We start from the raw sequence: 72,089 nt of genomic DNA, 5'->3' as shown, positions 1-72,089 counted from the left end.
TTATTCTCCATGCCCTTGTGACCTGATTGCTTTGATTTTATTTTCTTTTTCTTTTTGTCTCAAAGACATAACTTTTATTATTCTCACTATGTTATAAAGTTTTATCAATAATCTAATGACTACCACTACTTAGAATGCCAGTGGAACATAGAGTAGGATCAAAGGGAATGCAGCATTTTAATGAAACTGTTTATTTTTTAAATAGCTACGTGGTTGGATTGAAATGTTACAAGATGTTCAGGAAGAACTTTCTATATTCTATTAATTCTGTTATCGTGCTTTATATTACAGAGTGTTCTTGGATCTTCAGCCTTAGTGATTTCACTTTGTGATCAGCCTGAACATAGTTTCTAACTTGGAGATCACACAAAAGCATTATCACTTCAAAGTTGCCTAAATTATACCTCTTCCTGCTACATCAAATCTGGACAAAGTTTCCTTCACCTTGAACCTATTTTTCATTTGGTTGTTTTTCTTTTCATTATCTCACTGCTACAAAACCTCCCATTGTTTTCTCTAAATTACCGTATCTGTACTAGACTTTATTTAAGGAGAGTTCTTTCTTCCCATCTGCAGGTTCTGTGAGGTTAATAGAAGCCATGGATATCTTCCCATTTGAAATACACACATCCCATTCTTCATTGTATATTCCTTGAAAAAAAAAATGCATCTCCATTCAAATCTCAAAAGCTAGGTTGATGTACTTTTTCACCTTTTTATGCCTATAAGAAGTATAGATCTTCTATATATATACGTCCTGCAGAATGTGTTTATCATGTTGGACAACCAGAGCAAATAATCAAGATGATGCTTACTTGTTAAAAAAAGAGAATGATTCCCTTGTTCTCCATGAGCCCTGGGTCAAAAGTAATCTAAGTGACTTGGCAATAATGTTTTATATTGTCATGGTTTTATTTTTCCCCTTCAGATTTAATAAAGAGAATATCCAAAATACAGTTCTAATTGGCTTCAGCCTTAGAAGGAAGATAATGGTATTTCAATTTTGTCATATCTTTGGGAAAGAATAGAATAGATGCTGCAGCCAGTTTGGCTCAGTGGTAGAGCGTCGGTCTGCGGACTGAAGGGTCCCGGGTTCGATTCCGGTCAAGGGCATATACATTGGTTGTGGGCACATCCCCGGTAGGGGGTGTGCAAGAGGCAGCTGGTCGATGTTTCTCTCTCATTGATGTTTCTAGCTCTCTATCCCTCTCTCCTCCTCTGAAAATATCAATAAAATATATATTAAAAAAATCAATAAAAACATATTTAAAAAAAAGAATAGAATAGAAAATCAAACGGGAATTCTCATAACAGAATTCCTATTCACTTTCAGTTAAATTCCAGTATCTATTAACTTTCAGTTAAATTTTGATAAAGTTTTTAATAGAACTTGAAATTTAATTCTAGTTACTCAACTAATACTTTCAGTCTCTCCTCCCCCCCCCCCAATACTTATTTTTATCCACAACAATCAGATATCCTATCTTCACAGTTTACTACAGCAATGAGAGCTGCAATAGGTACATGGTAGGTGTTTGATTAATTTCTGTTGAATTAATCTTACATGGAGATTGAGCTAAATGGTTTTACATATGTCAGATGATGGTAAAATTCTGTCATGTTCTAAGCTCTAAATAGAAAGTTTTAAATTATTTAATTAACATTTTATAGAGTGTAGAAATTGGTTGTAGAAAGAAATAATACTTGGACACATCCCTTCATTGGTTTGTTCAGGAAGCCTTGCCAAGAATCTGAATATTGATACATGTTGTCATGGCCAACACCTCTGTTGCTGTAGAATAAGGATGATTAATGTTCACTGGCATTCTTTTATATCCAGATGCTTAGTGCTTTCTTTGGCCTTAGACCACTTGGCCATCCTGACTTCAGTGCCTTCTTTGGGTGTAGTAAGAGAGAATCAATGGACTGTTGCTCCTAACATCTACTCATGTGATCTGGAGAACAATTTCAGTTGCTTTTCTCCAATATCTACTTTAATGGACTTTGGAAAACTTGCAAATGGGGTAAAAAATAAGTCCAAACTACATAGAAAAGAAGAGAAATGCAATCTGATGTTATAACATAGGATATTTACACATTGACATTTATGATTCTTACCTGAGTGACTAGACCCTTCTTCAGATACAAATAAACTATATAAGGTAATTTTCAAACACATCAGTATACAGTCATTATTTTTATATACATTTTAAATAAAAGTGATATGTATTATGAAATCACTTAACCACTCTGAATCTTAATAGTTTGTGAGTAAAATTAAATATTCTCAATGGCAATTTCAGTCTAAATTTCCATTTTGGATTTCTCATTACATTAAGATTCATTTTTCACATTAGACACATTAAAATATTAAATGTGATTATTTAAACACATTTCTCCTGACTATTATGTGAATTGCTACAAAATTATGTTTATTTTGTCACTCAGCAATTTATACCCATAATATTGTAACTGTTAAAGTTCCTTAGAGATACTGATTTCAAGAAGAGTTAGCAGGTGATATTTTTCTAGGACAATTTATCAGCTTTTTCTAGACACCATCTCTTCCAACAGGGCACTATTCAACGAAGCAAGAAATGTTCTTACTTTTACTAAGCCTCAGTAATCAAGACTGCAAAAAAAAAAAGAAGTCTATAAATGAAATTACTATTTTTCTTCCTTATTTTAACAACAACTGAATGAAAACAGAAGGTCTGTGGACTTTATTTTCTCCTCAGAAATCATTAATAATGAAGATTCTTCTCTTTTCTTTTATTTTGTTCTTCTTTGGTGTCTTCATGCTATCAGGTAATATGAATATTATTGCCAGTGGGGTCAGCACTAAAGGGGGGAAGAGGGTTGGAATTTTTAAAGTGAGTATTATTAACATTATACAAACATTGTATTAATACCATCAGCAAGATCACATTATATTTATATATATCCCCTAGATGGATAAAATACTTGAATACATTTTCAGGGGTAATACACTAATAAAACCCATAATTAACTTTGATTACATAATATTATATATATATGTAATCTTATATGTATATGTAAGTTATTGGAATAGTGCTACAGTGGTATACTCTATCTCAGAAATGTGTGTTTATTCAATATTCAAATTCTTCCTATTTAATATACTAATAATCTTTTAAATGAATGTGGAATAAATTTATGCTTGGATAAAGTTGATGACAGAGGGTAAGTGAGGTTAAATGGCTTGCTAAAAGTAAAAATTTTTTTACTTTCATAACTAAGACTAGCCATGCATCTACTCACTTTCAGTTAAATTCTTTTTCTTGCTACTTTCCCTGAATCACCACGATAACTTCATTACTGAGTTCAAAGGAGATTAGCATAAAATAAATGTATTATATCCCATTCTTTCACTTCTACTCTTCTCTAATAATATTCAAACATAAATAGCTTTTAGCTGACAATTTCTCACCAAAAGGGGGCATGTGAATGAACTTCAATTAATAATATAACTCTTGTAACTCAAGGAGTTGGAATTAAGTTAAATAAGTAATTTTTTTCCTCATCATCTTCATACAAATTAATTGTAACATGCTCATTAAAATGTCATCTATTTCTAGAGATTTTCTGATATATTATGTAGATTTACCTAGATTTCAATATGAGATGATGCTTTTTTTTCTTAATTGTGACTTTAATAGCTAGCATCTATTCTGCCTTTTGCCCACACTAATTCATTATTCTTTCCTTACAAAAGCAGTGTGAGCTCATCTTATTAATAGCTAAGATGTTCATTTACATATCCAACCCAACTTTAAAGAAATATATGCTATATATGTATTATTTTCTAAAACCTCTCACAGTTAATAGGATCATGAAATAAAGATAAATAAATTAGTGGCCTTATTTCAAAAAAATTTTTTCTTATACCTTTGAAGTAAACTTTTTCTTTTGCAGTAGGCTCTGGCCAACCTGATAACGATTCTTTGCCAGAAGCAGTACCATGTAGAAGGAAGTTTGAGAAGGCATACTCATTATTTGAAAAGGCACAAACTCATGCAGGTAAAATAAACACAGGTAAAATAAAACAAGTATAATTCTGTCTTACACATTTAATTATTAACTGTCAAATGCAATGAAGGAAATATTCTAAATATGTTCTTTGTCCAAGTCCCAATGTATTTAGGTCTTGTTTTTCATCTTCCAGTTTTATGAAGGCAGATTTTATGTTCAAAATGAGAAAGGAACTTTATTTTAAAGTAATAGAGTCTTATTTTTTTTATGAAACACTGTCTAGATAAATGTCTTTCCTATTTCAGAGGCAATGTTCTCCAATCATTGCTCCCAACATTGTTTTTGTTTGGTTGGTTGGTTTTTAATGTTGCTAGTGCCATTATGCTTAGGATTCAGACTGCTATCTCAGTTTTTCTTTTGTCAGTCTCCACTGTCCATTGTCCATAATCTTGATATTTTTGGAAACATAAAAATATATACTATATAATAAAATGCCAGCCACCAAAAGTGCAATGATTGGAACAACCAGAGACCAGAACCACCACGGTCCCTTGCCAAGATGGCCCCATCCCCCCAAGCAAGCAATTAGGGGAGATCAGACAGGCAGGCAGAATAGTTAGGGGTGATCAGGCAGGCAGACCAGCAATTAGAGGTGATCAGGTAAGCAGACAGTGGTTAGGGGCAATCAGGTAGGTAGGCCAGTGGTTAGGGGCAATCAGGTAGGCAAACAGCCCCTCACAAGGCTGGCCCTGCCCCCAAGCAAGTGGTTAGGGGCAATCAGGCAGGCAGGCAAAATGGTTAGGGGTGATCATGCAGGCAGACCCGTTAGGGGTGATCAAGTAGGCAGGCAAGTGATTAGGGGCGATCAGATAGGCAGGCCAGCAGTTAGGGGTGATCAGGGAGGCATACAGTCCTGGCCAGCCTGGCCCCAACCCCAAGCAAGTGGTGAGGAGCAATCAGGCAGGTAGGTATAGTGATTAGAGCTGGTCAGGTAGGCAGGACTGAAAAGGTAGGCAGATAGCCCCTTGCAGGGCTGACCTTGCCCCCCAGCAAAGAAAAAGAGAGGCCCAGGCTATTGGCAGCAACTCTGTGGCAGGTGTACAGCCAGCCAGAGATTGCCTCATAGAGGGAGGCCCAGGCCAGCCAAGCCATCACACCCCACTCCTGTTGCCTGCAGAGAGAGACCACCAGTGGCAAGGGATGGGGAGGCTGTGCTGCACAGAAGGCAAGCAGTGGCAGCCATGGGGTTGGAACCAGCTGTCTGCAGCCCCGGGAAGGAAAGCCCTGATAGGCCCTGATATCAGGCCAGGCCTAGGGACCCTTCCTAAGGGCTCCCAGATTGTGAGAGGGGTGCAGGCTGGGCTGAGTGACACTCCTGAGTGCATGAATTTTCATGCACCAGGCCTCTAGTCCTAAACAATAAAAGCCCAGCGACCAAATGGCCGAATGACTAGAAATGAACAGTTGACCAATTGCTATGATGCACATTGACCCCTGGGGGGCAAATGCTCAATGTATGAGCTGCTCCCTGGTGGTCAGTGCACTATCATCGTGGGAGCAGCTGCTCTGATGACTAGGATGAGCAGCTGCTCCTACTGTGAACCCTGAGCCATGGGCGGGCTGCAATTGTTGCCTCCTCACCCCAGGTTCCTCCTCCTAGCTCTCTGCCACCTCCTCTAGATGCCCACAGGCCATCCAGTGCCACCACTGGGTTCACAGTGCTGACCATGGAGGTTGGGAGGTGGATTCGTGGCCACAGCAGGACTGAGGGTTACTCCACCACCTTTCAGTGCCATTGTCCCTGGGCCTGGCCCTGGCTGGGTTCCCTGGAGAGGCAAGTGCTCTGGCTCCAAGGAAGATGCCCACCAGGGAGCAGCCACTCAGAGGGCAGGTCTGCAACCGCTCAGCTGACCATGATGAGTGGCACTCCTACAGTGGGCAGATCTCTGCAGGCCACGCCCCCACCAGTGCATGAATCCCATATACAAAAAGTAATTAAAATATCCTTATTAATTCCAAAGATGGTATAATTAAGATAACTTGAAGAGGAAGTTGAGCAACAAAAGTCTATACTGGGTGTTGGGGAATCATTTAAAAAGAAACTCTTCACTGTTTTAGTCTTTATCTCAATCATGATTTAACATACCATTTAGCAAAATGTCTTAAGTTAGCATCTTATAAACTCCTTGCGAGTGATATAAGTACATTTCTATGGGAGGGTAAAGAAAGAGTTATTTTGTGACAGTGTTAAGAAAAAGACCCAGTGATGAGGCTTTGGTCAAGTTAATATGCATAGGGACCACATGTTTTCTTTAGCTTTGCTTTGTTTTGCCGCTATATCCGTGATAAAATATGGTTACCCCATTGCTTGCTGTACAATAGGTACTCAACAAAGATTTATTTAATGAATCAATGAATGAATGAATAGATAGATGCAGGGATAGAGGGAAAGAGGAGAACTAAAGAAATAGTCTTGAAGATTGCACACATTTTGAGAGCAAAAAGAAAAAAAGATGAAGACAAAGATATTACATAGATATTTGATTCATATTAATGCAGTAAGCTTTTAATTTATATTTTGTGGTTTTTATTATAATACGAGAAAATATTTTTAAAAGAAAAGAATGGAAGAGTTTGGGGATGCTGATAGGCATTGTTGACAATGGCTCATCCACTCTGGTTCACCTTTTAAAATATGTGTAGTAGGGCCTGATTATGTTGGCCCAGGATGGTAGATATGTACTTTCTAAGACAAGATATTTCATGATTACAATAAAAGCTTTAAATGTTAGGAAGTCATTTATTATATTGAACCAACACCTGCCTCTTCGTTAATCTACACCATTTATTTCTAGTTTTGTCCTGTGGGGGTACAAGAAACGAAAAAACAAAACAAAAACCATTTCTTTCATTTCAGAACTTCTGTTAGGGACAAAAACACCTCATTTCTAAATCTCTAAGTCATTCCTTATGATTGTTGACATTACAAAACCAAAGGAATCACAATGCCAACTAAGACTGAGAAAAGAAAAAAAAATTTTTTTTTTTTAAGTTTTTGTTGTTTTGGAAACCTAAGTGTGAAAGAAGGAAAAAGCAGGGGAAGGAGGAGTAGCAGAGGCAAATTAAGAGCCTTTCTGAAATGGTCCTTCCCTCTGTTAATTTCCCATTCATTATGCTAATTTACCAAAATATCTGTTTTTAAGCAGAACTCCTGGGGTGAGGGTAGGGTGCAGACCCAAGAAGACTGTAGATATTTGAATGAAGTAATGCAGTGGTTTTCGGTATTTTAGAGCTACTGAAGTCAGGACAGATACAATGAACAATGAAACCTTTTGGGGGATGAATGGCACAGGACCAAAGTTTATGAGTAACAAAGGAGATGATGGCACTGGGCCCCCTCATTATTCAGTGGTCCCAGGGCATGAGCCAGTCAGACAGAGGGGAGCATTAATATTTATTTATTTTTAAATATATTTTATTGAGTTTTTACAGAGAGGAAGAGAGAGGGATAGAGAGTTAGAAACATGGATGAGAGAGAATCATCGATCAGCTGCCTCTAGCACACCCCTTACTGGGGATATGCCCACAACCAAGGTACATGCCCTTGACCGGAATCGAACCCGGGACCTTTCAGTCACAGGCCGAAGCTCTATCCACTGAGCCAAACTGGTTTCGGCAAGAAGGGGGCATAAATAAACTGAAAGCTCTCCAGGTATCTCTTATTGGTTCACTACATAATCACTTGGACATGTGTAAGGGTGAGACATTCTGCTTAGGAATTGGATGTGCATTGGTTTCCTTGATTTGCTTTGGTATAGATAGGGACAGAACTATTAAAAAAAAAAAGTAAAAGAAAAAAATTGTTTTCTTTTCTCTGTGGTCTCTATTTTCTTGTGTGACTTCTATTAAATCTTGGCATTTTTTTAACTTGGATTATTAATTCCATCTCTTCTTGCTTTCTTTCAGGTTCAAGAAAAGTGGACCCTTTTGCCTTTAATCGTTCAGAGATATGTGTACTGCTAAGTGGTCAATGTAAAAGGCAGTGTGGTGAAAAAGAATTTAGGATGGTATATTGTGTAATACCTACAGCTTTCTGTTGCATAAGAGAATGTGAACCTTATGAGTACTATTAACTGGAGAGCCTCATTCACGAAAAAAAACACACACAAAAAACAAAACAAAACAAAACAAACAAAAACACGAAGACCAACATCAACTGTCTTCTCATTCCTTCATTACTTCTCTTACTTCATTTGTGGCCTAGTATTTCTGTCCATACATGTCTCTGATGAATAAAGAATTAAATAAAACAGATTCCAGCCTAAATCACTATGAACATTGTGCCTGCTTAAAAGAAAAAGTCAGAATACAGAGTGGAGCTTTGAACTCAGGAATAGATGCAGAGTGAAGAACAGTCCATGTTAGAACTACTGTGTTAAGAGGGATTCTGGGGCCAATTCTATGTTTAGTATGCTGCTATAAAGGTCTGGGTGCAGGGTCTTAGTGTGGACATAAGTTTTCAACTCCTGTGGGTAAACACCAAGAATCATTATTGCTGAATTGTATGATAACATAATGCTTAGTTTTGTAAGAAACTATCAAACTCTCTTAAAAGAGGCCATACCATTTGCATTCCTACCAGTAGTGAGTGACAGCTCCTGTTGATCCCTGTCCTCTTCATCATTTAGTTTGTCAGTGTTCAGGTTTTGGCCCTTCTATTAAGTGTGCGATGGGATCTCATTGTTGTTTTCATTCGCATGACATATAATTTAGAACATATTTTTGTATGCTCATGTTTTCCATCTGCATATCTTCTTTGGTGAGGGGTCTGGTAAGGTCTTTTGCCCATTATTTAATCAGATTATTTGCCTATCGTTGAGTTTTAAGTGTCCTGTATATATTTTGAATGACAGCCCATTATTAAATGACTCTTTTGCAAATATTTTCTCCTAGTCTCTGGCTTATCTTCTCATTTTCTTCACATTGTTTTTAATAGAGCAGAAGTGTGGGTTTATTTTTCAATAAAACTTAGTTTATTAATTATTTCTTTAATGGATTATGTCTTTGGTGTTCAAGTCTCTAAAATGCATCACCATTCCCAAGGTCATCTGGGTTTTCTTTTATGTTATCCTAGAGGAATTTTACAATTTTTGTATTTTACGTTTAGATTTGTGGTCCATTTGAATGAATTATTGGCAAGAGTAGAAACTGTCTAGATTTGTTTTTTTGCATTTGAATGTCTAAGCTAGTCCATCACCATTTGTTAAAAAGACTAACACTGCTCAATTATATTGCCTTTTCTTGTTTATCAAATATATATTTATGTGAGTCTATTTATGGGTTCTTTATTCTATTCCATTAATCTGCTTGCCTATTCTTATGCCAACATCTCCACTGTCTTGGTTACTATAGTCTTATAATAAGTCTTGACATCAGGTTGAGGCAGTCCTCTAACTTTATTAGTGAGTTGATTATTCTGGTCTTTTGCTTCTTCAAACAAAATTTAGAATCAGTTTGTGGATATTTACAAAATAATATCCTGGGATTTTGATGGGATTGCATTTAATCTATAGAACAAGTTGGAAAAACTGACTTCTTGACAATATTGAGTCTTCCTATCCGTGAGCATGGAATTTATTTAGTTCTTTAATTTCATTCATCAGAATTTTGTACTTTTGCTAATATACATATTTTTTTTTTTAGATTTATACCTAAGTAGTTCATGTTTGGGGGAAATGGTATTATGTTTTTACTTTCAACTTTCACGTGTTTATTATTAGTATGTAGGAAAGTGGTTGTTTTTTATATATTAACTTCATATCCTACAACCTTGCTATAATTGCCTATTAGTTCCAAAAGGTTTTTTGGGGGGGTGAGGGGGTGACAGGGGGATCCTTTCAGATTTTCTACATAGATGATCATGCCATCTGTGAACAGTGATAGTTTTAAGTATGTCTTTCCAACTGGTATACTTTTTACTGTCTTCTCTTGTCTTGTTGCATTAGAATTTCCAGTATGATGTTGAAAGGTGGTGATAAGAGAGACATCCTTGCTTTGTAGTCTATCTTAATAGGAAAGCTTCAAATTTCTCACCATTATAATGTGAGCTGTAGAATTTTCATAGATTTTTTAATCAAGTTGAGAATGTTCTCTATTCCTAGTTTACTGAAAGTTTTTGTTTTTTGTTTTAATCATGAATGCTGGATTTTTGTCAGATATTTTTTTCTGTTTACATTGATATGACCAAGTGATTTTTTCTATTTTAGCTTGTTGATATGATGGATCACATTAATTGATTTTTGAATGTTTACCCATCTTGCATATCTGGGATAAATCTTTTGGACATAATACATAATATTTTATTCAGTGTTAGATTTGATATGTTAATATTTGTTGAGTTTTACATCTATGTTTATGAGCAATATTGGTTTGTAGTTTTCTTGTAATATCTGTCTAGCTTTGGTATTGAGAGAACATTTTTAAATTGATGATGTTTTTCTACATCAAAACCTACATCAAACACAGGATGGGAATGGCTGGGAGGGTCAATTGGGGTAAAAGAAGATATATGGAAAACTTTAGACAATAAAAAAAATCTATATCCAACATTATACTTAACAGTGGAATATTACATACTTTTCTCCAAGTTCAGAAACAAATTTAAAATGTCACTTTAAGAACATTTCTATACATTATACTTCATAAGCACTATAAGAATAACAAATAGTATTAAAAATAGAAAGAAAGCTCTTATTATTCACATACCATATGATTGCATATCTAGAAATTTTTAAAATCTGTAATCTACTAGAATAAATATATCAATTTAGCAAGATCTTTAAACAAATTTAATACCAAAAGGTAAATTATATTATTGTATATCAAAAACAAATTAAAAATAAAAATTTAAATTATATTCTTTAAACTATTTTATTATTAAATATATTTTTTATTGATTTCAGAGAGAAAGAGACAGATAGAAACATCAGTGATGGTGATGACAATCATTGATCAGTTGCCTGTTACACAACCCCTATTGAGGATCAAGCCAACAATCTATGCATGTGCCTCAATCAGGAATGGAACCATGACCTCCTGGTTCATAGGTCAGCACTCAATCACTAAGCAACGCCAGGTGAGCTAAAAACATTGTTTATTTTCTCTACATTGATTTATAGATCAAATAAATTACAGTTAAAATTTCAGCAGGCTTCCCCTCACTCCTTAAATTGCCAATTTAATTCTGAAATGTGTATGGAAATGCAGAGGCATAAAAAGACAAGATAATTTTGAAAAGAACAAAGTTAGAGAACTTATCCTACTCAATACTAAGACCTGATATATAGCCATTTGAATAGTATGGTATCAGTGCAAGTCTAGAAGTAAACCTACATTTTCGGAGTCACTTGATTTATAACATAAGACTACAAAGGAGAGAGGAAAGAATGAATTTTTAAATAAATAATACTTTTGACTTGAATATCATATGGGGAAAAACTGTATCTTAAATAATTCCAGATTATTATATATATAAATGTGGATGATAAAACAGTAAGCATGGAGAATCTTCATAACAAGGAATACCAAATATAATATTTTAAAAACTCAATACATAAAACTCTGTATTGATTACCTATTTTACTTCTAATCAATTTTTTTCTTTTTTCATACAAGCCATATTTTTTAGGCCCATTGGTTTCTGTTTTCTCATGAATCCAGACAATTGAAAGTACCACAGAAAGAGTGCACCATGGATGAGAAAAACTTCAATATTTTTACTTCTTTTAAAAATATATATTTAGTTATTTTTTACAGAGAGGAAGAAGAAGGATAGAGAAACATCAATGAGAAAGAAACATAGATCAGCTGCCTCCTGCACACCCTCTACTGGGGATGTGCCCGCAACCAAGGTACATGCCCTTGACCAGAATCAAATTTGGGACCCTTCAGTCCACAGGTTGTCATTCTATCCACTGAGCCAAACCAGTTAGAGTTATTTTTATTTTCTCTGTTTCAAGGCAGTGTTTCCTGGCACTGTTGGCTACTTCTCTTTTTGGTTACAACTCCCATCATGGTCTCATCTCTCTTCAGGTAACCTGCATTATAGTACTAGATCCCACTGTATAGCTTTCAGATTCTGGAAATACTATAGCTCTTAGGGGTGTCGAACTCAATCAGAGAAGGGGCCAAAATCTAAAATCCAGCCTAAATCGCGGGCCGAATGGTTTACTGAACAGTCATAAACTGACAATGTCATAAACTGACAGCGGAGTGCAGTGATGACAGCGCGGTGCGGGCCACATTGCAAGGCCTGGCGGGCTGGATTTGGCCCGCGGGCCTTGTGTTTGACACATGTGTTTAGATCCTGGAAATACAACTTCTGTCTCTGTCTACAGCTGCAGGCACAGTACCAGGCACCAGAAACCAGCTATTACTAATTTGTTAATTACATTGCTATTCTGTTTGGCTTCTCAACTTCTCTCTTACCAGTTTAGCAAAATTATGTGTTTTAAATTTCCAGTTGCATTATTTAGTTTTGTTCCTTTGATTATAAAGATAAATTACACTAAAAACAACTTTAAATAGAAGAAACAAAATAAAGTAGATAAAATACAATTACATTTACAAGCTCTCTAGAGTTTAATACATGTACACAGTCATACCTATATTCCCACACACACAAGATATTTTTCTTAGTGTTTGTATTTCATGGAAACTTTCATATAGAAACTTCTCCCCTCAAATTGAAATGATTTTTCTAAAGAAAATAAATTAAACATGTGCCATGTCCTTTCCTCACAGCATCCTCCTTCTACAAACGAGGAATCTTGGGAATTGAGGAGTTAAAGAACCCAGACTTCCAAAATCAGTCAAGGATATTAAAATTAATAGCTTAATATGCTCTCATTACATCCTGCTGTCTTATGGAATGTAAAAGCTGAAGTGAACCTCAAATTTTAAGATCCAGACATACAGAGACAAAGCTGTGTTTACTGATATATTTAGTTAAGCATGTGTAATGCACCCTTGGTTTATTACAAGTTACTTAGTCCTTGAAATCAGGTAAATGAATCTTGAAAGATCTTTGCATTACAATGATCATAATGACCAGAACTCCACACAAACAGTTCATTTGACAAATAATTTTAAATATGGAATGTTTCTTCATGCATTAATAATTATTCAAATATGAGTACTGTACATGTAGCTTTTATATTCAAGTCATTATGCTATGGATTATCAATTGAAGGATTGGAGATAAATATCAGCCCTGGTTTAGTAATCCCATGATGTCTTAGGAATACTTCCTTTTCTTATAATTCTTAAATTTCCCCAAGTATTATAAGAACACCCCCAGAACTCTCCCTGTAATTTTTCACATTAATTTGGTGAAGCAGACATCTGTAATACTTTCAACAATAAAAATAACTTAAATACAAACAAACAATACACTATGTTCAGAGAGTCCAGTTTTCAGAAATGTGCAGTATTGGATACTGGTGACTATGCCTCAGATTTCCAGTTTTCAGATGGTGGTTCTGCCATGTATTAGCAAGGTGACCCTAAGATATTTGGTTATATTTTAAACCCTTAGTTTTCTCTTTTATAAAATGAAAACAATCAGAGTACACATTTATAATTAAGTCTTAGAAAAGTATAATATACGTATCATTATTGGTGGTGGTGATTGTAGTGGTAATATTAGTATAAGCTGGTCTACATTTAAAGTCACAAATATTTATGATACTTCAGTTTGGTTGAATGGCAGAATAATGCTTAACTATTTAAGTTAAATTAATAAAATAGCAAATACCAAATAATAGGCAATTTATAATCCTTGAAGATAATATTTTTAATAGTATGAGTCAAGTTGGGATAAATATGGCAAAGGATATTTGGTAATGTTTATACCCTTTCCTTCTACACATGACTCTCACCTTTAACAATCTAAGTAATGAATAGATAAGACAAAATTAACATTTTTATTCTGTATTACAATCAAAAGGGGGTATTAACATGAACACACACACACACACACACACACACACACAGAGTGGAAAAGTGCCAGCTCTGCATATATGGACGGTCAGAGACTAGTAAATTAGCATCTTATGTTTGTCCCATTTTCTTAACTTATTTATTTAACAAATAATGAGGAAAAAATTTAATCTTTTCTCATGCAATATGCTGTTACTTTGCTAGAGCAATGAGGCAAACATCAATCTTTAACTTTGGGAAGCTCATATTCAGGCAGAAACCAAACATAAAAATTATAGATAGGCTGTAAATAGTATTGCTGTATACTAATGGCCCAGTGCACAAAATTCATGCATCAGGGGGTGGGGGGTTCCCTTCAACACAGCTTGCACCCTCTCACAATCTGGGACTGCTGGCTCCTAACCACTTACCTAACTGCCTCTACCTGCCTGATCACTCCTAACTGTCTCTGTCTGCCTGGTTGCTCCTAACTGTTCTCCCCTACTGGCCTGATCTTACCCCCAACTGCCCTCCCCTGTCGGTCTGATCTCACCCCCAACTATCCTCACCTGCCAGCCTGATCACCCCTTACTGCCTCTGCCTCAGCCCCCACCACCATGGTTTTGTCTGGAAGGAAGTTGGGCATCCAGAAGATGGCTGGTTGACCTAGTCTAATTAGCATATTGTTCTTTTATTAGTATAGATAGATTATATAGGACAGGATTGCTTAAATTGGGGGAGGGGGGGTGTTTCAGCAGGAGGAGATGCTCTTGGCAGACAAAAATATATAATCCTTATATCTGGACTGATAGCCAGCTGTATCCACTATACTGCCAATCTAGTCATTAAAAAATTGAACCACTTTCTTACACCTTACAGCAAACAGTTGTTGCCCTTAAGCCCCCTCCTTAGCCCCCACCTTAGATTTTGCCTTTTCAGTTCAATCAGATTAGGTTCTGATTGGTCGTTTTCTATGCCAGTCAGTGTAAAAAACTCTGCCTCCTAGGCAGCCATTGGCTCCTTGCAATTCACCCAGATTTGGTTCTGACTGGTTGGTTTCTATGACAGTCAGCATCTCTAGGCCTATCTCTGGGCCTGATCAGAGAGAGTGAGGCTGATCAGCAGCCACCCAGGCTGTTGGTGAGCAGGCTGAACTGCTGAGAGAAATGGCTGTGGAGAGGCCCAGAGAGATATAGAGGCAAGGACTGATCAGCAGCTGCCACTGAAGCTCTGGGTCAGACCTGACTTCTCTCTCTGGGCCTTGCCAGCAGTCATTACAGCTGCTGATCATCTCCATGTCTCTCTCTCTCTCTCTCTCTCTCTCTCTCTCTCTCTCTCTCTCTCTCTCTCTCTCTCTCTCTCTCCAAGAGGTTAGCAGTTCTGCCAGCTCACCAGTCCCCACCCACCTGAGCCTGCTGCATGCACAGCCTGGCATTGGGTTATCCCTTCAGTCATTTTAAATGTTATGGACCCTGGTTCTTTATATATATAGATGATAATAAAGAAAAATTAGAGTAAGCCAGTAGTTTGAAGATTTTGCCTGTTTTTGCCAAGTGGGTAGACAAACAAAGCTACAGTAATGATTTATGCTCTTCAGGGTGATGTACTGATTCAAGTTCACACTATTATATTATGTAGAATTTCCTATAACTCTTTGTGATACCACTTACGTGCTTATGAGATTATTAACTGCAAGACTGTAGAGTAAAGGCCAATCTTTTGAAAAATCCCTCTCTTTGGAGTCTGGAATTTTTTAAAGCTACTTGTCTTCTATTTTTGCAGAAATGTCTTTAACAGAGATTTCTCAGTTTACTTAAAGCTTTGCTGTCACTGTTCACCTTCTATTACTAATTAAAAAAAAAATGTGCCCATTCATTTGGATTTGAAATATCCTCAGAAGGGTAAACTTCTAAGTAAAGACACTTCTCTCCATTAAACAAGAACACTGATTTTAAAATTTATTTTAATAGAATTGCTTTTCAGTTTTAATTTCAAAGCAAAATTGAGAGGAAGTACAAAGATTTTCTCTCTACCCTTGCCCCCACACATGTATAGCTTCCCCCATTTTCAACTTCCCCCACTAGAGTGGTACATTTGTTACTACTGATGAATCTACATTCACACATTATTGCCACCAAAAGTTATAGTTTACATTATGGTTCACTCTTGGGGTTGTACATTCTGTGGGTTTTGACAAATTTATAATGACATTTATCCACCATTACAGTATCATACAGAGCAGCTTCACTGCATTAAAAATCCATGATATGCCTATTTATCCCTCCCTCCCCCATGGCAACCACTGATATTTTTAGTTTTCATTATTTTGCCTTTTCAAAAATGTCATGTTCATAGTCTTTTTAGACTGGATCATTTTACTTAATAATAAGCACTTAAACTTCATCCATATCTCTTCCTTGCTTGATATACCTCTTCCCCCCCCCCTTTTTTTTTAGCACTAAATAATGTCCCATTCTCATAGTTTATTTATCCATTCACCTATTGTTTACTTCCAAGTTTGGATAATTATGAATAAAGGATAATGATAAACATTGGTGTACAAGTTTTTTTGTGATGCCCTCATGCGCCATCTCTAGATGACTTAATTATGCATACCTGCTCTGCTTTACTGTAAGCTGATAGCCAGGGGCAGTGTAACTGAAATTCCATCTCTCAAAAATCCTCCCTATCCTGGAATTTCTCCTTTTCATCAGTCTGTTCTCCTTCAAGAAATGTCCAAGTTTCAAGGTCTGTCCCACTTTTAAAATCTTTACTACATTGGCCCTCTAGTCAAACAAAGCATTAATGATTTGTAAACAGTTATATTACAAGAATAACAGGGACTGTTGTTCTGCTATAAAACAGCAAATCTGATGTGGCAAATCTTGTCACCAAATGTAGTGGAATGCTGTTTTCAGAGAAAGTGTTTACCTTGATCAATCCAGGATGTGGATTGATTAATATGGTGGTAAAATGTGGAGAAAGGAAGAATGCTACAATTCTGTGAGCAGGCTTCAGTCTTTCAGTAAGACTTTGCCCATGGGCTATGAACTTCACAGGTACTTCTTCATTTTCCCCATCTACTCCTTAGGTGAGATGGGTAGACTATTGATGGCTGGAGTTGGGTGTCTCCTCTCCTCATTCTTCACCTTGATAACCTGGTGGACTCTTGAAGATAAAAATGCACAAAAGGCACTAGCTGGTTTGGCTCAGTGGATAGAGTGTCAGTCTGCAGACTGAAGTGTCCCAGGTTTGATTCTGGTCAAGAGTACATGCCCAGGTTTCCAGCTCAATCCCCTGGGGGGGGGGGGGGGTGCAGAGAGCAGCCTATCAATGATTCTTGTTCATCATTGATATTTCAATCTCTTGCTCCCTCTCCCTTCCTCTCTGAAATAAATAATTTTTTTAAAAAATTCACAAATGTGTGAAGGATTCAACAAAACTAGAATCCCAGGAGTGTTTTCCCCTCAAATCAGTCTACAATCAATCTTCATGAATCAGTGAAGTATCTTTCAAATGCTCCTACCAGTTGGTGGGTGCAGGTTCTGCTCCCTGTAAGCTATGATTTTTGGCATTCATCTATCTCTCTGGGTTTCAGGGTAATTTAAATGTGTAATTCTTAAACCTGAAGGAAAAAATAGAAATGAGTGACAAAAATCAGAATTGGAGGTTGGGATAATTTTGCTTTTCATAGATCCTGCTTGCAATCAAGATTTAGGATAGTGTTCCACAGAATTCCTAACCAAGATAGGGTGATATAAAAGAAGACTGACTGAAACAAATAGTGTTCAGGAAACAGAAGTAGCCATGTTTGTGAGAAAGTCCTGGAAAATTTTTTCAGAAGAGATAATACTGGAATAAGGGACAGGAACTCTATTGTTTATGCCTTCCAGGTACCTGAAGCCAAACTTGACATTTGGTAGATTCTTAAACCTTTTTTTTTTAATATACTTTATTGATTTTTTACAGAGAGGAAGAAAGAGGGATAGAGAGTTAGAAACATCGATGAGAATCATCAATCAGCTGCCTCTTGCATACCCCCTACTGGGAATGTGCCCGCAACCAAGGTACATGCCCTTGACCGAAATCAAACCTGGGACCCTTCAGTCTGCAGGCCGACGCTCTATCCACTGAGCCAAACCGGTTTTGGCAACATTTGGTAGATTCTTAATAGTAATTGATGAATTAATAATTGAAAGAGAAATTTAAGAAGGAGAAAAAGAGTTAAGAATCAAAGTTATGATCTTATGAACCAATGTCACCCAAAAAAATTTTAATGCAAAATTTTAAAAAATAATATAAAAAAAGAATTGTAGTTATAATCTTGGAGTGTGCTGCCATTTTCTCTCCTGAAAATACTCTATAGTATTAATGCAAAAGTATTGGGAATTAAGTATTGGGAAACTTTTTGTAAAGATAAAGTATCAGATAGTAAACATTTTGGTTTTTACAGTCCACTACTATCTTTGTTGCAATTAACAACTATGCTGTGGGCAGAAGCAGCCATAGACAATATTTAAACAAATGGGTATGGCATGTTCAGCAACACTTTATTTACAAAACCTTCAATGGTCAAATTTGGTGTAAGAGCCATTTCTGACTCCTGATCTAAATTCACATGGTTTAGGACATCTCATATATCATAGCTGGATTACAATTCCACCTATTATTTCTCTCCAGCATCCAGAAGTAGAAAAGTGTCACAGCAGTATGGTCATGAATATGAATTATGGAACTTTTCAAAGTGAGGGTGAAATGATCTGCAAAGAAAAGGAAATATTTCTTTCTGCATTGGATCTTTGACTTCTTTTGTAGGTCATTCTATGAGTATGATAAACAGAATGAAGCAAACAGATACATGAGGCTATGACAGGATCATTTCATGATATCATTCAGAGGTGAGAACATATGCTCAAGTGTCTTTTTAATGAATAAAGAAAGGAAACTTAATATTTAAGCTTGAACAATTTAGAAATAATTGTCATGAAGTTACATGGTGAATTTGAATTTCAATCATCCTTCAGTGATTTCACACACAACTCTCAGATGGAGTTAATTCCATGGTAGTATAGTTCCAAGAACCAGTTCCATGTACCATGGATTTAGTGGTTACAAGTAGATCACAGTGAACCTTAGGCAGTCCAAAAATTTAGAGAAAGCATAATTTTCTTTTAAAAATGTTATTGTTGAAAGTAATACATATGTCCCCCTTTTTCCACCATTGACCCCTTCTTGCCCTTTCCCCTCCCCCCACCCCAGGCCTTCACCACTCTATTGTCTGTGTCCATGGTTATGCATATATGTATACAAGTTTTTTAGTTGGTCTCTTCCCTATCCCCCCACCTACCCACCTTCCCTCTGAGATTCAGCAGTCTGTGTCATGCTGAGGAACTATAATTTTTAAAAACAAGCTTTCAGTAGTTCTACCTTGTCAAGGTCTCTTCAGAAACAACTTTGAGGTAAGGAAATGAAAGATTCTAGAATCAGGTGATTAAGGCCCATTCACTTGGTGAAAGAAGTTGCCCCTCTTGAGTTACCCAGAACAAATCCATGAGAACTGAAGAGTATGGAGTGTATAAAACACTTGTGGTATTTTCTTGTCCATTGTAACTCTGAATGGATCTGTGCAGTAACACTCCATTGAAAATATTACTACTAAGAGTTCAGACCTATAAGGATCAAGGGTTGAGTCATATCTCCAGAAAAGTCACCAAATCTTCTGATGTAATAGCTAAGGGTGAAGGATAGTTATAATGGACAGTGGAGGACAGAGGGGATAAGTACAAGTTGAGACCCAGCAATGAATAACAGTGATGGAGGCTGAGATTTATGTCCCTATTTTCCTTTACTGAGTTGGCCTTTAGGAAATAGAACCCGTGAGAATCAAGGAGGAGCTGCTCTTCAAACCTCTGGGAACTAAATCTCCATGACACAAAGGGCAATTTAGTGGGCCATGAAACTGTGACTGTAACTAATCAGGGCCCCAGGTGATAACCTCTGAGGCCCATCACTGCATTTGTGACCATCTTTGCATTTGAGATACACGTCTGCCTGTGTGCTGAGGCTGCACTCTCCACAGCTCCTGCTCAGTGATTGCTTGTAGCAAGTAAGGCCAACACTTTTCCGCGAGACACGGGATTCCTCAGTTTGCTGATTTTGTGGGCAGTACTCCACTATGACTTTGCTGAACCTCTTCTACACTGCACAACAGCCTAGAATGCACCTCTCCAAATGCTTTCACTGTGGATAAGCCTGAGATTCATCCTACTACTAGGAGCCAGTGCGAGATTCAAAAATATGCAGTGCTTCCCACCCTCGAGTCAATGGTCCAATCCTGCCTTGCTCCCTGAGCCCTGCAGCAGCCGTGGCCACTATTGGTCCAACTCTATCTCCCTCTCCAGCCCTTGATGAAGCCACGGCTGCTGCTGATCAGGCCCTCCCACAGTGCAGGCACAGGAAGGCCCCTGCCACCCTGCCCCTTTGCGCAACCTCCTCCTGTCCGGTCATGATGGCACCCCGCTTAATTAGCATATTTCTCTATTTTTATATTATATTATCCTTTAATGAGTTTTCCTTTAGGAAGCAGAACCCATGAGAATCAAGGAGGAGCTGCTCTTCAAACCGCAGTGAAGTAAATCTCCATGACACAAGCGAAGATTTAGTGGGCCATGAAACTGTGACCGTAACTAATGAAGGGCCCCAGCTGGCTCCATAGTCTAATGGTTCTCTTAACCTTTCCTGACTCTCTCCCTTTTTCCCCTCCTACAAGCATTTCCAAAAATCAACTCCCAGCACATTTAGTTCTATGTAGGCATTTATTTCTTGCACACATGGGCTACACACACTTTACTAGTTTAGTAAGTACTTTAAGTATAATTTTATTACCTTTATTTTTATATTAGAGATCTGGTGCATGAAATTCATGCACAGGTAGGGTCCCTAGGCTGGGCTAGCAATCAGGGCCAATAGGGGTCTTCTTGCTGCTGGCCAGGTCCTCCATTCCCTGGCTGCTGCTGGCTGAAGCCTTTTTTTATTCCGTACCACCTCCTAGTGTTCAGCACTTGTCATAGAGAGCGATTGGTTTCCCGGTTGAATTCTCTTGGGGATAATTTGCATATTAGGCTTTTATATTATATTATACTAGGGGCCCGATGCATGAAGATTTGTGCAAGAATGGGCCTTCGTTCTCCTGGCTGCCGGCACCACCTTTGCTCCAGTTGGAACCTTTTTTCTGCCTTCCCAAGGAGCCTGGAGCGGCTGGGGCAGTGTGGAATGCCTGCGTCCTCACCATGGCAACAATGCAAGCATCCCCCCCTGCCCCTGGTCACTCAGTGCCTGTGTATGCAAATTAACCTTCCATTTTTTGTTTAATTTGCATACTCATTTCTGATTGGCTGGTAGGCATCATGAAGGTATGGTCAATTTGAAACTTCTACTTTTATTAGTGTAGATAGATTGCAAAAAACAGTTAAAGGACATTTTAAAAATAAATAAATAAAGCATTTTTTTTTATATATAAAAGTGAAAGTTATTGCATAGTTAACAATACTTTCTGACAAGCTAATATTCACTGTGTCCTCATGATGATAAACCCAAATTAGTAGCATACATTAATATATCTTAATTGAAGTGGATATAGTTGTTATAATTTCAGTGCAAAGGGGTTGTGGAACTGAAAAATAGTCAAACTATTTTTGGGTCTAAAGTTCTCTCCATAAAAGATATAAACATGGATTGGCAAATTTCACCAGTTTTTTCATTGCTATGATGGAAGGACAGATTCTCATAGATACTTATCCTATTATTTTAGTTGGTGTTACCTTCTAGTTTTTCTTATTTATTTATTTATTTATTTATTTATTTATTTATTTATTTAAGAGAGACATCAGTTTGCTGTTCCACTTACTTATGCCTTCATTGGTTGATTCTTATATGTGACCTGTTTAGGGATTGAACCCACAACCTTGGGGATGATGCTCTAACCAATTGAGATACCTAGCCAGATCATCTAGGTTAATACTTGAATTTTGTGGATTTCCCACCCCCCCAAAATGCCATAAACTTATAGCAAATTTCTACTTAACAAATTTTAGTGCTCAATAAATATTTGGTGAGTAAATGGTACATAGTGATATACTGCAGTAGTCTTTCTCTTATCAGATGATGCTGAATTCTCTCTCTCTTCTTTTCTTTTTATTTTCCACAAAGAAAGCATAGTTAAATCAAGATCCTCACATTCTAATTAAGCTCCAAGTTTCCATTTGTTTTTGTAATTTGAAATACTTTTTTTTGTAAAGGATAACAATTGGTTAGACAAGTAAGTTCATCTCTCTTGATTTCACTTCCTTCACTTATAACATGAATGGATTTGATTAGAATCTCTAAAGAAGCCTCACATTCTTTACTAAACTACAACATAGATTCTATAACTCTGTAGTTTATTTTTCTGTTGTTTTATAGCATGAATAAATCAGGTGTTTAGAGTAATATGTGGCCCCTTTACATTATTAGCATTCAGGGTCTTGTTGGAAATGCAAAATCTTAGATTCTATTCTAGTACTACTAAATAGGAAATGCTGGATGACGGGTCTTGCAATCTGTTTTTAACAAGCCCTCTAGTGGGTAGTGATGTAGCTAATGTTTTAGAACCACTGTCCTAAAAATTATCTTGACTGTAGTAGAAGATAATTAATTGTTCTCTAACTACATCATCAGTTTCTGGACACTGTGCAAGACTTGAAGCTCTTCTGCATCTATATGAAATAATAGACTGCAATATGCAAATTGGATCAGAAATCACTTCCATTTCCACAAATAGAATTAAAACATTAGATGTAGAATTTTAAAAACAGATAATTTATTATATGAAATTTATGTCATACTTAAAAACCTACTGCATAAAGTATTTTCTATACTCATTAGTGAATCCAGAATTTGCTGATCATATCATATTTAAACCATTACATATTATCTGAATTAAAATAAATCATTCAACTTCCCTGGTTCTCATTGTTTTCCACTGTAAATAAAAGTGATCTCAATGGAAACTCTTATAAAATAAAATCTTATATTACTGATTTAGATATTCATTAATTAAATACTATGAGCATCAAAATATTTACCATTATACATAGCATATACCAGAGAATTGTATTTCTGCAACATTTTTACTGTGATGTTTTAGCAATCCAAACCCATATTCTTCAAAAACCCCTTAAAGATTGTTTTCATGAGAATATATTAAAGTAACATAATTAATTGTTACTTTAATGAGAAAACATAACAATTTTTTTGTGACCATGTTCTTTGAACATGGCACAATTCAACCAAGCGTGCAAATGTTCTTGCTATTGATAAGCCTCAGTAGTTAGACCACTTCCCAGGAGCATCTATAAATAAAAAAGGGTTCTGTTTCCTTATTTGAAAAACCTAACTTGAAAAAAGAAGATCTGTTGACACTTTTTTCCTAAGGCATTCCCTACCATGAAGATTCATCTCTTTTTTTTTATTCTTCTCTTTTGGGTCACAATTTTACCAGGTAACATGAAAGGTTTATGGGTATATTTATGCGAATGAATTTGAGAAGACATCCACTATTTCTGGTTAAATGTGTGGTAATAAAATAAGATTGAAAGTAATTTTTATACCAAAAGCATTGTGATACTTTAGATTGAACCCAAGAACAGAAAAGAAGGTGGGTAATGATGGGAAAATAGGTGAAACATAAATGAAGACTATAGTTTAGTTAACTAAGTATTATACCAATAATAACTTCTTAGTTTTGATAAGTAAGGCATAGTTACATGAGATATTATCATGGGGGAAGTTGGCCTCTATCATTTTGTAACTCTTCTATAATTCTAAAGTGATTTCTAGATGAAAAATTTAAAAATATATAAGATCAATACATTAGTCTTATCACTTCCATCTGCAATAATCAGTTAAAATCTGTTCTTGCTGGGAAAATAGTCTTTAACATAATCAACTGTAAAGAGTAAATGGCTCATTTTAGGGAACAATCTATTTATCTTTGTCTTCTTTTAAGTTTAAGGTAGTATAGTACTTCCAATTAGTAGAAAGCCATCAATCTATCTTTGTCTTCTTTTAAGCCTAAGATAGCATAGTAGTTCCAATTAGTAGAAAGCCTTCCTTAATATTCTGTTCTTTATACTATCAGCAAATCATGTCCCTTCTTAACCTTTCTTTCAATATTTTTGGTCGATACTCATGTCTTTGAGTGCTACCGATCACATGAATGTTGAGTGTAATACTCTGCATATGAGCTCATTTTTCATGAGAACTTTTTCCCCTCTCAAGGACTACATCCTCTCATCAGGTATGTAACATGATTCTCTTCTTCTAGATTAATGTGTGAGTATTAAATGTACAGAAATAGAAAAATAAGTTTTGGTGATGGAAACAACATTGAGTTTATCATCTTCTTAAAGAGCTTAGGGTGAAAGGTCATACGCAAGTCTATTTAATTTATGATACCAGAACTGAAATCAGGCTCAAATTCACAAACTATAAGAATAGTTCTTTTTAGCACCTGTATTATTTTTTTATGTCCAACAGAGATAATAACTGAGGTCTAGGAGACTAAGTTAACTTATCTTTCATTATGACAATAAAAAAATTTACACATAATTAACTGATTAATTACCATTGAAAGATTGAAGTGGATACAATTCTAAATAGGGGCATCTGCTAACAAAAATGATTTCAATGGAAACTTATAGCTATAAAATCCTATATTATTCATTCAGACATTCATTAATTTAATACTATGAGCATTAAAATGTTTAGCATTATATGCAACATATAATAGATAATTATATTTCTACAACATTTTTATTGTTGGGCAAGCATCAATAAAGTAACAAAGTAATGCTATTGTTTATTTAGGTAAGAAAATAATTGTTAGAAAAAGATCTCTGAATTTTTTTTTAGCTCTAGAAAGAGCCAAAATAAAATTCTATTCTTATGTGATAATATTTTTCTCTTAATTCCAATAGTAGTCAATATTAATAAATTACTATGCCAAATGTTTTTGTATTTTATTAACTTATTTTTCCTTGTAGCAGCTACATCAGGTGTCCCTACTCATAACTGAAATTTTTAATGTATTTTTCAAATTAAAAAAAATTATGTGACCTGTAGACTTAGAAATTATAAACCACTTGGGGATTATAGCAACACAGATTAGAACATCAGTGTTTACTATTTGTTTATTTTTTATTATATTACAAAATGAGGTCATTGTCCTTATTAATTACATATATACAAAACTTTCAGAGGATACTTACTTTTACTGACAAAAAAATCAAAGTAAAAGAAATATGTCAAGATATATATTTTCTCCACAAAATTAAAAGAGATGTGATGCCAGGACCCGTTTGGCTCAGTGGATAGAGCGTCGGCCTGCGGACTGAAAGATCCCAGGTTCGATTCCGGTCAGGAGCATGTACCTCGGTTGCGGGCACATCCCCAGTGGGGGGTGTGCAAGAGGCAGCTGATCAGTGATTCTCTCTCATTGATGTTTCTAACTCTGTTCCTCTCAATTCCTCTCTGTGTAAAATCAATAAAATATATTTTTAAAAAATAAAAAAATAAAAGAGATGTGATATAAATATCGACATTTTAGAAAATAATAAAAACAGTAAAAATCTTGTCTTTCATCTTATAGTTGCTTCACCAACATATGATAGTTTAACTAAACTGAATAAAATTAAATGACATTTATATGACAATCATCCAGAGTTGTGTTTTTTTTAGTACCTCATCTTTAAATGGTGAAAATTCTTACTCAAAATTGAGATAGAAAACCTTATCCCAGTTAGAAAAATTACAGATGAAAAAATGTCCAGATAAATGTTCTTACATTATTCAATGAAATTTCCAGTGAAGTCACTTAGTTTTCCCCTTTATTTTCTAGAATTTATAAATGCACTGACTGTCTAGAAATGAAGTGTTATTTTATTCTCACTTATTGTTTTACTTTATCTGCCAAATTGAAAAAAAAATGTACTATTGTCAATAATAATTATTTTTTATTTGGTATGTATTTTGATCATAGGATAGATAGTATAGGTGCTGAAAATGTAGTCATGATTTCCCCCATTTCCAAGGAGGTGAACGGTAGCCTAAGGAATAAAATAGCAATTAGAAAAAATAAGAAGTCATGAGTTGAAAATATTTTAGGAATAATCTAGCTCATTTCTAGCTTATATATTAAATAGGACTTCATATATTGTTCTAAAGAATTATTCTACCAGGCGATATGAATATTACTTGTGAGAGAAATAAAAAGAGAGATCACTTTCTTGAAAATGATCAGTAGAGACTTCAGAGAGAAGATTGTATTTGAACAATCTATCTGAGGGTAGAGACAATGTATGTTTGGCTTATCACAGAACGGGAAGAACAGTGGTTTTCAATAGAGGTCAATTTTGTATTGTCTGGCAATGTCTGGAGATCATTTAGGTTGACACAACTGGTACCACTGGCATCTAGTGCCCAGGGTGAGAACTCCTACTGTAGAGACTGGCAAAGAGCTTAACAAGGAGTATACACAGGCTTGAACTACATGGATCCACTTACTAATAAATTTTTTTCAACTAATACGATACATGCATTTTCTCATCCTTGTGGTCTTCTTAATAACACTTCTTTCACTCTAGCTTACTCTGTTGAAAGAATATAGCATATAATACACATAACATCCAAACTACGAGTTAATTAACTGTTTATGTTATTGGTAAGGCTTCAGTAGGCTATTAGTAGTTAAGTTTTGGGGAGTCAAAAGTTATAATTGGCTTTTGGATTTGTAGGTGGTTGGTGCCTCTGAGACCTGCTTTCTTTAAAGGTCAACTGTACTTAATAGTTGAATGAGTGGATGGATGTTTGCAAAGATGAATATTAGTGATCCAAAGACATAAGTTTGAGGACTACCCATATTTAGAGGTCATGCATGAATTTTGTGCAACAGGCCTCTAGTTCTAAATGATAAATTTCTAATGAGTGTCAATGTGCAAGCTACAAGATAAAACATGTATGTTAGAGCCTGGTAATTTTAGAAATCACGTCATGGCCAACAATGGCCACAGATTTCAGACATTCCAATTAAAAATAAATCAATGCTGTCATCAGACATGTGTCTAAGATAGATCATTTCTTCAAAGAAACAAAACCGGTAATACCCAGAAGAGTTGTAGGAAGTCAGACAAATTGTTTAACAATGACCTCCTCTCTCTCTGAACACTTTAGAAAAGCAAAATCAAGCTGCAATAGAAATCTCTTGAAGAATTCATAAAGCATAATGTTTCTTCTAAATAATGTTTGTGAATTCAGAAAAGAGGGAAACCCAATACAATGAGATGACTGCAGAGACTAAACCCAACAGAAAATAAATTATGAACACTTTTTTTTTTCCTGTTGACTTTGGGAACTATCTCTGAATTACTATGTATTAACTTGTAAGGCAGCAAGTGGGGCACACCTCACTTAGATCCCAGACACTGTTAGATTTACAGGATTGACTTTGCATTAAGGGATGATATATATTCACCTCCCCTTTCCTTATTAAAATTTTCACAGCCATGAATTAGAAGAGGCATTTTTCTTTTGTCCTGTTCTATGATATTTTGCTTCTTGAACTTTCTTTCTCCCTTTAAAATATGGGTGTGTCATAGCTAGATTGCTAATCTCAGTCATTCTTTCCTTCTTACAGCCAGAAAGAGATTCCCCCAGTATGGTAGCGTGGATATGAGGAAACTGTGCAAAAAGGGTAATGGTCGGTGTAAACTTGTGTGCCATGAAACTGAAATTAGGATTGCTTACTGCATAAGACCTGGAACTCATTGCTGCTTACAGAGGTAAAGAGGACAGAAGAAAAGAGACACATGGTCCAAGAAGAGAGGATCAGAATTACTAAGCATTCCCAGCACGTCCTTCAAGGCCCGTGTATCTCTGTAATACACAAAGAATCAAATAAAATTTAACATTGAACCATTCAGAAGTGGTTCTATGCCACATACATATCTGGTGCCTTTACATTGCATTTTTTCTTGATCTCTTGGTACCAGAGTAAGCAGAATTTATATTATGGAAGTTCCTCAACACTATTTAAGTTCTATGTGTCTTCAGTGAGTTGACATAGGTAATGTTTTGAGAAACCCTAGGTCAAAGAAATGGGAAGAGCACATTTCTGAGATACAAGCTTGCAGTAGATTTGGGCTGCTACTTTATAATTAAATACTGCTCACTGGTAATCCCAGGAAAAAGATAAATCCACTGGGCTTGAAAAACTAGACATTGGGAGTACAGATCTTTGGCATGAGAGACACAGAGCTAAGTGAGAAAAGAACAGAAGAGCAGAGGAAAATCACAACCAACTCTAACTTCTATTATTATTTCTTTGAGAGAGAAAAAAAAATCTGTATCAGGAAATAAATGAGGGAGTAAAAAAGGAGGAGAAGAATGTGATAAAGGCAAAGAGGCTATACATAATTAAATATTCTGACAGAGAAAGTCAGAAACTGTGACTAATAGGAGAATCCACCTCTTTAGTCCTGGGAAATGACCTTGACTGAGGACATAGACTGTGAAAGACAGAAATAATCTTTACTCTTAGCTCCACTCTACCTGAGTTTCTCTGATTTCTACTTCCTGAGAAGCCCACAGCATTTCCCCCCTCAATACACTCTTAACCTTACCTCCGTATCATACAGTTTCTATTCAAAAGTGCAAAATCTGCTTCTTTTTTGAGTTTAGCAATGCAACTTAGTAATTTTTATTAATTCAGATTTTTAAAAATAATCAATATCCCAACATAGCAATAGAAACAATTAGAAGCTCCACCCCCCCAAAAAAAATAAAATTGAATAATTTTTTGGTAATTTAATAAAATAAAAAAGGAAATTTATTGAGTGGATACATGTGGATCAGACTGGGACTCAGATGAGAAGTCAAAGAATGACACCTCATTCCAATTTCTAACTGCAAAATATGAGATCTAAGGATCTATGTTCATACTAACCATTATCTATTATAGTGATATGCACAAAGAAAGACTATTTTTCTAATTTGATAAGGTTTCTGGATATATTTCTATCACAAGAAACTGTTTACTTTTTTAGAGTTTATTATAATAAACGTATGAGTTCCCATTATGAAATAATTACTTGCTACATTGGATATTTACAAGCATTATCTTTCACATATTTTAGTAACTTAAAATAGATGTTGAAAGCTTTATGTGCTGTCCTGTAGTATAAGTATCTTCAAAAGTAATTGTACAATATTTATTTAAACAGGGCTTTTCAGCCTTGGCAGTATTGATATTTTGGTCCAGACAGTCCTTTGTTGTATCTTTAGCTGCAGAATGTTTCTCTGCATCCCTAGCCTTTACCCACCAGATGCTAATAACACTCCTTCCACTGATTGTAATGATAAAAAATGCCTATCTACATTGCCAAATATCCTCTTTGAGAGGCCTGGCTTAGAACCCCTGGTTATAATTAAGCACTCATTTGCAAAAAAAAAAAAAAAAATCAGCAATGTTTTCAGGTAGTCAATACATTTCCTGTGCTTTGTGAGAACAAATTTCCATTTGAAATTTTCATATGCCATTTTATATGGACCACAGATGATATATTGGTGAATCCAGGAATATATTAGCCTAACCTTAAGACAATACATATATCAGCCATGTTGAGAAGATTAGTAAAATTAAATGCTTGTTATAAAAGTTTGATTATTACTTATTTTTATCAAGGTAGACTCTGGGCTATCATTACATCAAGATCTATAAGGTAGAATTGAGAAGCCTAATATAGTATAATATGGGGCAAATAAGAATTGAGTTTTTCAGTGGCCACTGAGTAGTGGTAAATGGTGAGAAGTGTTCTAGAAGACACCTGAGGCATTTCTGCACATGAACTATCTGTGCAGGTAGATCCTTCATCCTTCTGTGTTTGACAGAGAAAATGAAAACCATATAAATTTCTGACCTGATCTCACCTTATATATAGTTCAGTGTCTATTCAAACCGAATAGCCTTCAGGAAAATGTGGCAAACTTAGAGGAGAATGTAAATCTATGAGCATCCACGATGAAATTCCAGGAGAAAACTTTTAATATATTTTTTATTGATTTCAGTGAGAAAGGGAGAGGGAGAGAAATATTAATGATGAAAGAGAACCATTGATCAGCCGCCTCCTGCATGCCCTACATTAGGGATGGAGCCTGCAACCCAGGCATGAGCCCTGACTGGGAATCGAATCGTGACCTCCTGGTTCATAGGTTGATGCTCAACTATTGAACCACGCTGGCTATGTCCTGCAGAAATCTTTTAACTATTGTGTGTGATGTTATTCATTGAAAATTCTAGAAGCCCCTTTGTTAAAATTATGTAGTCTGTTTCTTAAAGGGAAAGAGGTGTCATTAATTGTTCATATTGCCCTCAGGATTAATTAATCCCCCAAAAAAAATATTTTAAAGGAAGAAAAGAAAATTTTAAAAGGCAAATACTTATAAATGAGAAGATTTCTGGCAACTTTCTTGCTCATACACTAGTAATTTTCATGGCACTGATTTACATAACAGCTAGATATTATTAAACTCATTAACTATAAAGACCTGAATTTTTTCATTTTGGCCCAGAATCTAACTTTCCATGACACTGTATTTACCTTCATTTTTAGTTTTCTGTGATTCGTGATTGACATTGACCCTGATGAACTAGACTCCGGGTGTTGGACACAGTATTTTTGTTGTTATTTATACAATACACATTTGAATCACTTAAAAATGTTATGTTGAAATGAGGTCTATTACCATCAAACCCCAGCACAGCCTAAAGTAAAATAATTATAATTGAACCTGACTCCAAATATTCAAACCCAAGTCATTTCAAGATTTATTTCCCCTCCTTGTCCTGAGGCAAGAACAATATCTAATTCCAATTAGTAATTTATTTTTTTCAGACATTTGATTAATGGTTTCCTTCTTCTCAGGTTTAATGCCATGGGATTTGTATTTGAAGATAAAAACAATTATAGCTCCTATCTTAAAGAACAGATAGTTATTGATCACAAATTGAGCTTTAAGTACTATCAAATTTTATAGAGTTAAAAAATTAATAAGACATAGGATCTGCCCCCAAGCAGGTCAATGTCAATTCATAACACTTACAATATGTGAGTTAGACACTACATTCAACACTCCTCTCATTCACTCAACAACTCAAAAAGTAGTCATTGAGAATCTAAAATGTGTTGCCATAAAATTGCGACAAATCAACAAACAAAGCAAACAATATTCTCTATCTTTGTGGAGCTCATATTCTAAATGTGGAGATAAATACACACAGTAAACATTATAAATAAACAAATTATGTCAGAAATAATAAATCCAACAGTCCCAAAACAATGGTGGGCTATAATAATTATAGATGAGATTTTTCAGGGCACCCTTATTGAAACGGTGATATTTGACCAAAATAATGAAGTGGGAAAATAAGTGATCATGGGAGCACACTTGAGATTTGTGAGGAATGCCTGTGAGGCATGAGTGACTGGGGAGGGCAGGTGGTTAGAAAGAGAATGTGTTGACAGGTTACCCAGAGCATCGTAGGAACTAGAAAGGATCTTGCCTTTGATCCTGAGAGAAAATCCAAAGGGTTTTATCCAAAGGGAAAACATAATTTTAAAAAAATATATATTTTATTGATTTTTTACAGAGAGGAAGCGAGAGAGATAGAGAGCTAGAAACATCAATGAGAGAGAAACATCGACCAGCTGCCTCTTGCACACCCCCCACCGGGGATGTGCCCACAACCGATGTACATGCCCTTGACCGGAATCGAACCCGGGATCTTTCAGTCTGCTGACCGACGCTCTACCGCTGAGCCAAACCGGTTTCAGCGGGAAAACATAATTTAAACTTTGTTTTAAAAAGACTTCTCTGAAGTACTTTCATTAGAGGTATTGAAATAATATAGGAAATACATTATGGTAGCTCAGTCTAGAGTGGTAATGGTAAAAACAATGAGGAATGGAGGGATTTTCGATATGTTATAGGTAGAGTTAAATTTCATGAATGATTTTTTTTCTTCAAGCTACTTTCTGATCTGCCTTGTTCTATTCTTTTGAAAAAACAGCCTAGGATTATGGTCTCCACTTTATCAAATTTTATACCTTCTTTTTCCCAATACACTCACCCACAGCAATTAATTGAAAACCTTCTTTCTAATGTTATAAATATTTTCCTAAAATCGAACCCCAAGTCCTATTTTAATTCTTCAACTTGCTAAACTTCTGAGCACTGCTTGGCTGGTTGCTTTTTTGACAATTATTAGTTGGGCTCTCCATTTTAGATAGGCTCTTAAATTCAGTGGCCTCTAGCTTTTGCCCCTGAATCCATTTTCTTCTTGTTTTATATGCTTTCCCAAGATTACTTTGTTCACTACAGTAACTTCTGCTATCAGCAAATATATTTTTTCCATCTCTTTCCTAAATGACAAAGCTGCATTTATTACTAGTTATGGAACTTACTTATCTGTCTGGCCTCAACAATTTTTAATCCTGATATGTCCAAACTCTTCTTACTCACAAAGGCTAAAGTCTGTCCCCTTCCTTTTATTCTGTTTCACTGATTGTTACTCTCAGCCACATGGTATAAAGGTCTAAAACAATTGACCTCACTGCTTTCTTCACAGTACTCTTCCCCAAAATCCAGAAGTAACTGCGCTGCTCTAATTCATAACTATATCCTAAATTAACTTTATCCTCTATTTTTAAAATTACACTAATTATCTTTCTAATTACTTTTTAAAAAATTATCTTGATTTTTGAAAGTATTACAGATGCCCCTTCTTTTCTTGTCCCACTGACCTCCTCCATCCCACACCTGCCCCTCCCAGGCCTTCACCACACCATTTTTTGCATCCATGGGCTATGCATATATGCATGTAAATTCCTGGGCTAATCTGTCCCCACTAAGCCCTCACCTTCACTTTCCCACTGAGATTCTATAGTTTGTTCCATGCTTCTATGTCTCTGGATCTATTTTGTTCTTCAGTTCATTTTGTTCATTAGATGCCACATATGAGTGAGATCATGTGATACTTGTCTTTCTCTGACTGGCTTATTTTGCTTAGCATAATACTCTCCAGGTCCCTCCAGGCTGATTCAAAGGGTAAGAGACCCCTTTTTTATAGCAGCATAGTATTCCACAGTGTAAATGTATCACAGCTTTTTTATCCATTCATCTATTGATGGACACCTGGGCTGTTTCCAGATCTTAACTATTGTAAATTGTGCTTTGTGAACTTAGGGCTGTATGTATTATTTCTGATAGGTGTTTTGGGCTTCTTAGTATATATTCCTAAAAATGGGATCACTGGGTCAAATGGCAGTTCCACTTTTAATTTTTTGAGGAAACTCCATAATGTTTTCCAAAATGGCTGCACTAGTCTGCATTCTCACCAGCAGTGGAGTAGGGTTATCTTATCTTCACATTCTCGCCAGCACTTGTCATTTGTTGATTTGTTGATGGTAGAAATTCTGACAGATGTGAGGTGATACCTCATTCTCTTTCTAATTTGCATCTATTTGATGATTAGTGACTTTGAGTATTTTTTCCTATATCTTTTGACCTTCTGTATGTCCACTTTGCAGAAGTATCTATTTAGGTCCTTTGCCCACTTTTAATTGAGTTGTCTACATTTCATTAAGACGTGTATGTTCCTTATATATTTTGGAAATTATTCCCCTATCAGATGTATAATTGGCAAATATGTTCTCCTATGTAGTGGGCTCTCTTTTCCATTTGTTGATGGTTTCTTTTGCTGTGCAGAGCTTTTATTTTGATGTAGTCCCATTTGTTTATTTTCTCCTTAGTTTCCTTTGCCCTAAGAGATGTATCAGCAAACATATTTCTATAAGAGATGTCTGATATTTTGCTGCCTATGGTTTTATCCAAGATTTTTATGGTTTCACAAGTTATTAATTCAAATATTTTGAATTTATTCTTATGTATGGTGTAACTTGGTGGTCTAGTTTCTTTTTTCCTTTCCTTCCTTTTTTTCTTTCTTCTTTCTTTCTTCTTTCTTCCTTCCTTCCTTCCTTCCTTCCTTCCTTCTTCCTTCCTTCCTTCTTTCTTTCTTCTTTCCTTCTCTTTCTTTCTTTCTTTCTTTCTTTCTTTCTTTCTTTCTTTCTTTCTTTCTTTCTTTCTTTCTTTCTTTCTTTTTGTCATGTACCTGTTCAATTTTCTCAACACCATTTATTGAAGAGACTGTCTTGACTCCATTACATGCTCTTGCCTCCTTTGTCAAATCTTAATTGAGGGTAATGGTTTGGGTCAATTTCTGAATTCTTTTTTCTGTTCTCCTAAGAACAAGAACATTATAGGGAAGTCCATTTTCACCACTTTTATTCAGCATACTACTGGAAGTCCTAGCACAGTGATCAGTCTAGAAGAAAAAATAAAAGGTATCCAAGTTGGAAAGGAAGAAATAACACTATTATCATTTACAGATGACATGATATTATACATAGAAATCCATAAAGACTCTATAAAACATGAATTTGGCAACATAGCAAGATACAAAATTAACACCCAGAACTCAATGGCATTTTTATACACCAAAAATGAACTCTCAGAAAGAGAAATTTAAAAAAAAAACATTAATTATTACAGCAACAACAAAAAATTAAGATATTTATGAATAAACTTAGCCAAGGATGTGAAAGGCCTTTGCTCCTCAGCTGTATAGGTCTTTTGTCACGTATGTTTAATTTGACTTTGCTTTTTTTTTTTTTTAATATATTTTATTGATTTTATAACAGAGAGGAAGGGAGAGAGATAGAGAGTTAGAAACATCGATGAGAGAGAGTCATCGATCAGCTGCCTCTTGCACACCCCCTATTGGGGATATGTCTGCAACCAAGGTACATGCCCTTGACCGAAATCGAACTCGGGTCCCTTCAGTCCCCAAGCAGACCCTCTATCCATTGAGCCAAACCGGTCCCGGCTGCTTTTTTTTTTTCTGAGACCCATGTCCATATCACTTCAGTTGTGCTAAAAGTCACACCATTTTTCATCCATCACAAATTCTTTCAAAATACCATATCGATGTCTAGGCTGCTCCTCAATTTCATGAAAACATGCTATCGGCTTTTTGAGATGCAACCAGAAGTCACATCTTCAATGAAGTGACAAAATACTCAGGAGTTCAGAGTCCAACATGACTAACTGTTAATCCTCCCTCCTCTTCTATTTCCTCTGAAATCTTGTGCAGTCTTAACTTCAGGTGTTCTTATGGGTAAATTAAGAATAGTATTCCTATCCTATACAATTGTTAGAGCATTATATCAGGTAATAAGTATAAGTTTCTTAGTAAAGAACCTGAAGCCTAGTGAACACTTAATAAAGCAAACCTGTTAATAACTGGCAGGGGTAGCAATAACTGGAGTAGTAGTAATAGTAAAAAAGCCTTTTCCAGGAAGGATTTACACCTCCTTATTATATGCTGCAAGGACATTTTATTTATATTCCAGAATTGTCTTCGCAAGTGATACTATATTGTTTCCATTTCTATATCATCATCACCTAACAAACATCGACTGCCTTTTGAGGGTAAGGTGTTAAGTTATTCCATTCATTCTGCATCCGTTTTCAGCACAAGACCAAGTACAACACAGCTGCTTAACAAAGCGTGCTGTAGAGATCACAAGAGAAGTCACTCTTTCTTCATTTCAAAGTAAAAATGAAGAAAAATCAGTGACCTAGTAAAGGGTTATTTGTAAAAATCTGTTATGAAACACTCATACTGATGCCAATGTAACCTTACTTGACTAATTGTAGGTTAGGGATGATTTCCATATTTATTAGCTCATTAGATGCCACCTAACCCTATGAAATAGGCATTTATTATTAAACAGGGCTTACAGTTGAAGAAGCTAGTATAGGGGTTAAGTCATTGACTCAGTTGATATGGGGAATAAATGATGGAGAGACTGTAATAAAGACCAGAGAGATTTTTTAGTATATAACACCACTTACATTCTTATCCATGATAACATATTCATTTGGGTCATGTGGTCAGTTATTTGCACATTTGTTCAGTATGTTGTTTCAAGCATTTTGCTACCTGCTTAAATAGATCAGGGAACAAGGCAGACAGCTGACCTTATCTAGTGTTTTAGGACTTGAGGATTGTGCTTCCACTAGGGCAGGTCATAACCTCGAATAGCAATGCCTTACCTGGGGTCAGTTTTAAGTAGGACTCCCAAAGGAAATTAAAAACAAAGAATACGCAAATAACGTAATTTTGAAGGCTTATTAGTTTTTTAACACCATATGAGTTTACATACTTTCTCATTATAGTATTAGGACTTCACAAAAACCTCAATTTCAAAAGGAAGGTGACATAGAGTGAACCAAATAATTTGTTCAATATATCACAGCTAATAAATAGACAATACAGGATTGAAACCTATTAGCATCTGATTCTGTAAGATTTAGACAAATCATACAAACTTTCACTGGCCCATGGTCTTGCTCCTACCTTGATTTCAACTTGGACCCAGTAAAAGTACCTTCTCCTCCATCCAACTCTGCCCCTCTATTTGCAGGAAGTACCATGAGGTTGGCAAAAAGATAACCTGCAGATAAGTAATTTTCTAAGAGATGGGGAGATATATACCAGACATTTCTCTTGGGAGGACAAAGAACTCCCCACAAGGCCTGGGAAAACTAACCTTGAATCAACTATATGGGGGCCACTGAGCTTTTAGCATTGATTTCCTAACCGAGTTGTCCCTATGCACATGCTTATAGGACTTGTTCCAGGTTGTTGTCCACAGTGCACCTCCATCCATTTGTAGCACTTCATTCTTGCCCAGACTCCCAGAAATCTTTCTGGAACATATATTCCTTATACTGTCCCAAACTAGGCCTCATTTATCCAGGTATGTTGAAATAGTACAGAAGTTTCAGTAAGTGAAAGAGATACTGCATGTTTTTCCTCCAAACAGGCTTTTTTGTTTTGTTTTGTTTCGTTTTTTCCTCACCAGAGGATATTTTCTAATGAGTTTTAGAAAGAGTGGAAGGGCAGGGGAGGAGACAGAGGGAAAAACATCCATGTGAGAGAGACACATCAATTGGTTGCCTCCTGCATGCACCCTCACCTGGTCTGGGAATCGAGCCTGCACCTGAGGTATGTGCCCTTGACCAGAATGGAACCAGTGATCACTGAGCAAAAGCAGCTAGAGCTTATTTTTGTTTTTATGTGGTATATGCCAACTAGTTTTAAATAATACATAAATACTCATGGGTGACATTTGTATAGCATTGTACAGGGTAGAACATTATGTAACCAACCTCAAAAAAAAAAAAACACAAAACACTTTGAGGTTATATTCACATTTATAGTTTTCACATGACATAGCTGTGATTCCAAATTTATATATTTTTCCAAATAACTTAGAAGTGATAGAACCTATTTTGCAACACAAGCTTTTTGTTTCCAGATCATATAATTCTTGTTTCTTCATGATTTAAAACATTTCTATCATTTGAAATAATGAGAATATAAAAAGAATGTTAGTATATTTTTAATGTTACCAATGATCATTATAAATCCATACTTCTATTTTCTGAATTTAGCACATCTTAAAACTCAACATGGATTTGGTGGGTTGACAAGATATCAGGGTCTTGAGAATGTTAATTAGCTTAAAAAGTACTTATCCCAGCAAAAGGTGGTGGGTTTTTTTGGTTTTTTTTTTTTTTTTTTAGGTTTTTTTTTTTTTAGTTAAATAATATATCACCTTCTTCCCTACTTTAAATTATATCAAGTATGGCTCTGACATAACTTTAGCTTTCACCAAAATTCACCAGTGGCCAGGGATTCTGTCATCATGAATTAGTTTCCCATTCCCAAAGGAGATACATATATTCACATGTCAAAACCCATCTGACAAATTTTTGCACTTTAAGCTTAACGTCCATCTCTTTTCTGCTAACTTTATTAACATTAATAATAAAGTATGTACATTTAAAATCTTCTCTACATTCTATACATTTGAAGTTTCTGTCCAGTTCCCAACCTAATGCTTGGAGAAATTTAGGTATTCAAATAAATCGCAGACATATGAAATTAAGATGAAACTATTTTGAATTTCAATTAGGTAGTAGGCTGGCAATTAGGTCCTATGAGGTGACATAATATACTTTTAATCTAAATTCAATTTAATTCATTCTCTGCATTTTAATGAACATCTTTTCTTTATTTCTCTCACATATTCAAAATTTAATATTAAAAATAAATTTGAGCCGAAACGGGTTTGGCTCAGTGGTAGAGCATCGGTCTGCGGACTGAAGAGTCCCGGGTTTGATTCCGGTCAAGGGTATGTACATTGGTTGCGGGCACATCCCCTGTAGGGGGTGTGCAAGAGGCAGCTGGTCGATGTTTCTCTCTCATCGATGTTTCTGGCTCTCTATCTCTCTCCCTTCCTCTCTGTAAAAAAAAAAAAATCAATAAAATATATTAAAATAAATAAATAAATAAATAAATAAATAAATAAAAATAAAATTGGACTGGCTATGTTTGCTCAAAATATATTTGGGTTGGCTATGTATATTCTGTCATATAGACAGTTAGAATGACTTATTTAATATAAGTAAGTACTATGATAAAATTGGGGGGGAAATAAATAATTCTGACTTACAAGTCTATTTAAAGGCAATGGTCATAATTGAATCACTGAGATAAATAAAATATTAAATTAACAAAAACATTTACTTCCTTTTACTGTATAAACACAAAGCTGTCAGTTTGGAATCTCAGAACAGTCTTCTTTGCATTTCTTAGATGATTCACAACAAACTGAACTAAAATGGGGATCCTCTTTTTGTTAAGTGCTTAATGTACAGCAAAACTATGTTTCTATGCTTCTAGCTAAAGTGCTTTAGTCGCCTCAAAAAATTACTCTATCAGTAAGTATCTTCATGCCTACTGTGTTACAATAAAAATTATCTACCATCTTTATTTTCTATGCCTATTGGCTGTACAGGTTAGAATAACTTATAACTAACATTTAAGGGATTATATTTTGGCTGCAAGAATAAAAGTATAACTAATGTTTAGGAAAAATACATATAATTTAATACTAAATGATGCTATTTATTTAAAGCATGTAGACTGGGTGAAAGGTACATATCCATTTGTTCCAGCAAAATAAAAGAATATTTCAGTTTAGAGTGGGATGTGGAATGAAGAAGAAAGCATTGAGCAAATGGTTCTTTGAAGAAGCAATAAGAGTATGTCTGAAAAAACTGAAAACAGCCCTCACTGGCTTGGTTTAGTGGATTGAGCATGAGCCTGCGGACAGAAGGGTCCTGGCTTCAATTCTGGTCAAACACAGGCTCCTCCCCTTTTCTGGTCAGGCCCTTAGAGGAGGCAACTGATTAATGAGTTTCTCTCACATTGATGTTTCTCTGTCTTTCCCTCTCTTTTCCACTCTCTCTAAAAATCAATGGGGGGAAAAATTCTCAGGTGAGAATTAAAAAGAATAATAATGAAAAAACCGAGAGCAGATGCAAATAAAAATTACATGTGTTTAAAGTACTATAAACCTCATCTTAATGAAAGCATGCGAGAGAAAATCTAGTCTTAACAAAGTAAGAAAAAAAAAGATTTGAGGGCAGAGCCCCTAGGCGCCAGCTGAAGTTCAATTCTGAGGTGAGATATAAGATAAGGACATACACATTTTGTGCAAGTGCAAGGTTTGTGACTTGGTCACTTTCTGAAACAGTAATAAATTGCGGTATAAAACAACCATCCCAGAATCTCCATCTCTCGCAAACATGATCTCATGACTTACGACAGGATTTTTTTCTCCCCTTAGTAAGAAGAGCCCCCAGTGAGAAACTGGACTGATGTCTTTCTCTTTCTTGATTGCAGCCAGAAGTGACATGAGTAAAAAACCAAAGTATAGATTTGAGAGATGCCAAAGAGTGAAAGGACTCTGTAAAACATTTTGTGATTATGATGAGTATGATTACGGATACTACATTAGATGGAGAAACCAGTGCTGCATATAAACTCTGGACAAGAGAAGTACTGCTGAGCATCAAAGTTTGGAACAGAGGTGCATTTTCTTAATTTAAAAGTAGGTAAAAAAAAAATTGCAGTGCTTAATGGAAACAATGCCCATTTGAATCCAAAATATCACTACTTGCATAAATAAAAACGATCTACCATCTCTATTTTGTCTATTCATTGCTCAATTTTGTATTGTATTTCAGATGGACCAACATATTAATTAAGCAAGGAAAAATACTCTAATTGTGTTTATAACCTCATTATGGGCATTTTGCCACCCAGACATGCATGCTACTTATCTGAGTTGCTCAGCTTCCTCTCTAAATGTGTGTATGTGACCCCATCACCAACTTTAATATGATAATCAGGGTTTCCTTCATATGTACTTTTGTTCCACATCAAAATCTCTATGTGTGTAACCTAATTCCTTCTTAAATGAAACTGCGTGTTCTCTCTCTTTCAAAGGGGAAGCCTTTCGATCTTGTCTTGCTTAGTGATTTTTTTTGAGTGTGTGTGTGTGTGTGTGTGTGTGTGTGTGTATGGATTTAACAATTCCTATGAGATGACAACTTGAGATGACACAGTACAACAGTGCTCTCAGTAGAGCAATTAATGCTCTTCATGGCAAACATGGCAAAGGGATAAATAACAAGGTCTAAGAGAAAGAGAGCTTCTTTTATCCATGCAATCTTTTATTCAAGCAAAATTTCACAGGAAAACTCAATTATAGGTGTGCTTGTCCCAGCAATTTAGAACTGCACAACCATTATTATTACTTAATTGTATTTTTGGCTATTAAAATTTTATGGAAATTGTTTTCTCTCTTCTATTTAAGTCTGTAATTTTGCAGTTTGGTCAGTTAAAGGCTGACATATTTGTCCTGTACAAAAAACATTTGCTGACTCTTATATAAAAAGAGTCAATACAGTTTCCAAGAGCAAAATATGTTTCCTGAAACATCAGTCTTTACAACACCTGAGAACTCATAGAAATTCAAATTGTTAGGGTTCAGACTTACTGAATCAATAGCTCTCAGTGGTGGTGCCCTCCATGTGATTACAATGCACTGAAAACTGCTAACCACCGCTTCAGAATGCACTTAACTACTGAATTCTGAAGCAAAATTACGGCCCTTTTATTTGTTAGTGAACTTGGACAAACTTTTAGAGACCCCTGGCATTACTCACAAAACATACTTAAGTAGGAGAAAAAGATGCCAGGTAATATTTCTCTTTCTTTAGAGAAGATCTAGGCAAAAGAAAGACATCAAAAGAATCTTTTAGATAAAGAAATTAGAATCTATTCTTGCCTATTTGTTTGTCAACAGGTGTTGTTTGACTTGTTTGTTTGAATAAAAGCTCATATTTATCTCACCAAGAGAGTTATATGAAGTAAAGGCAGCTGTAAAACTGTTTTTAAAATTTCTCTTTGTGGAAATTTTCATACAAACAATGCTCCTCCTCCCTCTTTATCTCTCTAGTCCCTTCCCTCCCCCTCAACTCTCCCTCTACTTTCTCAGGAATTTTAAGATTCAAAAGATTGAGAAGCAGTAAAAAGGCAAGTGTTAATAACTTCTTTTCTTTAATGCTCACACATAATTTGGGCACCAAATATTGCCATGTTGTATTAAAATTGAAGTATTGATTTTCTTGCTGATTCCGTGAATATATAACTGTCAACTGAACAAATAGGAGTAAGACAACCTCAATGTTCCCCTTAGCTTTGATTGAACTTCAGATAGATTTCTTCCTGAATATGGGCCCTGACCTCACCTTTCTTACCAAATTTACTTTATAAAACTTGCAATTGTCAATTCTTCCTTAGTTCCTTTGAAGTATGTGTAAGTTTTGTCCATACTCTTGTCAGTTTTACAACACAAGAAATGTTTTCTCAAGGACATGGGAACCTTCCCTTTGAAATGTACATTTCAAAGAACACAGCACTCTTATCTCTCAGTCTCTGTGGGAGGTTGAGAGCCTAACTTTAATGGGTGCCAATTATCAAACATCTAATCACAGAGAAATGCATTTGTAAACTCAAGGATAAGTCAAAGTGCTCAAGGAACCCACTGATTAATCCCCTCCCCTTTGTATCCTTCAGTGCTTTTGCATTTGCCCACACCAGAGCTTAAAAATCCTCCCACCTTTCATTTCATTGGAATTGAGCTCAGTCTCTCTTCCTTATTGCAATAGTCTTGAATAAAGCCTTCTGTGACTGTTTAGTTCTGTCTGATGCATCTTTGACAAATAAAAAGACAGAAATTGGAATTGTGGGCTTGAAGCATTTATTTAAGTAGTATCTTAAATAATCATATCTCCCCAATATGTTTCTGACATCAATCAGACTGAGGATATTATTTAGAGAAATTCCCCTTTACAGCAGAATGCTGAAAATGCCTTAAGCGTTATATATATATATATATATATATATATATATATATATATATATATATATATATATATATATATATATATATATATGTTGTGAGAAGGCAATGGAGTTTATGATAATTTTCTTAGAATGACCAGGCAAGACATTAGGCAGAAGAAGATATTTTAGGGCAGAGACAACTGTGTAGCTTTAGATTATCAGGTATTCCTAGAACCTGGCACAGAAATTGACAAAGAAAAACACTTGATAAAATTTAATGAATGAGTGAATGGATAGGTGGATGTCTACAAAAATAATGAGGAGCCCAAAACCCTACCTTAAGAAATACATTTAATTTAGGATAGGAGAGGATAAGCAACATAGTAAAGAGCTAGAACTCTGAGGTTATAATCATTATTGATCTTTCATATACAACTTTAAAAACCAAGGATATTTCTTTTGACTTAGTCTACATTCTCTCTGCCCTTAAGCAAATTATGTGAAAATAAAAGAATTCATAGGAAATTACTGAAAGTAATGCAAAGGTAGAAAAAACTGACATATGGAAAGGTTCAGGAGTATCCATTTTTCTCTTTCCTGCATTTTCAAAATGAGGACAATGATACCTTCCTACAGGTTATAAACACAAAATTACTTACCTGTTATATTTACAAGTTCTGTGCTGCCATGTCCATGTTATATTTTCCCTTTGGGGCATTTCTCTCATTCTTCTAGTCTCAGGTTTTAATTAGGGGTGTTAACATAAAGCAACATTCAAACCTGTAATGAATTTTTGTGAGTTGCCCTAGCTGGTTTGGCTCATTGGATAGAGCAGTGTTTCCCAACCTTCTCTCATGATGAGAATCACCTGGTGGAGTTGTTAAAACACAGATTCCTGAATCCCAACTAAGAAGTGCTAAACTAGAATTTTTGGGAACATATAGGTAAAATTGTATACTTAACTAGTGCTCTAAGACAGATTTTATATACAGAGCACTAAGTTAGGTATGCAATTTTACCTATATGTTCTCAAAAATTCTAGTTTAGCACTTCTTAGTTGGGATTCAGGAATCTGTGTTTTAACAACTCCACCAGGTGATTCTCATCATGAGAGAAGGTTGGGAAACACTGGGATAGAGCATCTACCTGCAGATGGAAGGGTCCCAGGTTCAATCCCCAGTAGGGGGCGTGCAGGAGGCAGCCAATCAATGAGTCTCTCTTATCATTGATGTTTCTATCTCTCTCTCTCCCTCTCTCTTCCTCTCTGAAATCAATCAATAAAAAAAAAGTATATTTAAAAAAAAAGAATTTTGTGAGTTTATTTGAACCAAATTGTCGATAATTGCCAGAAGCAGAATATCAAGGTAGTGCTCTGCAGAAGGGAAGTTTTTCACCTTGTTTCATAAATTACAAGCAAAAGAGGAGACATAAGTGGCTTACCTGAAATCCACTTATTATTGATTAGGGAGGTGGAGAAAGCAAAGGGAGGAGTGGCTCTGGGATTGGATAAGAAGTAAAATGATAGACACATGCTTCTTTTACACAGGTGGGTATAGGATAGTTAACAGTCAACAATTAACACAATGATGAGGGAATCTGTTATCTAGCCTGGAAGCCCTGATGGGTCCAGAAAAAGGAAATTCACAAGTTACCCTGACATTTCACAGGCATGTTATCTTAGATGCAAAAAGACAATAGGCTCAGTAAATATTGACATTGATTTTTGTCAGGGAAGATACTGGCCTAGGACATGACTACCCACTATAAACTGCTTTTTAATGAGAAGGTTCTAATGTCAGACCATGCTTTGGGTTACTTTAGGTCTATGAGTTTGTAAGACCACCATGCAAGCCTTCCCTCAGTCAGGTTAACATGTGGCTCCTTTTTGTCCACGGGGGTTAACATTTTCTTGCAATTCTTGCTTTCTGACCACAGTAACATGAAAAGTTCAGTTTCTGACAAGTGTGGTTGAAAAAAACAAAAACAAAACACAGTTTTAACACTGCCGTTTTAAAGTTGGGTTGGTGCTTTTATCAATCAAACAACCTTCCCCATTCCTTGACTCTCTGATAGGCTAGAAGAAGACCAGCATTTATATACATGAGAATTACTGGTAAATAATAATATTGAGAAGTAGTTCCATTGCAGTCTTTCTTAATGCAAATCCCACAATTAACTTCTCCTTTCATTTGGTTCAGTTGCTTTCATATGAGATCCATTAAAGTCCATTTTTACACATTAACACTTACCACCTGTATGACTCAGAGATTCCATGTGAAAGGTATTGGAGGATCACATGAAGGTGTGTAACAAGTAAAAACACTTTTTAGTAATTACTATTTTAATCATGGTAATGTGAAAAAAGTATTTTTTAATATCATCTGGGCTTTAGTCTTCACATCTTTATAATAGGAAGCAGAAATAATAATTTATAACTATAAATTGTTTTAACTAACTAGGGGCCTGCATGGATTCATGCAGCAGTGGGGTCCTTCTACCTGGCCTGTGGGGATTGGGCAGAAACCAGCAGTCTGACATCCGGAGCTGTTGCTTGGCAGTTCTTGCATTGAGCATCTGCCCCCTGTTAGTGTGCATAATAGCTACCGGCTGGCTGGCCAGTCGCTTAGGCTTTTATATACATAGATATTTACTTGTGATTCCATTTTTAATCAAAATTTACTTTTCAGATCTTTTTTAGGTTTACAAAAAAATTGAGCAAAAATACAGAAAGTTCCCATATACTCTCCTTTAACTTCTCTGCATATGCTTGGTAACCCCAATGAAAGGTGAACATGCGGTACACGGGAATGCTTAATAGCCATCTCAGACAGTGATTTGCGAAAAATCAAATTTATTTAAGGAAAAGGGAAAGGGGGATGGGACTCCCAAAGGGAAAAGCTGCACAGCACCAAGCCAAAGGGACATTGGGTCAACGATGGCAGCACCCAGGAGCTGAAGTTTCATCCTTATATGCAGTCACTGGTGGTGTAACAGGACAAACAATGGGTCTGTGCTGCCTGTCACTACTCGTGCCAATTAAGCAGAGACAGGGTTAAATCATAGATGAGCATTTATTCCAATACTGCCAGCAGAATGGGAGAGCAGAGGCCATCCATGAAAATCTGCCCTGCACCCCATGGTATAATACTTTTTCCACATTGCCATAAGCCAGCTGATATATTGATACAAGTACAAAGATTGCATGGGAAAATAGGCAAAGGGGCAAATGGGCAGTTTACAGATATGCAAAAAGGGCTAGGAGTCTTCAAAGGGCTGGTGATTCTGGTTTCTGCAGCAAAGTTGTTCATCTCTCCATGATAACAAGCAACTGAAAATGGAAAGGGTGGTCTGTGCTTCCAGGTGAGCTTCCAGGTTCGGAGTGTGGCTGCCAGCCAGGTTAGAATGTGCCTTCTTTAATCAGAATGAAACAATCATGGTTGACAGAGCATGATTCACATTCCTTACAATTCTAGCTGGTTCCCCGACTTTTTATTTCTGCCCCTAACTGAGGGAAACTTTTGTCATCAGGGTTTGAGCACGGAGGTGATGGGCTGAGAATGTGCATGGAATGCAGGTGTGTGATGAGGTGCCTTTAGTACAGTCTCAATTCCTAATAAGGGTAATTCCTGGTTTGCAGCAAGTTTTTCCTGGTCTTTTGTTCTCTTGTGGCAGCAGTCTTACTAATGGCCTTATTGCTCTATAGTCCTAACACCCATTATCAACATCCCTACCATAGTGGTATATTTGCTACAATCTATGAACCTATACTGACACATTATTATAACCCAAAGTCCATAGTTGACATTAGGGTTTGGTCTTGTTCATTCCGTGGGTTTTGACAAATGTATAATGACATGTATCTATATTATAATATCATACAGACTGGTTCTACTGTCCTAAAAATCAATCACCTGTGCTCTGCCTATTCATCCCTTCTTCCCATGGCAACAACTGAACCTTTTACCGTCTCCATCGTTTTGCCTTTCTCAGATTTGTGATTCCATTTTAAAAATCATTTCTAAAGGAAGCATCTGCACTTTTACTTCTAAGTTATCTAGTTTAGGAACTTGGGGCCTAGTTTATAAAAGAGTAAATAGGTTGGATTAGGTGCTCTAAAGAATGTGGCATGAGCTAATAATTAGATAGATAGATAGATAGATAGATAGATAGATAGATAGATAGATAGATATGTGTGTGTGTGTGTGTGTGTGTGTGTGTGTCTGTCAGGCAAAATGAAAATGTTCTCATTGTCATAATAAGGGTATAGGGTGACAAAAAGCATGCACTTCTACTCTTCTACTCTTCTACATTCATACACAGCTGTAAATGCATAAGACTGCATTGGTTCAGGTCAGATTTTGGCAAATATGAAATTTATTAAATGTAAAAGAACAAGTAAACTATAATTGAAAAATATTTTCAAATATCTTTTTCTTCCTGATAGCAACTCTGTGGCCATGACTCTCAAAAATGTCTCTCTTTTTATTTGTCTATTTGTCTATTTGTCTAAATATGTCTATTTCCTCCTTCCCTACACTTGATTTTTCCTAATAATGTCCTGGGCAACTTGCACAGTGACCAAAACTATCACTGCCCCAGAAGGCGAAGCACAGACCCACACCAAGTATTTTAGTAATGCTCTGCCAAGCTGGAACTGTTGTCATGAGGCCTGCAGTTTGATTCCATAGAGACCTTCAGAAGCAGCTATTGCCTTATTCAGCTTCACCATGGTTCTCTCCCAACTGCTGGTTTACCACCAAGTGTATCCTTTCAGAGTCATAACAGGCATCAGATGTAGGTATTCATTGTTAATTGGAGCCTACATCATTTAATACAGGAAACCAATGTAATAATTATCATAAGACATTACATTCATGGGCATATTATGTATTGGCCTGACATGGGCATATTTTCTCTGTGGGCAAGTCACATGGGAAGTCAAGATAGAAGAAGTTTCCTTCTGAGCAAAGAATAAGAACAGTAGGAATTAGAGGAGGAGTTTGAATAGTTAAGTAGCATCGAAATGAAAGCCTGATACTTATATATCTAAAATAAGTTTACTGATAGGAGCAATATTCATATCAATATACACATACTCTTAGAAAGCTATTTTTCCCAGAAAAGTTATTTGGCAGGCATGATTAGTTTTTTTGTCCCAGGTGGCTTTGCTTCTTCTATACATTCACTTCCAAGTATACATGTTTTGATTAACTGTCTTGTTTTAGATATATTGGTACAGAGAGAATACTAAACAAAGTGTTTCAGACATAGGTCTTAATGTCATGGTCTCTAGAGTCAGATGGCCCAGGGCTAGTTAAGTTACATTTTTTGCTAGCTGTGTAAACTTGAGCAGTTACTCAACTTGTCTAAAGTTTTGATTTCCTTATAAATATAATGGAGGTAGTAACATCTAGTTTTCTAATTTGTAGCACAGTGCCTGTAAAGTGCAGTACTTATGTGATAGCAGACTTTAATAATCTACTTGTCATTGGACACATTTGTTCCTTTAATGTAATGGCATATATTATATTCGACAAAGATGTACAATGTTATACTATATATTTCAGAGAAAAGAGGGATATTTCAACCAGTGTTGAACATATGAGTTGAAAGTTTATGTCAAATCATGTTGGGATGACGTTATCCTTCACGTGCACTGAGAATGTAGGGAGCTGGTTGTGAGACAGAGGGTAATGGACCAAATGACCTAGCAGAAGTGAGCAGCCTGAGAAAGGAAACAGCTGAGGTAAATTACAGCCCAACATTACAGCTGCCTCTTCTCAAAATCAGCTTTTGTTCAATTTACATTTGTCGTTTGTTTAGCCGTAAAATAAATTATTTCTTTTTCTTGAGCTATATTGAATGATTCACTCTTTACTAGAAATAGTGATTTAGACCAGAATAGAAAACAACTTTTGATGCCATTGATCCATGTTTATGTGTGTTTTGGTGTACATGTGTGCCTTGGCAGACAGCCTATACATATTAGATGTTGCATGTAATTCCAAACAATCAACAGCAGATATCATATGCAGAGCTGAAAGACACCAATTCAAAGGCCAAGTAGCATAATCTTTCAAGGTTTGATCACAAATTATTCAAATGATACCACTTAATTATTTTTTAAAAATTCAGAAAAGGATATTGATTATTACTGGTTTGACTTCTGGTTAAAGATTATAAGAAAATTCCAAATTTACACCCTTTTTCTTATCTCTTTCAGAAGTATTTTGTGTATAAAGCCTGGTTTTTAAATATCTTTTGCACATTTATACTTGATACTTCATATCAGTAGGTAAAATAATACTTCAAAAACAAAAATAAAATTCTCAGAGATATCTGGTTCTGTAATGCAGTAGAGAGAAAGATAAGAAGGCCCATTATTGCTATAAATATCAGAAACTTTAGATAAAAAGCAGTGTTTAATTGTTAATTATTTAGTTGTGTTTTTAGAATGAGATATCTTTACATACTAGATGAAAGAAGAAACCAAAGTTGGAGTGTTATAAAGAAGAGGTGAGGCAGCCCAGTGTGGGGTAGAAGTCTTGAGCAGAAGTCTTGAGTTTTACACCTAGGCTGCCAGAGACACACTCATGGTTCTATGCAAGGCAGAGAATTAGAAATAACACTGTTTATGATAGTGACATGGAGCATAATTGTCATACTGAGGGTGTATAGGATGCTAAGAGCATTGAAAGTCCAGTTGGAAACCTTGAAAAATGAGTCACTAAATTGGAAAGAGGAGCCCAGACTTCAGTTGGAGCAGCAATGATAGCAGTAGAAACACGGGGGAGAAGTGACCCCCCACTAAGAGAAGATGAGAAGTGCAAAATCACTAAGATAGTCACGGAAAACAGAGCAGAGAACAAACAGCAGAGTTGTAAGTAAATTCCTGGCAGTGAACATTGACCACTTCAAAGGAGAACATACTGGCCATCAAGCAGAACACGGAAGCCACAGCAGGACTCAGCAGGAGACGAGAGAGACTCGTGGCCTATGAGTTTGAAAGAATGTCTGTGGTCCAGAGACAAATTGTTCAATAACTTTCACCCACATAGTTTTTATTATATTTCCACAGTTAACTGTGAACCTAGGGCAGTAGTTGAAAAAACAAAGATAATAAAGTTTTTAAAATGAAAACCGGAGATTCAGAGATAAAAAGCTTGAAACCACTGCCCAGTAGAATGCCAGGGAAGTATTATGAACAAACTTAATAGCCTTGGATGATGGTATGAAGGTTGTCTTTCTTTTCTTTTTCTTTTTTTTTGAGTTATGTTGGTAAACTAAACTCTGAACCATAAAGATGAACTATAAATATGGATATGCCTTTTTTTTCTGAAAGTCTAGAGGACTTCATACATATAATTTCATTGTTTTTTACTTTGAAAAAACTCTTACTAAACATGAGAATTGTTATGTTAATGTTTTCCTTATTTTGGGCATGCATATCTGCAAATAACACATTTATTGGAATTTCTCCTTGAAAGTCTTGTCCAAATTACTGTGTATAATCCAAGAAAATAGTAAAGTATTATGGATTAAAAAAAATCAAGGATCAATTTAGCAAAACATGGCTAAACTTGTGATGAAGAACATTTAAGATTGAAAAGAGTTTGGGCCCTGGCTGGGTAGCTCAGTTGATTATAGAGAATTTTCTCCATACATCAAGGTTGCTGGTTTGATCCCCAGTCAGAGCACATACAAGAATCAACCAATGAATGCATAAATAAGTGGAACAACAAATCAATGTCTCTCTCTCTTTCTGTATCCTCTCCCTCTCTCTTTTTCTTTCTCTTTGTATTAAAAAAAAATCAATTTTTAGAGATGAAAGAGCTTAGAAGAAATTATTTCTAGCCTTCAGATTATGGATGAAACAGTAATTTGTTTCTTTTTATATCTTTACTAGAGGCCCCAGTGCACGAAATTTGTGCACAGGGCAGGGGAGAGGGAGTGTCCCTCAGTTCGGCCTGCACCCTCTCCAATCCAGGACCCCTTGGGGGATGTCTGACTGCCAGTTTAGGCCCAATACCTTTCACCTGTCTGCCTGCCTGATCGCCCCTAACTGCTCACCCCTGCTGGTCTGATCGCCCCTAACTGCCCCCTGCCAGCCTGATTGCCCCTAACCGCCACTGCCTTGGCCCCACCACAGTGGCTTTGTCTGGAAGGAGGACTGGACAACCAGAAGAAATCTAGTTGACCCGGTCTAATTAGCATGTTACCCTTTTATTAGTATAGATTTTTACATGGTTGCTTTATTTTTACTGATATTATATCTTCCTTAATATATATTCTTTTTAAGTGTTTTCCTTTGAATATTATAGGGAAAAACATTGGAGAGATCTGTATCTTTTTCTAATTGATTTTTCTCCCCTTCTGAACAGTTACTCACCTTAGATACTAGAAGAGAGAGAATAACTGAAGAATTTCATTTTCCTCACAATTGTGTAACCAAAATCCATGTTAAATTCTGGTCCTTTATCCCAACTTTCACAACAACAAAAGCATGCATTGGTAATTGGTGAAGGAATAACTGTCATTGCAACACTGCACCTATAATCTATTGTTAGCACTACATTGTTGGCTATACCCATCTTCATATCATGACACGATGAGAGGACCAATTGGGCAACACTGATACAGTAAATGTGATGTACTCCAGGGCCCTGGTTCTCACAGGGTCCTAAGGTGATTCACATGCACATTAGAGTTCAAGAAACAATGTTTTTAGCAACATATCAGTGCCCCATCCATCTACTAATCAATGTGGTTCTTTTCCCTCCTACCCTCTTCCTCTTTTCTTTTCCTCATTTCCTCTCTCAGTCATTTATATTCATCTCTCAACTAACCTGAAATTTCCTCTGTGGGAGTTTCTGGTTTAATTTTTGGGCATTAGATGGCAAGATTATTGGGAGATGTGAATGTCTGCTAAAGTGCACATGCTTCATGAGTTAAAAGAAACACTCTTCTGTAAACTCCCATATGGCACAGTAGGCATATTATCTGATTGTTCCTTAAGAAAGCACAGAGAGTCCAACCCAGGGCTGACAGGAAACAGGGAGGAAGAACGCATACATAACAATGAATGATAACATCAGGAACAGGCTCTCCTCATTTGGGGTCAGACCTGAGATGTAGGAGTTTAGGCTGGTTCAATGTAAGAACTAGCAAAACCATGGGGAGAGTAAACATCAAGGAGAACAATGGATAGGCACCTCAGAGAGACACCGTAGCCAAGTCACTGTTTCTTCCTTCAGAGACCACTGTAGTAGTCTCTTAAATGACTTCCCTCCAGGACTCTGATCCTCCTATTCACTTCCAAACAGCTCTACCAGGAGCCAGAGGGAATTCATAAACTCTTAAATAGCTTCCATCAAACATATAATAAAATACACAACTTCACATGTCATAAGAAAACCCTGCCACATCCTGACCTCCCTCTACCACTGCATCAGCTTACTGGCCTAGTCTTTGTTCCTTACAAACATTATCATTCAAAAAAGACATTCCAGGTGATTTGGGTATTTATATCATAAAAGGCTTGAGGTTGTGATGCCGTAATGATGTCACAACAAAATGATCAGTGGCTCTCAGGGCAGGCGGGGCAGGGTGTGAGCTAAGAGCAGCAATGGGTGGGATGGCCAGCTGAGGCAAGTGGAAGCGAGCTACTTGTGCTTGATTTTGTGCACACTGGGCTCTAGTTTAGTAATAATAGTGGCTAAGAATGCCAGCTCTGACAACAGACCACGTTCAATTCCAGTTTTACCACTTAGCAGCTAGCTAGTTGACTTTAGAAAAGTTACTTCAATCTCTATGTGTCAGTTTCCTTCTACATTAAATGGGGTCCAAAATTATGTTTACTTCCTAGGGCTTTAATGAAGTTTAAATGCATTGGTATGTGTAAGTTACGTAAGAGCCTTTCACATAGTAAGTATTAAATAGGTGTTGTTAAGATGCAGCAGATTAGGCATAAGGGAGAGGCATAAATATATATATGAACCATCAGTAACTCTTGGAGTTTGCATGAGAGCTTTTCATAACTGAAAGATGTAAAAGTTGTTGCAGAAGATTCAGCCATTGACATCTATGCGATTTTTGTTTTCTCAGAAACTTAATCTTTATTAAAACATTTCTATGGTTCTTATCAATTTCAAAATATCCAAAAGCACCAATTAATCTGTCACAGGTAGGTAAAATTGGTCTCAAAATGGATTCTTAAAAAAAAAAATGTTTTTAATTTCTTAAAATATATTTTCATTGATTTCTGAGAGAGGAAGAGAGAGAAACATCAACAATGAGAGAAAATCATTGATTGGCTGCCTCCTGCATGCTCCTTGCTGGGGATCAAGCCTACAACCCTGGCATGTGCCCTGACTGGGAACCGAACCTTGAGTTCTTGATTCATAGGTCGATGCTCAATCATGAGCCACATCAGCTAAGCTCATAATGGACTCTGGAATCACATTACATTAGAGTCCATCCCAACTCTACCAATCATTACATAGAGGATTTAAAGCAATTATATAATTGCTTTATGCCACAAATTCCTCAACTGAAAAAAAATCCTATGCTATAGAAATTGTCATAAGGATTAAACTCTATAATATATATATATATATATATATATATATATATATATATATATATATATATATAGTGCTTAGGACACTGCCTGGCCCATAATAAATGCTTAAAAAAACATGTGGTCAAAACCAGAGAGGGTCTGACCTGCATTACCACCATTTGTCCACCATCATCCAGAACTGAAATATCATTGCTGATATGTACATATAAGGAACTGTTTGACATTGAAATTGGGACTCAAAAGAACTTCTCCTAGAAAGAAACGCACTACAGACTGATTCATTTGCCTCTCAGCATAACCATTATTGTTTGTCTCATTTTCGGTTCTTAATATAAGTGTATTTCTAGTGTCACATGATCTCACTCATCTAGGGGAAATAATGAACAACATAAACATATGAACAAAAACAGACCCGGAGACAGGGAAGCATTGACCAAACAGTCAAACCGCAGAGGGAAGGTAGGGGAGGGGAGGGATAAGGGGGAAAGATCAACCAAAGAACTTGTATGCATGCATATGAGCCTAACCAGTGGTCACGAACAACAGAGGAGGTGGGGGAATGCGTGGGGAGGGGTTTGGGATGGAAATAGGGGGATGAGGACAAATATATGATACCTTAATCAATAGAGAAATTAAAACAAACAAACAAAAAAACATGTGGTCAAGAATGATGCTGATTGTGTGCTTTAAGTTAAAAAATTTAGAAAGACTTTAACCCCACTCTTTGCTTGTAAATTGAAAAGAAGTTCACATTTGGCTCATAGAGGTCAGAACAGAAGCAAATCCTGTAACCTGCCTGTTGCTATTTCACAATAGTTACATGAGTTTGTGCTCAATCTTGAAAAGTGACATTAATCAGAATAGTAATTACCTTGAGAAGGCTATAAAAACAAGAGTTTCTTTCTTTTACCAAAGAATAGCACACCTCTCAGATATTTTGAGCTCTGCCTCAACTTCACTGTAGTAACTTTATCAGCAATGAAGATACTTGGTATTTTCCTGACCTTTGTCTTCACTGTGTCTTGTGGTCCATCAGGTAATGATTATTAACATAGAAAAAGAGGGAAGGGCAAAATTTTTGTTATAATTGCTTTGCTCTGGAAAAATAAAACAGATAAGTGATTTGCATATAAATTTATAATAAAGTTCACTCTATTTTGCATGGAAGAAAAAAATTAGTGAAACTGCTGGTTGATAGTATATTGGGTGGGGTCCTCTTAAGATATATAATTAAACCTGTTTTCTGTGTTCTTTGATTAGACTATTACTCCTATGTCTTTCCCACTGCCTTCTATTTTTAAATACAATATAATGAACTGATATTGATTATAGCTTTCTATAACTAACTAGCCCTGCAATTTGTATATTGGAGGTAGATGGCTCTTTAGAGCATAGAACATGCAGAGTATTTTTTCCACATTCTTTTTTCTCTTGAGGAAGTATGCACAGATTATATATTTAAGGATATTCTATTTACCAAAAAAATTAAAAAAATAAACAACCAAAAAAATTGCCTGTGGCAAAATAAATATTGTTAAATAGTAAGAATGTATACCAATTTACTGGGGATAAAAATTAATTTTTAAAAATATATTTTATTGATTTTACACAGAGAGGAATTGAGAGGGAGAGAGAGTTAGAAACGTCGATGAGAGAGAAACACCGACCAGCTGCCTCTTGCACACACCCCACTGGGGATGTGCCCGCAACCAAGGTACATGCCCTTAACCGGAATCAAACCCGGGACCTTTCAGTCCACAGGCCGACGCTCTATCCACTGAGCCAAACCGGTCCTGGCGATAAAAGTTAATTTTTAATACAGTTACCGGTACATGGGCATGATTTCAGAAACAAAATTGTTTAACTCTATACTTTAAACAACTTTATTTATTTATCTATTTATCATCTGTCAGTTCATCTATCCATTCAAATACATTAAACTTGGATTTGTGATCATGGCTACTTTTTCTTAGTTTCACAGAAGAAAACAAGAGACAAAACAAGAGAAATTACAGTGAGAAAAACAGAATGTTACCTTGTTCGTGGTGCTTGTAAGACTTCATGCAACAACTGGGAATACATATATAATTTCTGCGACAATGAGCCCTGCTGTGTTGTACGGGAATATAAAATGCCAACCAATAAATAAACCACTACTACAGCTCACATGTAAGTTCTGATTCTATTACAACACACAACACTACTTTGTAACAAAATTACTACTAATAAAGACCTTTCTACTTTCTTTAAATCTATTTTCCCATAGTTGTCTTCTGGCCTCTTGGATTATACAATGATAACATGGCAACTAAATTGGCAGTTCTCTTCTACTTACATTATGAACACCCTCTGTCCTTAATATGTCCCTTTATCTCTGGCCTGTTTATTTGCCCTGACAGTAGGCAAATTATTTTCATATGATCATTTGGGTTATCAACCATCAATCGTAGTTTATGCCTCCTTTCCATGATTTTAGTAAAAATGTGCATGGGTTTTGGACACAAAGTCATATACATCTTAACAAATAATAAGAAAGCATTGAGAATGGGGAAAGAACTAAACAAAAATTGAACAAGGAGTAAAATGTGGTAAGAATAGAAGGAAGTTTAAAAACACTTTAAATGTATTATTTTCTTATGATAAAAAATAAGAAAATTCAGAATAACACAGAAATGTCCAATAAGAAAAAGTAAAGTAATTTCTAAGTCTATCATCCAGAACTCTTATCATAATCAATTCTGAATACAGTCAACCAATCTAAGGGTCTTCTCTGGTCCTTAAGAATTTTACTTAACTCCTTCATCTTATAATTCAGTATTTGATACTTCTGTTCTGGCCCTGTCTTCAACAAACTCATTGTGTTTCCAGCTTTCTACATTCCATATTAATTCTATTATAATATTGAATTAATGTTAATATAAAATTTCTTATGAATTATAAAGCTTTCCTTCAGTAAGTGCTTGATATTCAGAATTTAAAATCTTCACTGAGTGTATTTTCTTTTCTTTCTTTCTTTCTTTCTTTCTTTCTTTCTTTCTTTCTTTCTTCTTTTTTCTTTTTTTACCTATAACTATAGCACTGGATAATATAAAACTTAAGGTCCAAATTATGATTTAGAGAAAATGGAAAAAAAGTTTAGTGCTTTGGGGTAGAGGTTGTAAGAGAAAGGATAATTCCCGATTTAATTTTATTTCTTGAAAAACATTATTGAACAATGCAGTCATTCATTAGAAAATATCACAAAAGGTGCAGATTTGAAAGAATCATTTTAGACATGTTAAGTTTAACTTATCTGCTGTATAAATGAGTGAAACCCATGAGAGAAAAATGTGCTTCAAATATAGATTTGAGGAGCCATTAACTGAAGTAATAGGTTGAAATAACCCAAGGGAAGACTACAGATTGAGGAGGGGGGGAAAGTCTAAAATCCTCAGAAATAACACTTGAAGGATGTTAAGAAAAATTAAACTCTGCAGTGAAGGGCAAGAAGAAGCAGTTAGCCCCTCAGAATTGGCTCTCGGTTTTCATGTCTTTCAATTTGAGGGTCCAGACAGATAAAGAGCTAACCTATTCTCACTCATATGCTTTGTGTTGGTTTGTGACCCACAGAACCAAGGAGCATAATAAAATGGATTTTGCTTTAAGCCTTCAAGTTTCAGGGTAGTTTGTTGCACAGTAATATTAACCAGAGGTGTGTACAATTTTTAGTACAAAAAGTTAAATAAATAAAAGAAAGAATACATGATGAATTGTAGGCAGAACTTCTGAAATGAAGTAAAGAACTCCAAAAATCTGCCCCTTCATAAAAGCAACAACAACAAAACAACTGGCAAAAAAATGTAATTTTTTTAAATCTCTGCAAATTAACCACAGACTTGCAAAAATCTGAGCATTTATTCAAGAAAAAATACATACACTTAATTTCAGCTAGCTTTGTGATATTTTGACTACTCTGTTACCATCTGACTCACCTCAACTCTGCAATAGACTTGAAAACCAGCAGCCTCTTAACCATGGTAGTTGAAAATACATAATGAATATTTACAACTTCATAATAAAAAAATCATAGAACCCAATTATAAAATAGATAAAAGATTTGGATATATATTTGGATATATATAAATAAGATATATCAATGTTGAACAAGCACATGGAAAGGTGTTTAACCTCAATAGCTATCAGGAAAATGCAAATCAATATCACAATGAGTTACCACTTCATACACACTAAGTGGGCTATAATGAAAACAACAGATAATAAGAAATGTTGGTAAGGGTAAGAAGAAATTGGAACTTTCATACACTGCTAGTAGGGATGTAAACTGGTGCAAATACTTCAGAAAGCAGTCTGAGAGGAACTCTAAAAATTTAAGAATAGATTTTTTTTCATTTGACTCTGCAATCACACACTTTAGCATATGTGTAAGAGAAATGAAAACATATGTCAATGCAAACATGTGTACACAGATGTTTATAGAAACATTATTCATAACTTCTAAAAGGTGGAAACAACACGACTGTCAAAACAAAACAAAACAAAACAATTATTGATAAATTCTGTGGCACATCCATAAATAAAATGTAATGAAGCATTGATTCATGCTACAAATTGATAAATCTTGAAAATATTATAATAGGTTTAAGTAACCAGTCACAAATATCAATTACTACATTATCCCATGTGTGTGAAATATCAAGACTAGGCAAATCTATAAATACAGAAAGCATATTCATAGTTGTCTAGGACTCAGGGAGGTGACAGCTCCAGGGTTTCTTTTGGGACATGGAAATCTAAAATTGATTGGGAGTATGATTACATACTTCTGTAAATGTATTAAACCTAATTGAATTGTATGCATTAAATAGGTTAACACTTTAGTATATAATTAATGCCAAAAATGTCATTTTAAAAAGAATGCAGGCAAATTTCCTGTCAGAAATTATGTAAAGCAAAGTACAATATATCAACATGTTTGAGTACTGAAAAATTTCTGGGAACCTACAGTTCTAATCAGTGAAACATGTCTCAAAAATAAAGTGAAATAAAGACACTTTCAAGCAAAGAAAAAGTTTAAAAAATGCATTTCCAGTAGTGCTTTCATGAAGAAATATACAAAATTTCTCCAAAAGAAGAAAGCATATAAAAGGTTTTAAAAAAATTAGATCTACCAAAATAATAAATTGAGGTGGAATTTGTAAATTTGTGGCTAAAAGTAAATATCTTTTCCCTCAGTTTTTAATCTTGAAGATAATTTACTGCCTTAAACAAGAGTCACAATATATTATGCAGTTTATAGCACTGCAGAAAAAAATGAATGAGAACAATTGCCCAGGTCACAAGATGGGGAAATAGAAATATGGGATTATAAGGTTTCTACATTATATGTGTAAGTTAAAGACCTGTGCTATAAACCCTAGAGTAAGGAATATAGCCAATGGGGTAGATAAATGTATCCATAAAAGATAGAAAGTGGAGTAGAAAGGAACAAAGGCAGGGAGAACAAATAGAAAATACCAAGATGGCAGGTTTATACACAACCACATTATAATTCCATTAAATTTAAATATTATGAACATGGCCATTTAAAGGTAGAGACTGTAAGACAGAATATTGTATTAGTTACCTATTTCTTCTTAACAAATTAACCCAGTAAGTAACAGATTAAAACATTTATTATTTCATAAATCATATGGGTAGAATTTCAGAAACAGCTTAGCTTGCTACTTCTATCTCAAGGTTTTTGATGAGCTTGCACTGAAGCAGGTGACCTGAGCTACAGAAATCTCAATATTTAACTGGGGTTGAAGGATCTGCTTCAGGGTTCACTCATGTGGCTTTTAGCAGGCTTTATTGTTAAAAGCTATTGAGATTAGGACTTCAGTTCTTTACAAGTTGTTAAATAGAGGGTCACATATTCTAACCACATTATTTGGGCTGCTCAGTAAGAATTCTCACAATATAGCATCTTGCTTCCCCCAACATAAGTGATGAGAGGGAAAGACAGAGAGAAGCAGAGGCAGAAACTCAGTCACACACACACACACACACACACACACACACACACACACACACACAAGGACTCTTGGGTTGCAGCCCAAGACTATTTTTAAATGGCTATATTAAAATATATGAAATGTCTCAAATAAATTATTTAAGCTTCCATTTTAAAAATTTAGAAACGGAAACACAAATTAAACTTAATTTTATAAAAACATACTTTAATAAACCATAATTTTTACTTAGCAGAAATAAAAAAAAATAAAATCAGCAATTAATTGAACATAAAATGAACAACCAAAAAACAATCAACAAAAAAGCTGGTTCTTTAAAAAGGTAACATTCTCAAGTGACTGCTATTGCCTCTTTTTTTTAGAACAGAAAAATGACATTAAAAGGGTTACACCTAGATGACTGTGTGTGATATGTTTAATACGTATTCAAGCTTTTCAGATACCAGCATATTTGTTCTTCTTCTTCATGCTTCCTATAAAAGGCACTGAGATTATAGAAAAGACTGACTAGATAATTTGGTCAAAGGCAGCAAAGTCACATGGGAAGAGAGCTGCACATCAAGAGTATCACACTGTATTTTCTCAGTATTGCAGAAAACTTTAACATAAGAAAATAAAACATGAACACAAGCTTCCCTTTACCTCTTGATCATTCAAACAGATATAAGTAATAATGTCTACTGGAATGGATAGAATGCTCCTATATGGTCTTTGATAGACCAAAACAAATAAAAAATAAAGGTAAACAAACCAGAAAAGGTATTACAAGGTGTCAGAGGGTGGCTGTAAAGGTGTTCATATGTAAAACATATGTATCACAGAAAAAGCAAGAAAATACCCGAAATCTATATAATAGTAGATTCATTGCAGGAAGGCAGGTTCAGAGAAATCTTAGAATGAAATAGAAGTGGGAATAGCCTATGATACTAAGAGAAACTAAATAATGATGAATGACTATTATTTATATTTTTGCCCACTATTATAAGAAACACAGGGAAAAAATGTTTTAAAACAGTTAAAACTAAAAGACTTGAAAACATTTGAGAAAAAAAGAAAGAGATGGAAACAATATTAAAGTAAAATGATAATAATAAAATAATAGCAATAATCCATTTGACTTGGAAACCAACAACATTTGTCTTTATCTAGCACAGTATTGTCATATGAGACATTAAAAAGCAACATAATTTATACTGCTTATTGTATTACAATCTTTAAATATCAAGCATGAATGTCTCAATTCTGGTTATATAGAGAGTGCAAATATCCCAGCAAGATGAAAGCAAGTATGAGGCAAGAAGTGAATGAGAAGTGGAAAGGGGGAGGGATTTTGGAGTGAATGGGAAGGGGAATGATATCTTCATTTTAAGTAAAGAAGTACTTAAAAGTTTAAGGATAACATACAGAAATTTTCAAAAATTAATAAATTAAGAACCGCACAAGAGAAAGTGTAAGTGATCTAAATCTGCATTTCTCATATTGAAAACCAAAAGACATACTCTGTGGTTGCCAAGCAAAAACAGAATATAAGCTAAATTCTAATTCATATGTTAATAGTAACCAAAAACTTGAAAATAGGGAAATTGATATGGGAAATTATTTCTATTCATTACAAGTATCTCCCCCCCCCAATAATTATTGTTTGCATATTTACTATGATAAAATTTAAAATAAATGAAGATTGGAGAAACCAAGATGGTGGCATAGGTAAACACCTGAACTGCTGCCTTGCATAACAATTTCAAAACTACAACTAAATGACAAAACAGACATTATCCAGAACCATAGGAAGGCTGGCTGAGTGGAAATTATACCACTAGAAGGAAAGAGAAAAGTACACTGAGACTCACAGGAGCTGTGGAAGGCAGAGGTATAGAGGCGTGCGAGGAGAGAGGGCTGGAAACTGAGTACACAGTTGGCTTTCTCATTTGGGAGGGAGACAAAAGCTCCTTACTGCTCTGAACTCCAGTTCTGGGTGAGACTCTGGGGACTCAGACTCATACAGGGAGAAACTGGACTGCCTGGCAGCAGGTGAAACTCAAGGCCAACTTTCTCTCAGAGGTGCTTACAGTAATTACTGCAGGATACTGAGACCTGGGGGTCTCTTAGGGCAGGGCTAATCGGAAGCCATTGCTGTTTGCTCCACCATGAGATCCTGCTTCACAAAGCCATTGTTATTTGCTCTGCCCTGAGACTCCGCCCCATCCAAGCTGAGTGCAGAGATTTTTGCATATGAGTGGCCTGGTCCCTTGAATTCTAAACTTACCTAACAAACTACAGCTGCATCAGTGAGACCCAGAACATCCAAAAGAAGGCCTAAGGCCCCACAGCAGCTTGCATTGCTTCACAGCTGGGCCTCATCTGGGCACCTCCAAAACCCAAACAAAGAAGAGGAATCTGCAGATCTCTTGATAGCTCCTGCTGTGTAGCCCCAGGCAGAGGCTAAATTGGCACCTTCTTGGGAGATCAAACAGCCAGTGTACTCAGGAGTCAGAGTGGGACCATCCAGATTACAACTCCTCATATCCATAAGAGACACACTCAGGAGGAAGACTCAGTGAGGATTAAAGCCCCACTGAAGCAAGTCTTGCCTCTTAAGGGTGTCTCCAGCACAGAAGTTCTCCCAGTGTAGACACAGCTGATCACAGCCATTGGCCGGGAGGTCAATTCCCAGTGACACCAACAACAATCAAGGCTTAACTACAACAAGACTGTGCATTCAGCTCACAAAGGAGTGCACCAAGAGTGTCCATATCAAGTAACTGGAAAGGCTGAGCCTCTGAGCCCTATAAGACACCTAGCACACAAAATGATCAATACAAGGAAGCAGCCAAAATGTGGAGACAAAGAAACAGGTCACAAATGACAGAAATGGAGGAAAGCAAACTACTGGATATAGAGTTCAAAACCATGGTTATACAGTTTTTCAAGAATCTTCTAGAAACCACCAATAAATTTAGTGATACCCTCAAGTATATAAAAAAGGACCAACTAGAAATTAAGCATACACTGACTGAAATAAAGAATAATATACAGCCGAAACCGGTTTGGCTCAGTGGATAGAGCTTTGGCCTGCAGACTGAAAGGTCCCAGGTTCGATTCTGGTCAAAGGCATGTACCTTGGTTGTGGGCACATCCCCAGTAGGAGTTGTGCAGGAGGCAGCTGATGAATGATTCTCTCTCATCAATGTTTCTAACTCTCTATCCCTCCCTCTTCCTCTCAGTAAAAAATCAATAAAATATATATACATATATATATATTTTTAAAGAATAATATACAGAGATTCAACAGAAGATTAGAGGATCCCAAGAATAAAGTCAAAGATTTGCAATACAAAGAAGCAAAAAACACCCAACCAGAAAAGCAAAAAGAAAACAGACTCTAAAAATTTGAAGATAGTGTAAGTAGCCTCTGGGACAACTTCAAGCATACCAACATCCGAATAATGGGGGTGCCAGAAGGAGAGAGCAAAATACTGAAAATCTATTTGAAGAAATAATGACTGAAAACTTCCGCCACCTGGTGGAACTTGTGAACTTCCACAAGTTCACAGACTTCCTGAACTTGTGGAAGTTCAGGAAGTCTGTGAACTTCCTGAACTTCCACAAGTTCAGGAAGTTCACAGAACCCCAAACAAAAGGAATCCAAAGAGGATCACACCGAGACATATCATAATTAAAATGCAAAGAGTGAAAGACAAAGAGAGAATCTTAAAAGTAGCAAGAGAAAAACAATTACTACAAGGGAGCACCCATACTATGTTAGCTGATTTCTCAACAGAAACTATGCAGGCCAGATGGGAGTGGCAAGAAATATTCAAAGTGATGAATAGCAACAACCAAGATTACTCTACCCAGAAAAGCCATCATTCAGAATTGAAGGTCAGATAAAGAGCTTCACAGATAAAAAAAAAAAAGCCAAAGAAGATCATTACCACCAAATCAGTATTATATGAAATGCTGAAAGGTATTCTTTAAGAAGAGGAAGAAGAAAAAGGTAAAGATAACTAATACATATCTATCAACAGTGAATCTAAAAATCAAGTGAATAAAGAATCTGATAAACAGAATAAACTGGTGAATATAATAGAATCAGGGGCATAGAAAGGAAGTGCACTGATAATTCTCGAGGGGGAAAAGGTGTGGGGGGTGTGGGAAGAGACTCAACAAAAATCATACACCTATAGATGATGACAATGGGGGAGGAGGTAAGGGCAGAGAGTGAAGTGGGAACGGGTTGGAGGGGAGCTATGCAGGGAAAAAAGAGGAACAATTGTAATGATCTGAGCAATAAAGATTTATTTTTAAAAAAGAATAGAATACAATAAAAATTTAATTCTGCTTTCGAGATTTTGAGGGCGAAAACAAAAAAAATAAATAAAGATTAATTGAGCTTTTCTAGGTTACAAAGCAGAGCTCCATAAATAATCAAGTTGCATCTGAAAATAAATAAGGCTTAATATCTAGACTTTGGTCAATGAGTAATTTGCAGAAACTGGCTATATAAGAAAGAATTTTGAATGAATGGACATACTGATAAATTTACACACCAAATTAATAGCTAGAATAATATTTTTTAAAGTAGCTATAAGTTTAACTGACATAGTAATTTTCAGTTGTTTTGCATCTAAAATAATAAATAAATATTTTTCTTAAGCACATTTTATGCAAGATCCTTTGTGTGATGTTTTATTGATCACTATTAAAAGAAAGATGTCACATTTACAGATGTTTCTACATAGAGATTTTTCCCCTAAAGATTGCAAGTTAATTGCAAGTGTTTTCAATTTGGTCAGTTCTGCCCACTGGCCTACTCAGTGGAGCAGAAATAAGTGCTCAAAAAATAAAACAATTTCCGGATAAAGAGAGACTTTTTTTCATTCAAAAACTATAAATAGTAAATGTCTCTTAGCTTTTTGGAAAGAGCTCTGGTCTCTAGATTTTGTTACCAAATCTTTCAGGAGCTTTTTTCTTCAGAATGAAGGTCTTTTATTACTTACTCCATATTCTATGTTATATGAGCTTCATTCTAACAGGTAAGAGATGCTTTTGGCGTGTTCATAAGTAGCATTCAGATTCTAGCTGCAAATATTAGATTATGAATTGGAAAATGCAGATTCAATCTTTTTCTAATACAATCTTTTCAATTAAAAGTATCTTTTGATTATGTTGAATCTTGGTTTCCTCATTTGGAATAATGTCATGTAAATGTACTTTAATGGCTTGATTTTGAAAGTTAATATACAGATAAAATGAGAAGATCTTTTGCCTTTCAGGGACCTTAATTTATTTTAGATATTTAAATTATTAAGAAAATAATAATTTATTAAATTTATTTTTAAGATTCAAAAGTAAAGTCATCATAATAAATTTGCCCCAGGGAAGATGAATGCACTGAGAACAATAACATATATCTTTTGGGATATCAGTAATAGAGTGTAAGATGATTTAGGATATAGCCTCAGAATATGCTGGACAATAAGGTTCAATAGGAATAAAGGGACAAGTAAAGAAATAATTCCTCAAAAAACTTTGTTGAATTAGTTAGTGCATATAGAAATATTGCAAAGGCTTTGTCAATCAATCAATAATAAATTATAAAAAATATATTGTAATGAAGCCTTTGGTGATGATTACATGATAATATGATATTCTGAATAGGAATAGCCTCTAAGGCAATACAAACTTAACAATGGAGGTGTAAATGTATTTCTGGAGGTATCCTAATTTGGCGCTAGAGTTGAAAATTCAAGAGATACATTATGTATTAGAAATAGAACTGAATTCAAACTTAGAAGTTCTAGCTGCCTACTAATAGCTTGTGAAACTTGCCATTCAGAGTGAATTGTCAATGTCCTTAACAAAAGAGAGAGAGAGAGAGAGAGAGAGAGAGAGAGAGAGAGAGAGAGAGAGAGAGAGAGAGAATGTAGAGTATAAGCAGAATCAATAATAACCACAATTTTAAAAATAAAACATCTAATATAAAATACTGTGCTTTTGAATTTCATGCACCTCAAACTGCAGTTAAAATTTAGTAAAACCAAGTACTGGTATTGGAAAGTAGCCCAACAAACTGAAAATGAGACTATCAACTTAGGTATTATTATTATTATTATTACAGTCATTGCTATTATTAATAATAAAAGGTTCCTGAGTAAGTGAGGACCTCAAATATGATTAGGGAAGGTGTTGGGGCCCATGGTGCTAGTATGTCAATAGATCAATAACCCTCTGATTTAGAGTGCCTAGTGATCTCCTGAGCAAAATGCTAGACACTGAGAAAACAGAAATTAAAGAAAGCAATGCTTTGGGCATACTTACAAGCTCATTGAAAAAAAATCAAATAACTTAATGGATTTGCTTTATTTCAAAAGTTTATATAAAAGTTTTAAATAGTAGAAATGGTGAAATTATGGCAATTGTAGAGGTTTGGGAAAATGTCCCAAATTTTCTGATGAAAAGCTTTGAAATTTAGAATAAGTCACTTGTATTTAGAACTTGGAAAGTGAAGGAAAGAAAAAAATATTAGTGTCCAATATGTGCCAAACACTATTTTATAACTTTTCATGTAGACATATAATCAGTCCTTCTAGGAAACATTCTCAAGTGACTGCTATCGCCTCTCTTTTTAGAAGAGAAAAATGACATCAGAGGGGATAATTTTTCAAGGTCACACCTAGATGACTGTGTCTGATATGCTTAATACGAACTCACGCTTTTCAGATCCCAGCATATTTGTTCTTTCTTCTTCTTCATGCTTCCTATAAAAGGCACTGAGATTTAAAAAAAAGACTGACTAGATAATGTGGTCAAAGGCAGCAAGGTCACATGGGAAGAGAGCTGCACGTCAGAGTATCAGGTCTGTACTGTCAAACTGTATTTTCTCAATGTTGCAGAAAACATTAAAATAAGAAACTAAAACATGAGCACAAGCTTCCCTTTACCGCTTGATCATTCAAACAGATATGTTATAATGCCTACTGGAATGGCTAGAAGGCTCCTAAATGGTCTTTGATAGACCAAAACAAATTAAAAATAAAACAAACCAGAAAGGGTAATACAAGGTGTCAGAAGGGTGGCTGTGAAGGTATTCATATGTAGAACATATCTATCACAGAAGAAGCAAGAAAAGGCTTTCACTCTACATGCTTCTCTTGTGGCACTGATTAGCTTGTATTAATTAATTTGTATCTAGGCAATTTATAAATTGATCTTAATATTTTTCTGTATTTTATCTACCTGACTTAAATAACTCTACTTTCTCAATTTGTAAACCATTTAAATATTTTTGAGTAAGCTAAGAAACAAATAAAACATAAATATTAATATTTTAGAACAACTTATAATATTTTATGACCTTTAGAGACCCAGGTACCAGCCAAAGGATAAGAGACAAGTATAACCCTTGACAAATTCAAAATGATGCTTCAAGAATAGAAAAAACACACACAAAGACTTAAGTCTAAGATAAGAATAAAAGGTGGATAAGAGATGGAAACTGAATGTGACACTTAATTCTCAGTTATCCAACTTTAAGACATGTCCAAGTCAAGAAATTTGACAAATAATTACAAATAGAGGGAATAAAATTATGTAATTTAAATTTTTCCAAAGTAAATTATTTTTTGCATTCAGGCTATAGCTTGGAAAATCATTTATTAAACATATAAAGAGTACATTATCAAAATTGTATCACTAGTAATTCTTTATCTATGTAAAAATATTAATTTTAATAGAATTCTATCTTAAAAATTGTCACTCACATTACTCTGTAGTCACAAAATAATTAAGGATCCTAGACACACCCCGATCTACCATAGGCAGCATCTAATTTGAGCCAAATCCAGACACCTATTGAATACTTTTCATGTCTCACTGTCCAACATTTTCATTGTAGAGGCTAAAGATTAAATATTTAAAGTGTGGATTCTGTACTTCGAACAGTATAAGATTAAATCCTGGATTAAACATGTATTTGTTTTGTAAACTTGGGGAAGTTATCTGGTTAATTAAAACCTCATATTTTTATTTGAACAACATCTAAGTCAAAGTTTTATAATAGTTAAATGAGATATTTATGCAAAATATTACAATACTTGACACACAGGTTTGCAAGGAATGAAAACTATTTTTATTATTTTTTTTTATCCTAGACTATCATGTTTTATTTCTACACAAGGTTGAAACTCGTACATTTTCTTTTGCCTGTTTTTTTTTCTTTTTGAATAATTATGATGAATGCAATTTAAAAAATTAAGAAAATTGAGAGATATTTTATGTCCATGTATAGGAAGACATTATTTTCAAGAGGTTGATTTTTCTTATCTTGACCTATAGATTCAATGCAATCTCTAAAAACAATAGTAATTTCTTTGGTGGATATTGACAAACTTACTCTATAATTTATATAAAGAGGCAAAAGACAAAGAATAGCAAATTCATTATGAATAAAGAACAGCCCTGGTCATGTGGCTTAGGCTCAGTAGATAGAGTGTCAGCCCATGTTATTCAGTGAATAGAGTATCTATGTAGGTGCAGGTTCCATCCCCATCCCAGTCAGAGTATATGTGGGAAGCAACCAATCAATGTCTCTCTCTCACATCAATCTCTCTCTCTCTCTCTTTGCCTTCTCCCTCCCTTTCACTATCTCTAAAAAATAAATATCCTCTGATAAGGAATAACAAAAAATAAAATAATAAAATAAAATAAATAAAATGGTAAGGGGAAAAAAAGAATGAAGTCTGGGTACCGATATTAACTGACTTCTAAACTTATTAGAAAGATACAGTAATCAAGACAGTGTGGTATTGTTTAAAAAAATAGACAAATAGATCAATGGAACAGGTTAGGGAAGTCAGAAATAAACCCTCATAAATATATTCAACTGATATTTGACAAAAGAGCAAAGGCAATTCAGTGGAGGAAAGGCAGTTTCTTCAACAAGTGAAGTTGCAACAAGTAGACATCCACATGCAAAAAAAAATCTAGACACAGACATTGAATTCTTCACCAAAATGTGATTCAAAATCAATCATAGCCCTAAATGTAAAATGCAAAACTCTAAAATTCCTAGACGATAACAGGAGAAACTTAATTATCTTTGGGTATAGCAGTGGCTTTCCAGGTACAACACCAAAGGCATATATCATAAAAGAATAATTAAAAAAATTGGACTTCATAAAAACTAAAAACTGCTCTGCAAAAGACAAAGAAAAGATGATAAAATGACAATGATAAATTGGGAGAAATAGTTGCAATAGACACATGATAAAGGGCTATAATTCAAAATATATAAATAATTTTTAAAATCCAACGATAAGAAAATGAAAAACCCACTTTCAAAAAAGACCAAAATTCTTAAAAGTCACCTCGCAAACAAGTTATACAAGTGGTAAATAAGCATATAAAAGGATGATCCACATATATGTTATTAGGAAAATGCAAATTAAACCAATAGTAAGATACCATTTCACACATATTAGAGTGGCCAAAATCCAGAATACTGATAACACCAAATTATGGTGAGGCTATGGAGCAACAGGAACTCTCATGCATTGCTGGTGGAATGGCAGAATGGTACAGCCAATTTGGAATGCAGTTTGGCAGTTTCTTACAAAACTAAGTTTACTATTACCATATGATCCAGCAATTGCGCTCCTTGGTATTTACCCAAAAGAGTCTGCACAAACACAAATGGATGTTTACAGAAGCTTTATTCATAGTTTCCAAAACTTGGAAGCATCTAAGATATCCTTTAGTAGATGGATGGATAAATTATCTAGACAATGCAATATTATCCATTGCTAAGAAAAAATGAGCTATGAAGCTAATGAAAAGACACATGGAAACCTTTAATGCATATAACTAAGGGAGAAAATTTCAATCTGAAAAGGATATGCATTGTTATGATTCCAACTACATGACATTCTAGAGAAGGCAAAACTATGAAGATAATTTTAAAAAGTCAGTGATTGCCAGAGGGTTTGGGGGAGAGAAGAAGTAAAGCCCAGAGATTTTTAGAGCAGTACAAATATTCTGTATTAGATATATAATGCATTTGCCAGAATGCATAGATTGTAAACTATGGACTTTGGGTAATTATAATCTGTGAATGTAGGTTCATCCTTGGTACCTTGGTGAAAAAAAAAAAGTGTGATGTTGTTGAATAATAGTGATAATGGGGAAAGCTATGCATGTATGGATGTAGGCACTATATGGGGAATCTCTGCACCTTACCCTCAATTTTTTTTGTAAAACTAAAACTACTCTGAAAAAAAAATCTTTAAAAACTGAAAAACACAAAAAAGCTATTATTAATTAATGAACAATAAAAACATATGCTAATAATGTAATAAGCAAAGTATGTGAGTAAATAAATAGAGAAGTAAATGGAAAACTATTCAAAACAGAAACTAAAGGCATAAGAATTAAAATTGCAATCTATTTTGGGGCAAAAGTTACATACATTGCTAGTGGTAATATGTAAGTTAAAAACTCTGAACTCTATCTCTTTTACAGCTATTTCAAATATGTGTCATGTAAATATTAAAATATGCAATGTCATTTAATTTGTTTATCACAATGCTAAAATGTTAAAGCTTTAAGTATGACCTAGTTGAAAGATTGAATAAATTGTCTCTTATAATTTCAATGGAGTATATTTTGAAGCTCTAAAAAATCTTTAATCTTTGTTAAGAAGAGTAATATATGACAAAATTTAATTTTGTGTTTATTAAAAACAAATTTCAATTTTATGGGGATATGTAATATTTTAACATCATTTTTTTATATTTTCCAAATTTCTTACAATGTACACATTGTATTTTTTTGTAATTAGAAATAATATATTCAAAATAAGAGATCAGTAATTTCAGTTATTCTTTTTTTACTATAGCTACATGTACCTTGGTGGATCCTGAGAAGTGTTCAAAATCTTTTGGTATCTGTAGAAAACGCTGTTTAAAAACAGAAAAGCAAATTGATATATGTTATTCACCAAGTAAGATTTGCTGCTTTGAGAGGGAATTTGAAGATGATTAATCTGGAAAGGAAGATGTACCTCTAACCAAAGAAATCATGTGTTCACCAATGCAGAGAGATAGAGAAGCATAACTAAATAAACACACAAACCAATGTTGATATCTTCCTTTGTAGGCACTATTTATGTATTCAATGAAATAAGGTAGCTGCTTTCTTATTGTGTCTAAGCTAGAGGTTTTGGTAGAGATACATTATGGATACCATGCTTGCTTCAATTTAGGACCACTTTTGAGAGGTTATGGTTCAACTAAACTTAAACATTTCCCAATTTAACCATGATCCCATCAGAAATTTGATTCATAAAAATTAACAGCCATAGACTTATCAATTATCTAGCTGTCATCAACATGTTAGTGATGTGAAGTGACAGGACACCTAAGGAGTGTGATGAACACATAAGTAAGAGCAGAGCATAGAGATACCCATTGGCCTTTGCTCTCTTCTCTCAAGTTTCTGCTCCTTCAAAAAGGCATGTTAATTGAACACAATCTGATTCTAGTATTACTAATCTAGATTTAAATACAATCTAAACTTTGGCTAAAGAATTTAGCCTCAAAATATTAGCTCAGTATTTTAAAATTAGTTCTGGATAGCATAGGAACTGCATACAGTCTGTTATTTCAGCCTCAATATAAGCAACAGACCACCTGGGAAGAAACTTGGAGACTGAAAATTTTCCAGCTAAAAATAAAGGCTAAATCAACCCTTTATTAAGATTGTACCAGCTTCCCAAATATATTTGTTAATTATCATGTCTTTTTAAACTATCTGAACTACTGGTCCAAGATTATTATGTGTGTGTTTTCTCCAATTAGGAATCTGATTAGGCTAGTGGGAATTTCCGCCTTAAATAGCTTGTAACTGGTCAGGCATCATTTTTAGCCACCAGGAATTTAGGAGATGTGTATCTTTTTTAAAAAAATGGTTAATTCATGTAGAAAGCACAAGTTAGAGGCAAGGAGGATAACCAAAGCCTATACAATCACAAATCAGATCCTATGAGGATCAAATTTAAGTATTTCTGAAGAGAATAAAGAAAAAGCTCTAGGGGCAAGGAACAAGTTAAAATAGTTAAAAGTGCAATAACACATAAGGCAAAAATAATTTGAGATTTACATTAAAACTGTGAAGAAAGAGATTTTGGATAGTGGTGACGAGGACATCATAGTAGCTTAAAATAGAACAACTAAATGGTGAAGTCAAAATTCATGAAAAAATTTACAACAAAGTAGGTGACAAGATATCCTGATTTATGTTATCATATACATGGGAAGAGAAAAACAAAACAAAACACAACAACAACAACAACAACAACAACACACACACACAAAGAGCTTAAAGGCCTTTGTGGAATCTCTATCTGTGTGGGAGAAATTCGATAAAGAAAAGCAACCTTTTGATGAATCTGAGAATGGAAGGTCCTCAGAGTGCCAACAGCATTCACAGGAAGGATAGCATGCCAATTTGATTCCAGCAGCTATAACTGGGAGGAATTTCCCAATCTAAAAGGGTAAGTGAAGCAATAATAGGCAATGACTGCCAGAGCTGGAGAAAACTATTCCTCTGAACTGAAACTGACAAGACAGACTTCTATTAGAAAAACAAAACAAACAACAAAACTCTTGAGAGTGTGGGGGGAAAGTGGCCAGGACTAGAAAAATTGCAAAGGAAAATGGAATTTTCCAAGCCTACTGTCAGTGGCAGATCCATGTCCAGAATGAGCATTTCTCAATATCCCAGTTTAGGGTGTCAATGACAGACAAAGAATGATATAAAAAATACACAGTCCTAAAGCTCTAACCAAGGTATTGGCTGCATCATGGAAAAATGCTAATTCATAATTCCACTTAAATAATGCTATATTTTCTCTATACTGGTGCTTGACAGCTGTCATCTTCTGTTATTTGTAAATTCTAATAAGTGAACATACATGCTTCACCCTCCTAGTGTAGGAGAGTGTAATTTAGGGATGTATTTTTAATCTGGTGAGATAATGTCTTTCCCC

General features: G+C 35.3%; 1 protein-coding gene across 1 annotated transcript; it reads left to right on the top strand.

Annotated features, from left to right (window-relative positions):
• Positions 1–23,454: 23,454 nt before the first annotated feature.
• Positions 23,455–40,080, top strand: DEFB110 (defensin beta 110; the record flags this gene model as incomplete). The annotated part of the gene is made up of 2 exons (XM_084890600.1): positions 23,455–23,509; positions 39,941–40,080. The coding sequence occupies 2 exons, from the start codon at positions 23,455–23,457 to the stop codon at positions 40,078–40,080; spliced, it is 195 nt and encodes a 64-aa protein (XP_084746726.1).
• Positions 40,081–72,089: the final 32,009 nt, after the last annotated feature.

The sequence above is a fragment of the Pipistrellus hanaki genome, assembly GCF_964339955.1.
Source record: "Pipistrellus hanaki genome assembly, chromosome: 7".
NCBI classification, from domain to species: Eukaryota; Metazoa; Chordata; class Mammalia; order Chiroptera; family Vespertilionidae; genus Pipistrellus; species Pipistrellus hanaki.
The sequence above is the reverse complement of the archived record's forward strand: the minus strand, read 5'-3'. Positions and strand labels throughout refer to the sequence as shown.